Genomic DNA, 72089 nt, shown 5'->3' on the forward strand with positions numbered 1-72089 from the left:
CAATTCAATTCAATTTTATTTAAAGTGTCTTATCATAACAAAGTTATCTCAAGACACTATACAGTTGAAATAAGACTACAGTTGATTAAGGAAAAATAGATCCCAGCAATTCAACAAAGAGCAAGAAACAAAACACTGTACAGTGAGCAATGGCGAGGAAAAACTTCCTTTTAGAAGGCAGAAACCTCGAGCGGAACCCGACTCATTGTTGACGGCCTGCCGCTTTGACCGGCTGGGAGGAAGGATGGGGGGGTAGACAGATGGATAAGGAGAGGAGTGAGGGAGGATATAGTGAGAGAAAAGAGGAGAGTGTAGGAGGGTCCATGGGGGTGCTGGAGAGAACTCGGGATCTGATGACGTGGTGAAGATCCTGGATCAGCAGCAGCTCTGGAGGTGGATCCCTGGATCAGCAACAGCTCTGGAGGTGGATCCCTGGATCAGCAGCAGCTCTGGAGGTGGATCCCTGGGGCTCCGGGAGAGAAATAAAAAGGTGTGGGTTTGGGACTAATGTAGACAATACACAGGTATACAGACTCCGGTGACGGGTGAAGATATATAGAGGGGAGAGGGGGGCGGGGTTGAAATAGCCAGGCCAGAGGGCACATACCTAGCACAGCAGATCCAGACACAGGGGCCCAAGCCGCGGCAGGAACCCGCGGGAGACCAGGACCCGGAAGGCGAGATAACCACCAGAGCCGACCCCAAACACCAGCGAGAAGGCGGACCACCACCGGGGGCGCGAGAGGACGAGCACAGGCGAGGACAACCGAGGAAGCAGAGAGGGGGAGGCACCAGGCGCAGGCACCGAGGCAGAGGGGCAGCCAGAAGAACCAGTCAGGGGATAGGGCCCCGGGGCCAGGCCGGGCGACGGAGGACCCCCAGACCGTCAGGCCGCCAAGGACCCACCACAGCAGCGGCGGCGGAACCCCCCCCAATACCCTGCGGACACGGCCAGTAGCCGGGTTGAGTGCCACCGCATGAGCCCGGGGGAGCAATGGCCAGGCACGGTCCAGGTCCCCGGGTCACAGGGGGGGCCACGGTTGTGCGGGCAGGGCGGGGGCAATGGGGCCGCAGCCGTCCGGGAACGGCCCCCAGTCTTTGAACTGTAGACCGTCCCCAACAGCCGCAGCCCACCTCCCCATGAGGGAAGTTTTGGGGGCCAGCAGTATTCGATGGGCAGTCCACGGTCTCTAAGGTGCCGAGGCCCCGCCCATCACACGTACTGACCCCCAGCCACCGCCCCCACCCACCATGCATCACCCAGGGGGACAGCAGCACTTGCATGGGCGGAACATGGTCACTACGGTAACATGGGTCCACCCAATGCCTCCGCCGTCCCCCCAATGCGGCCCCCCCCCACCCGGGAAGCCCCCGAAAAGACCGACCAGCCCGGCCACGAACCCCCAGGACCAAGGGCGACAAACCCCCCGACCACGGCACATGCCACACAGGGCGGGTAGAGGACCACAGCCACCGCTGCAGCAGACACCCACCCCAAGACAGGCCCCCCACCACAGACCAGGCGAAGCCATCGGGGCCGGAAGGTCATCCAGAACACCCGGCCAGCCCCAGCCCCACCCCCGACGGGTCGGCGGGACCAGCAACCCCCCAGCCCCAGCACCGCCCCCAGCGCAACCCCCCATCCACCACCCCAGCCACCCCCGCCAGCACCCGCCCCCACGCACCATCAAAAAAACCCCAGGAGCGGGCCACCCCCCCGCCGGCGCACAGGGCCATCGCGGCACCAGCGGTGACCACCACCAGGCCCAAGGCACCCACAGGCCCCACCCGCCGGACCCCCACACCCGAACCGGCCAAGCCATTACGGCCCCGGCGAGAAAAGAAGGATATACAGAGCTCGGTGTCTAAAACTAAAACTAAAACTCCTCCAGCATTCTCAGCCTATAGCAGCTAAGATAAACAGTTTTGTTAGTTATGACAGCTAGAGATAAACAGTCAAGTTAATTATAGGCTTTATCGAAAAGTAAGGTTTTAAGATTATTTTTAAACATAGAGAGGGTGTCTGCCCTCCGGACAGAAGCCGGTAGTTTGTTCCACAGTAGAGGGGCTTGAAAACTAAAGGCCCTGGCTCCGAATCTACATTTAGAGATTTGTGGTATAACTAGTAGATCAGAGTTTAGGGATCGTAAGGTCCTTGAGGGTTTGTAAGTTTGGATTAAATCTTTAATGTATGTTGGTGCTAGACCATGTAAGGCTTTATAGGTTAGGAGAAGGATTTTAAATTGTATTCTGAATTCTACAGGAAGCCAATGTAGGGAAGACAGTACAGGGGAAATGTGTTCGTGCCTCTTAGTCTTAGTCAGGACACGAGCTGCAGAGTTCTGAATGAGCTGAAGAGTTCTGAGAGACTTTTTAGAACAGCCTGACAGAAGAAAGTTACAATAGTCCAGCCTGGAAGTAACAAAAGCATGGATGAGCTTCTCAGCAGCATCTAAAGGAAGGAAATGCCTAATTTTTGAAATGTTACGACGGTGGAAATAAGCAGTCCGTGAGATTTGTTTTATGTGTGAGTTAAATGATAAGTCCTCGTCAAAGCATACACCCAGATTCTTTACAGTGATGCTAGTAGCAGGAGCAAGTCCATTTTGTAAAGGTAGATCATTAGTTAATAATTGTCTGAGATGTTGCGGACCAACTAGTAAAACCTCAGTCTTTTCCGAGTTCAGTAGGAGGAAGTTTTTGGTCATCCATGACTTGATATCTGTGATACAGGACTGTAATTGTGTTAGCTGAATTCTTTCATCTGGCTTCATGGACAGGTAAAGTTGGGTGTCATCAGCATAACAGTGAAAATGTATAGAGTGTCTTCTAATCAAGTCCCCTAGTGGGAGCATATAGATTGTGAATAGTATTGGACCAAGAACAGAACCTTGTGGGACACCATAGCTGACCTTAGTGTGTGTCGATGAGAGGTGGTTGACATGTACATAGTGCGTTCTATCCGACAGGTAAGATTTAAACCAGTTAAGAGCAGTTCCACGAATGCCTAAATGGTTTTCTAGCCTCTGTAGAAGGATTTGGTGGTCGACAGTGTCAAATGCAGCACTGAGATCTAGAAGAACAAGAACTGAGAAGGCAGAAACCTCGAGCGGAACCAGACTCATTGTTGATGGCCTGCCGCTTTGACCGGCTGGGAGGAAGGATGGGGGGGTAGACAGATGGATAAGGAGAGGAGTGAGGGAGGATATAGTGAGAGAAAAGAGGAGAGTGTAGGAGAGTCCATGGGGGTGCTGGAGAGAACTCGGGATCTGATGACGTGGTGAAGATCCTGGATCAGCAGCAGCTCTGGAGGTGGATCCCTGGGGCTCCGGGAGAGAAATAAAAAGGTGTGGGTTTGGGACAAATGTATACAATACACAGGTATACAGACTCCGGTGACGGGTGAAGCTATATAGAGGGGAGGGGGGGGGGGGGGGGGGGTTGAAATAGCCAGGCCAGAGGGCACATACCTAGCACAGCAGGATCCAGACACGGGGGCCCAAGCCACGGCAGGAACCCGCGGGAGACCAGGACCCGGCAGGCGAGATAACCACCAGAGCCAAGCCCGACCCCAAACACCAGCGAGAAGGCGGACCGCCACCGGGGGCGCGAGAGGGCACGCACAGGCGAGGACGACCGAGGAAGCAAAGAGGGGGAGGCACCAGGCGCAGGCACGGAGGCAGAGGGACAGCCAGAAAAAACAGTCAGGGGATAGAGCCCCGGGGCCAGGCCGGGTCACGGAAGACCGTCAGGCCGCCACCAAGTCCATAGCAGGGGACCGAGCCAAGGAGATAGGGATCCACCACAGCAGTGGCAGCGGAGCCCCCCCCCCAATACCCTGCGGCCATTAGCCGGGTCGAGTGCCACCACATGAGCCCAGGGGAACAATGGCCAGGCACCGGCTCAGGTCCTCCGGTGAGAGTCCCCCGGGTCACAGGGGGGCCACGGTTGTGCGGGCAGGGCGGGGGTAATGGGGCTGCAGCCGTCCGGGAACGGCCCCCAATCTTCAAACTGTAGACAGTCCCCAACAGCCACAGCCCACCTCCCCCATGTCATGAGGGAAGTTTGGGGGGCCAGCAGTATTTCATGGGCGGGCCACGGTCTCTAAGGTGCAGAGGCCCCGCCCATCACACGTACTGACCCCCAAAAAGAGAAATTTAAATAAATAATATGGGGGGTAAAAAAGTCCAAAACAAATGAAAACATGAATTTAAACTAACAGTTTACATTTGCTAATTTTAAACATGTCTGACATGAGTCACACTTTTGTAAATGTGCTCCGGTGTAAATGTTTATATTTTACACACATGTTTATTAACAAGAATACTGAATTAACAGAGGCAACCAGTGGATTATTTAAATTTAAAAAAATCTTCAGATGAAGTTTTTAAAACATCTTTTATTGATTTTCAGATATTAAGCCATACACCTTGACACACACACGAAAAAAAAAAAAGAACGGTAGAACACAAAAACAAAGAAAGATCTAACCCTCCACACCTGTAGAAAACCTTCCGCGGTCTCGCAAATCCAGACCCTCACCTACCTCTTCACAACCAGGGCCTGACAATGACAGACAAACAAAACATACCTATACATATAAGGAATCAACACCAGACGTACAATGATGCATTGATACATTTTTAAACAAACAAACAAAAAAAAACAATACTCCATACATATGACAGATATGACAGCGAAAACAAAACCCAAACTGCCAATAATCTACGCAAGGTTCAGTTCTTTAACAGGTTGAATGTATGGTGACCAGGTTTCATCAAACTTCTCCAAACAACCAGACCTAATGCTTTTTCAGCATCAAGTGAGATAACGATTTCTGGAATTTCAGTGGAATGGTAATTATATAAAATATTAAGTAAACGTCGCATGTTAAAGAAAGATTGCCTACCTGGCACAAAACCAGTCTGGTCAGGGTGTATTATTTTGGTCATCACTGTTTCCAGACGACGAGACAGAACTTTAGTGAGAATTTTATAGTCACAGCAGAGAAGGCTTATGGGCCGGTACGAGCCACATATTCGCGGGTCTTTTCCTTTTTCAGGTATAACTGTAATAGTTGCCTGATTCAACAATGAATTGATTCATTGTCTGATTCACTCCTTTTCTAATAAGTATGGCAGCTCCTCTTGACCTATCCCCATAATTAGAGTGATAAATATTTTCTATCCATCCCCTCTTTAACTTTGAGTGTTCTTCTGGACGTAAGTGGGTCTCTTGTAAAAACATTATCTCTCTACCTAATGATTTCAGGTGTGTAAGAGCTTTGTTACGCTTAATAGGATGGTTAACTCCTTTTACGTTCCATCTTATAAAACGTGTTGAACCTAAAGACAATGGATTGTGACTACTCATATTTTAACATGGGTATAAATACACTTGTAACTGTATGGAGTAAACATAAACAAAACAAACAAAAACAACAACAACACATAATGCTCTTGAACAACAGAGAACAACCCCCCGAGAGATCGCACAACCTACCGTAAAAGGTATCTGCACTAACATTCTCAGGAAAGCTAAAGTTGGCCCCAACAGAACTTGACTTAATACAATTAAGGCACACTTCAATTATAGTATTATTCATCATAAACATCTAATGACAATAAGAAGGACTCACATGATTGGTATTTGAATAACCAGCATCAACAAGGATAAACGAGAACATCAAAATAACATTAACTTGTATTAAAAGTATAGAAAAAGTTGAATCAGTTGCTATAATGTTGTTAAATCACTGTCTCACCGGAATGTCTTCACACGTCACACGCGTCACTTGTCTCCACTGATGTTTTTGTTGACATCCTCGCGCGCCTCTGATTTCACAAGATGTTTCCTTATCTCATTATATAAGGTGTTTGTCTCTCAGTGTGTGTGTGTGTGTAGCTTCTGGAGAAACCTCTAAGATGATGTCAGTGATTTTGGACCAATAACCCATTACGCCACAACAGTACTGGTCATTTTCTGATGTTTCACTGTGACCCATAGTACTTTGATAGAAAATGTCATCTCCATAAAAGAAAAGTTATTCTAAAAAGTGTAATTAGATAGACATCATGTAGATTTTAATCTTAATCACTATCTATTAGTATTAAAATGCTCAAAATTGTGTGAAAAGTCACAGAGTTGAAGGAGTGTGTTAGTAGGGGAGGAACAGATCTCAGAGTCCAACCCCAAGTAGTGAACAATCCCACAGATAGAGCTCCTCCCTCTAGAGCAGGGGTCGGGAACCTATGGCTCGCTAGCCAGGTGTGGCTCTTTTGATGATTGCATCTGGCTCGCAGATTTCGGCTTTTCAGATAAAACATAAAATATTATCACTTGTTTCAGGGGTGGGCAATACGCCGACCAAGCTGTTGCGAGTAGATCGCGTGATTTAATAAAATATGATATAAGAAAATAGTAAAGAGAGCTCTGATTGGCTGCTGTGCATGTCAATCAAATGGTTATTGTGCCGATTGGTTGAAAATTTGATTGACATGCACAGCAGCCAATCAGAGCTCCTGCCTCTTCCACTGAATGCACGGAAAAGATCATATGAATCGAGAATAAAAAGAGCAAAACGTGCGACAGTCATTTTACGCAATTCAGAAAAACGATATAGAATTATAAGCTTGTTTTTTTAAATAATATATCGAACAAAATAATGCGCGTTTGATCGCTTCAGGTTCTTCTCTACGAGAGTCACAGAAACATGACGTCAGGTCCTTCAAAGTTAAGCTGCAGGTTTCAATGAAAGCGCAACAAATGCTGGTTTTCCTTTTGTGATCGCGGTCCTTAAAACACACTTGCATTAATACACCATCACATGATGACTATTTGTAAATTACCTTTATCTCACGAATGTAATAAGAATACGCAGAAACACAAACACGTTAAACAGGTGCAGGTGAGACACACATTCTAATGATGTCAGAGACGATCAGACAAAGCGATGATGATGTGAAGTTACTGATGAACAGTTTTATTCTCGTTAAACTTCATCTGGACTTTAATTAATCCACTTGTGTGATTCATATCAGACATGTTTAAAATTAACAAATATAAACTGTTAGTTTGAATTCATGTTTTCATTTGTTTTTGTTTTTTCATGATCACAGAAATGGAGAAATTTTAGTCTTGTGCTTCATTTAAATATGATGGACATATTGAAATGGAGGCATGGAAAGGGATGAACCCGTCTGAATTATTTGTTGATTTTGATGAACAAAGGAAAAGGGCTTGAATTCGTGTCAAGCACAGATTCTTAAATCTGAACATTATTTATATGGCTCTCACTGAAATAAATTTCCAAATATTTTGCTTTCAAGGCTCTCTGAGTCAAAAAGGTTCCCGACCCCTGCTCTAGAGGTTCAGTCTAATTTCATGTCATGGACAAGAAAACACACACCAGTGGAGCAGAACTTGCTTTGAACTATCAAAATGACCTTTAAAACCTAACAAATACTTAATTTTAACAATTTAGATGTTAAAACAGCTGACACAGTCACAGAGTTAACAAACAAGCCACAGAAAACAATCTCAGTCAGAGTTGAAACTTTACAACAAGGACTAACTTTAGCTCAAAATTGAAACAAGTAACAATTACTCTTATCAGCCAAGACAAATACTTCCATAGTCCAAAAATAAAGTCAAGCAACATAAATTCACAGAACAACTATAAAACCAACTAGATTTAAAAATTAGTAGTTAGAAATTCTTCGACCAATACAGTATCATTATTCCAACACAGAAAAATGAATTTAAATTTAAAACTCATCAACTCAAACAACTTCTTCTTTTACATTGAATTAACCTCAATGAAGTCTATCACACTTATTTAAAAATGAAAAATTGTTTTCCAATGATTTATACATGATACAATATGGTTCATATTTTTAAGCTTTTAAACTAAGATTTACTAAAGGTAAACATACACAATTCACAGTATAGAGGGAGGCCTGTTGCTGCACAGTGTCCTTTTGACCTTAACATCCCCCCTGTTAAGACATGTGTTATACCATGACAGAACTCTGTACAACAATGAGCCTGTTGAATAATGGAACTGGTTTTACTTTAATATGTTCAAATTCATTTTCATCTTTAACAGTTAGTTTAACCTTAGCTGCGTCATTATTACTTATCAGATGTGTAGTTATTGTAGCCTAAAACACTTTCCTGTATCAGTCACTTATGCTCAATTCATTCATGTCAGGTACTGACCACTGCAAAATTCTAAAAGCAACTATGTTCATGATGGTTTTGTTATTGAATCAGTAATTTCACTTTCAATCTTTTGGTCGCACCATTTACTGATACTAATTGACTGATACTGATACACACTTTCATTTGACTTTTTCTATTTTTAAGTTTGTTTCTTGTCTTGTCACTGATGTTGAGGAACAAAGGAAATCATAAGGATTTCCTTTTATATGTTTTATTATATCTGTTTTACAAGCTGAATCTTTTTATTCAGTGAAGTTTTATTTACAATATCTTGCCATGTGACCTGGTTTGTGGCAAATAAAACAGTTTCAACATGTATTGTTCTTCTCCTCTTATGGGTTCTTCCCTATTTGGGAATTTCTTACGCGAGGAGTTGTCCATAAATCCTAGACAGCCTCTACTTCAGCAGAAGACACATTGTTTTTTGTCTAATTCTCAGTAAATCTTTATTTTTTATTCCATTTTTCAACATTTAATTATTCGTGGTTTATGGAATTCCATAAATTCAACATTCTTCTCTAAATATGCACCATTGCTATTTTTTGATTCCCATTTTGGAGGTTACTTTAATTTATTTAAAAGCGTTTATCTTTTTACCTACTGTTACTTTTTATTGGTATAGGATTTTTCCAGCGCTATAATCTTATTCGGCGTAATTTTTTTTTTTAGAGTAATTTATTGTATTCAGATTGTATCAGTTTGGTCTTTTTAATAGGAATATTTATTTTCAATAACAATATTTTAAGATTAAGTTTTCCAAACCATTGAGTGAATTTTTGTCTTTATATTACCAAGTAAAAAGTCTCTTGGGTCGACATTAATTGGATGTCAAGTCACTGGCTTCTCAGAGGACTTTTTTTAAGTTTTCTCTTCCTCCTGTCGATCAGAGATGGGAAGAGTGACATGGAGGTTGGCCGTGGCCCTGCATGTGATTCCAGGTTTCTCCTCTGTGTTTCTGTATTGCGGGGGTTGCGAGGAATTTCCCCTCCTTTCTCCTTTCAGAGACACTGTCCTCTCACACAAACATTTTCGAGCGCAACCACATAGAGGTTAATAGAAGTGAGGATTCTTGGACAGAGTATCGAGCTCCAGCGCGGGCGGCGGGGAAAGAGCTTGGAACAAGGCCTCTCCAGCAAAACTCCTCCAGCATTCTCAGCCTATAGCAGCTAAGGTTAATTATAGGCTTTATCGAAAAGTAAGGTTTTAAGATTGTTTTTAATCATAGAGAAGGTGTCTGCCCTCCGGACTGAATCCGGTAGTTGGTTCCACAGCAAAGGGGCTTGAAAACTGAAGGCCCTGGCTCCAAATATACATTAAGAGATTTGTGGTATAACTAATAGTTCCGAGTTTAAAGATCGTAAGGTCCTAGAGGGTTGACAAGTTTGGATTAGTTCTTTAATGTATGTTGGTGCTAGACCATGTAAGGCTTTATAGGTTAAGAGAAGGATTTTAAATTGTATTCTAAATTCTACAGGAAGCCAATGTAAGGAAGACAGCACAGTGGAAATGTGTTCGCGCCTCTTAGTCTTAGTCAGGACACGAGCTGCAGAGTACTGAATGAGCTGAAGAGTTCTGCGAGACTTTTTAGAACATCCTGACAGAAGAGAGTTTCAGTAGTCCAGCCTGGAGGTATCAAACGCATGGAAGAGTTTCTCAGCAGTATCTAAAGGAAGAAGTGCCTGATTTTTTAAATGTTACGAAGGTGGAAGTAGGCAGTCCGTGAGATTTGTTTTATGTGTGAGTTAAATGATAAGTCCTCGTCAAAGCAGACACCCAGATTCTTTACAGTGGTGCTAGTAGCAGGAGAAAGTCCATTATGTAAAACTAGATCATTAGTTAATGATTGTCTGAGATGTTGCGGACCAACTAGTAAAACCTCAGTTTTTCTGAGTTCAGTAAGAGGACGTTTTTGGTCATCCAGGACTTGATATCTGTAATACAGGACTGTAGTTGTGTTAGCTGATTTCTTTCATCTGGCTTCCTTGAAGTAGAGTTGGGTGTCATCAGCATAACGGTGAAAGTTTATAAGGTGTCTTCTGATCAAGTCCCCTAGTGGGAGTATATAGATTGTGAATAGGATTGGACCAAGAACAGATCATTGTTCTCATCATTGGGACACCATAGCTGACCTTAGTGTGTGTCGATGAGAGGTGGTTGACATGTACATAGTGCGTTCTATCCGACAGGTAAGATTTAAACCAGTTTAGAGCAGTTCCACGTATGCCTATATGGTTTTCTAGCCTCTGTAGAAGGATTTGGTGGTCAACAGTGTCAAATGCAGCACTGAGATCTAGAAGAACAAGAACTGAAACATGGCCCTGATCAGAGGCCATCAGCAGGTCGTTACTAACTTTTACAAGGGCGGTCTCTGTCCTGTGGTGTTCCATAAACCAGACTGAATCAGCTCAAATTGATCATTGTCATGGAGATAATCACAGAGCTGACTTGTTACTACTTTCTCCAGAATTTTTTAAATGAAGACATGATTAGAGATAGGCCTGTAGTTAGTGAGAACCTCTGGATCAAGAGTGGGTTTTTTAAGCAGGGGTTTAATTACTGCAACTTTAAAAATCTGAGGCACATAGCCTGATTTCATTGACAAGTTAATAATGTCAAGTATGAAAGTGCTAAGTAAGGCAAACAGTTCTTTAAGTAGCCATGTAGGATCGATAAGACATGTTTTGGACTTAGACGAGGAAACAACCCGGGCCTGCTGTCGAGGACTCACTGGTAAAAAGGAGTCAAAATATAGATTCAAGATTCAAGATTCAAAGCGTTTATTGTCATATGTACTACGTACCATGAAATTCTTACTTTGTACCCCCAACAAAAGTACACCGTAAAAATAAACATATATATATCTATATATATACATACATATATAAATAACGATGCTACTAAGAGTACAAGTAGTGTAAATGGTGCATGAGGTAGATGTGGTTTTAGCTGTTGAGGAGTCTGATGGCGGTTGGAAAGAAAGAGCTTTTCAGTCTCGTTGTTCCGCACTTCACACTACTGTACCTGCGGCCTGAGGGCAGGAATGTGAACAGTCCCTGCTGGGGGTGCGTGGGATCTTTGAGGATGGAGGCAGCTCTACTGTGGACTGTGCGGTGGTATATGCTCTGCATGGAGGGCAGAGAAGTTCTGGTGATCCTCTCAGCTGTCTTCACCACTCTCTGCAGGCGTTTGCGGTCCGTCACAGTGCTGCTGAAAAGACATGTGCGCCTCCCGGGAATCAAACCCGGAGCGCAAGAATGGGAATCTTGCATTTTACCACTACACCAGCGGTGCTGGATCAGTTATAGTGTTTGTGTCCGGTGACCGGTTGTATTAGAAGAATCTAGCAGGTCTTGAATCTTTCCTCTAATAGTTAAAAAGTTCAGGAAGTCACTGCTACTGAGATGAGGAGGGATGGACTGCTCAATGGACTGATGGCTCGGTGTCAGCCTGGCTACAGTGCTGAATAAGACTTGGGGTTATTCTTATTTGCTTCTATAAGTGATGAGTAATAGCTAGCTATTGGCTTTCCGAAGAGATGCCTTGTATATTTTTAACTTATCCTGCCAGTCCTGGTAGAATTCATTATATTTTGATGATTTTTTCAGACTGAGAAAAAGACGTTCAAAAGTTATGTTTAAGTGAGATCTTCTCTAAAAGTGCTGTATTCAGACTGAGATTTATTTGAAGACCAAGCCCGCTACCTGGTGGGGGACCATGCCACCTAGCCTGGTTCTTTTTTTTTTTTTAATCAACATTTCTCATTTTTTTGCCACAATGCAAGCCAGTCAAGCCCCCTACCTGGTGTGCGAACCAAACAGCACCATGTCTTCTCCTTTGTATTTGATTGACAGGTTCACCAGAACTGTCTTGTAGATGCAGCAATGAGCGAAGCCCCTCTCCCACGACGACTTCCTGACTGTTCAAAAAAAGAGACATTTAAATAAATAAATAAATAATATGGGGAGTAAAAAAGTTTTGAATAAAACCAGCAGATGAACTTGGAAATACGACCCTGCATCAGGTTTTCTAAGACGTTGTTCTAACTCTGTTGTTGTTCAAACTTCAAATAAAGGGTTTATTTAGCTACAAACATCAATTACCACCTGTAATAAACATAAGAAACACTTATTTGAAGTTCTTTTCAAAAGTTATGTTTAAAGTGAAATGTTGTCTCAAACTGATTTTTTCAGACTGAGAGAAAGACGTTTTCTAAGATGCTGCTCGAGATCTAGAGCAGTGATTGCTGTATGGGTCCCTAACCCAGTCAAGGCCTTTTTTTGACGGCTAAATGGAAATAAAATGACAACTTCTCATCAAGAGTGTTCAAATGTGTGCCAATCACCTCGCACATTGCAGCAGTGTTGCCATCATGCAGCTTCACGCTGAGTGAGAACATCTCAAGGCGGCCACGCTGCACATGTTGTTGCCAGAGCTGCCACTTTCAAGAATCTTCAGATGAAGTTTTTAAAACATCTTTTATTGATTTTCAGATATTAAGACATACACCTTGACACAATCACGAAAAAAAAAAATGAAAGGTAGAATAAAAAAACAAAGAAAGATCCCACCCTCCACACCTGTAGAAAACCTCCCCGCGGTCTCGCAAATCCAGACCCTCACCTACCTCTTCACAACCATGGCCTGAAAATGACAAACAAACAAAACATTCCTATACATCTAACGAATCAACTACAGACGTACAATGATGCATTGATACATTTTTACAAACAGACAAAAAAAACAACAAAAAAACTAACTGCCAATAATCTACGCAAGGTTCAGTTCTTTAACACGTTGAATGTATGGTGACCAGGTTTCATCAAACTTCTCCAAACAACCAGACCGACCGTATCTCAACTTCTCCAAGTGAGGAAAAGGCAATTGCGTTTGCATGTGCCGTTGATACAGAGAGGTCAGGTGGAGGTACTCCAAATATACAGATGTGTGGAGAAGGCGTTATTACTTTTTTACACATGTAAGAAATACATTAAAATATTCTACGCCAGAAACTTTCAAGTGATGGACAATGCCAGAACATATGACCCTAAGTAGCAGGGCTGTGAGAGCAACTTAAACAATGTGGACTGATGTCCGGGTAGATTTTAGCAAGTCTCTCATTTGAATAGTGCAAACGATGTAACACTTTAAATTGTATGAGACGTTGCTTTATGCAGTAAGATGACGAATGGATACACTCTAAGCTACGCTGCCAGAAACTTGCAAATAATTTAATGTTTATATCTTGTTCCCAGGCTAGCTTAGTTTTATCCCATGACAGAGGTTTGACATTTTGCATTATCCTATATATTTTGGAAATATTACCTTTTATGTAGGGATTTAAGGAAAGAATCTCATTGCATGTGTTTTTGGATTGCACGTGGAAGTAGAGCAGCAAGTGGATATTTAAGATATTTATTGGCAAAACTCCTGACTTGGAGATATCTGAAGAAATTACTTTTATTAAGATTGTGCTTTTGTTGTAGATACTCAAATGTTAGAAAATGACTATTTTGAGTCTTATAAAAATACAAGTCCACTACTGTGCCAGACCTGGAAACCAGTGTCCATCTCGGATGGGGGGAAAAGATGATTATTCATTAAGGGAGAGAATGTACTTAGATCGTTTGAATTAAAATGTTTCCGAAATTGAATCCAAATCTTTAAATAATTTTTCACAACAGGGTTGGAGATCTGGTACTGGCCTATTGGTAGTGTAGCACTTAGCAGAGAAATGGAATTATTATTATTTATTTCCAAATTAGCCCAAAGTGGACCTGGAATGGGAATTATATAAAATATTAATTAAACGTCACATGTTTAAGAAAAATGTCCTACCTGGCACAAAACCAGTCTGGTCAGGGTGTATTATTTTGGTCATCACTGTTTCCAGACGACGAGACAGAACTTTAGTGAGAATTTTATAGTCACAGCAGAGAAGGCTTATGGGCCGGTACGAGCCACATTCTCGCGGATCTTTTCCTTTTTCAGGTATAACTTTAATAGTTGCCTGATTCATTGTTGGTGGTAGTTTTAAAGTTATAAGTGTTCCTTCGAATAATTTACTTAAAATAGGTGAAAGTTTATTTGAAAACATTTTATAAAATGATGTGGGGAATCCATCTGGACCAGGTTCTTTTCCGCTTTGCATTGAGTTTATAGCTAGAGTTATTGGTGTGAAGTATATTATTTTGATCCAAGATATAAAGTTTGAACAAAAACCAAATTTTCCCAACACTTTCAATAAATATTTCCACTCCACCCGACCAAATGCTTTTTCAGCATCAAGTGAGGTAACGACTTCTGGAATTTCAGTGGAATGGGAATTATATAAAATATTAATTAAACGTCACATGTTTAAGAAAGATTGCCTACCTGGCACAAAACCAGTCTGGTCAGGGTGTATTATTTTGGTCATCACTGTTTCCAGACGATGAGACAGAACTTTAGTGAGAATTTTATAGTCACAGCAGAGAAGGCTTATGGTCCGGTAAGAGCCACATTCTCGCGGATCTTTTCCTTTTTCAGGTATAACTTTAATAGTTGCCTGATTCATTGTTGGTGGTAGTTTTAAAGTTATAAGTGTTCCTTCAAATAATTTACTTAAAATAGGTCAAAGTTTATTTGAAAACATTTTATAAAATGATGTGGGGAATCCATCTGGACCAGGTGCTTTTCCGCTTTGCATTGAGTTTATAGCTAGAGTTATTTCCCCTGTTGTTATTCTGGAGTCTATAACAGATTGTTCCTGTTTATTAACTTGGGGAATTTGCATTTTTTCTAAAAGGTCCTCAATCTCCAATGATGTTGCAGAAGTCTCAAAGGTATAAAGGTTACTATAAAGTTTTCTGAACTGGTCATTAATAGTTTGTGGATGTACAGATGTCAAACCCTCAGCTGTATTAATTTCAGAAATGATACGATTTGCTGCCGATTGTTTGATTTGGTGTGATAGTAGTCGACCCACTTTATCACTGTGTTCATAGTAGGTTCGTTTTGTTTTCAGGAGGAGTCTCTCAATTTGGACAGTGGTTTAAATTATAAATTAAATTATTGTATTCGGTTTGTAATAATTGTCTTTCATTGAATAGGGATGGATAAGGCTGAGATGCACATTTTTATCTAATTGTTATAGTTTCTGTTGTATCTCATTGAGGCGTTTAGTTCTTTCTCTTCCGAGACAAAATTTTGAAAGTTTTTGCTTGATTATAAGAGCGGTCAAGACGCCATGTGCATTGAGCAGGAACCCTGTCTGGAAATGCTATGTCTAGTTGGACTGGTGCATGATTGGAAATCACAATACTGTGGTATTGATATTTTGTTTCACATGGCAAAATTCTGTTGTATATCAGAAAAAAAGTATATCCTTGAAAACGATTGTTGGACGGGTGAAAAAGAAGAAAATGTTTGGTAGTGGGGTTTAATTTCCTCCAGGGGTCAGTAAGTGCATAAGATTGTTTAATGAGATTTACTGTGTTTGCCGATTTTGATAAATTATTTTGAAGTTCAGTTGAGGATCTATCTAACGTTGGCTCAGGCACGAGATTAAAGTCAACTCCTAAAATTATGTGTATCTGTTAGGATCTGGAATAGTTGCCATTAGTCTAGAGAAGAACTGAGGATCGTCCCAGTTAGGGCCATAAACATTAACTAGTGCCACCTCAGTTCCAGACAATCTACACACTACTATGATATATCTTCCCTTGTTATCAGATATGAAATTGTTTAGTTGATAAGAGACTCCTTTTCTAGTGAGTATGGCAGCTCCTCTTGACCTATCCCCATAATTAGAGTGATAAATATTTTCTATCCATCCCCTCTTTAACTTTGAGTGTTCTTCTAGACGTAAGTGGGTCTCTTGTAAAAACATTATCTCTCTACCTAATGATTTCAGGTGTGTAAGAGCTTTGTTACGCTTAATAGGATGGTTAACTCCTTTTACGTTCCATCTTATAAAACGTGTTGAACCTAAAGACAATGGATTGTGACTACTCATATTTTAACATGGGTGTAAATACACTTGTAACTGTATGGAGTAAACATAAACAAAATAAACAAAAACAACAACAACACATAATGCCCTTGAACAACAGAGAACCCCCCTCACACACACGTGCCAATCTTCTCCCCCCCAAAAATGAGAGATCGCACAACCTACCGTAAAAGGTATCTGCACTAACCTGCTCAGGAAAGCTAAAGAACTTGACTTAATACAATTAAGGCACACTTCAATTATAGTATTATTTATCATAAACATCTAATGACAATAAGAACGACTCACATGATTGGTATTTAAATAACCAGCATCAACAAGGATAAACGAGACCATCAAAATAACATTAACTTAAACTTAAACGTGTAGAAAAAGTTGAATCAGTTGCTATCATGTTGTTAAATCACTGTCTCACCGGAATGTCTTCACACGTCACCCGCGTCACTTGTCTCCACTGATGTTTTTGTTGACATAATCGCGCGCCTCTGCAGCGGAGTAGAAGGATTTCTCCACATTCTTGTACGTGATTCTGAAGCGGGCAGGATAAGCAAATCCGAACCGAACCCCGTCCACTCCACGAAACCGACTCTTGACGTTATTGAACGCTGCGCGTGCTTTGGCAACACTTGTTGGGTAGTCAGGAAACCATGAGATGCTGACTCCGTCCACACTGATGCGTTGTCTAGTTCGAGCGAGTCTCAGAATGTTTTCACAGTCTTGGAAGTAGTGAACTCGGGCTATGATCGTGTTTGACCGGCGTCCCTCTGTAGATCCAGGCGGGGAGAGACGGTGAGCTCTGTCCAGGAGCGGCGCGTCTTTCAGATCAAAGGCCCGCTGCAGAAGCGCGGACACAGACTCGGTGTTGAATTCACGGGTCTCCGGTATTCCGACATAAGGATCTTATGTTGTTTGTCCGACCTCGCCTCCAAGTCCTCGCATTTATTCTGAAGTTGGTCCATGACCCCCGTGAGCCGCTTCACCTCCTTCTTGTGTGAAACAACATCATCTGTGCACGTTGACAAACTTTCTTCCACATCCTTCACGGTAGCTTTCATGGCGGAGAGTTCAGAGGCGATCGTCAACCTGTATTCTTTGAGCTCCGCTCTAGCTGCAACAATATCCGCTCGAATCACCGCCATCTCACGTTCCAACATTGCGCAAACTTCTGTTTGAAGAATTTCAGCTAAATCCTTGCGCACCGAAGATAGTAGTTCCATCTTTAGCGATTCGGTGACCGATGAGTCGGGGTTCGAGACACTCCCTTTCAGGAAAGCAACTTCAATCGAGCTCGAAGGCCTCGTGGCTTTAGTCGTTGTTTGCCTAACTTTGCTTGATTTACCAGCCATTTCCGAGTTTCCATTTTTAGGTATATGACTTAGCAAAGGTAAAATTCAAACATTTTCCAAAAAGTGTGCTCAAAAAAATTACTTTTATATATTCGTTCTGTGGAGTTCCAAAAAACACGTCTAGTCCATGCTATGCTCAGCATCGCCCCCTATTTTTTAATTCTTATTTAAAAAAAAAACCTTAATAGTTGACAAAGATTTGACATTCGTTTCATGTTCAGCAGGTTTTGAAGTATTAATAAACAAAGTTTCATGTATTTTTACTGTAGAAATATAAATTTATTATAGGGTGGCGCGAACGAGAAATGCACACTTAGGGAAGAGCTCTTCCACACACGTCGATATAACTATCTCCTAACTCTATAAAACTCGACCAAATTACTACGACACGAATATGAGAGGAGGTAAAACGTCAAGAAGTCAAAAGACTGACAAGGATTTGTCGGGAAACCCAGCTAAAGACCCTGTGCCAGACGACGCCGCTGGAGAAGCTAACGCCGGAGAGGATGCTAACGAGGGGCCCCTGCTGGACCTACTCAAAACCGAGCTGAGAGGGTTTAAAGCGGACTTGAGCCGTGAGCTCCGTGAGTTCAGACAAACTATGAAGGATGACTTCAACAAGTTCAAGGAAGATGTAATGAATGAGCTACAAACACAAAGGGCGAGCATAACGGAGGCGGAACCGCGGATAACTGATCTGGAGTCAGATCTCTGCGACATGAAAGAGACGCTCCTGATGGTGGTGAAGGACAATGTGAAGATGCAGGAGAAAGTGGCTGATCTGGAGAGCCGCTCGCCAAGAAATAACCTTCGTATTTACGGAGTACCAGAGGGCACAGAAGGAAAGACAGTGATAGAGTTTGTCCAAGATTTATTCAAAAATAATCTCGATCTTCCTGACGGAGTGATTCTTCAGATCCAGCGGGCTCATAGAGTGCTCACCCCTAAACCTGCTGCGGACGTACCGCCCAGATCGATTATTGTAAACTTCCTCCAGTTCCAAGTGAAATAGTTGATCCTGAAGAAAGCCTGGCAGAAGAAAATAATCGAGCTGGCTGGCAAGAGACTTTTCGATCACGACTATGCAGGCCATATAGTTGAGAAACGGAAAGCATACGGAGCGACTAAAGTGGCGCTGCGCGAGAGGGGGATCAGGTATCAGACGCCCTTCACCAAAATCAAGATCTTCTGGGACTCGGGACTACACATCTACGACAGCGCGGAGGAGGCGGCCGAGGCTTTGAACGGACGCGGGATCCAGGTGAAGGTGACGAAGACCCCACGCCCCCTGATCACAGCGGAGCAGCGATTGACAGCCCCATCACCATGGAAACCAGTCGACGCCAGAGAAACAACGCGCCGCGCACAATAGAGGCTGAGCGAGTTCAGACACGCATCTCAGCCATAAATCCGCCACAGTTTAAGAGATAAGTGAAACTCGTGTAAATCATAGTTCTTGTTAAAAATATTATTCCTTAAGTTCATGTTCGGCACATTCTAATAATATCGTTTGAAACACTTCACTGGGTTATTGACGATCAAATGTTAAATAAGACTTCACCAAATGTAGATCAATGTTTACAAAAGTAGACGGGGAAGGAGCTCGACTAAACACCTAATGTTGGACAATTCTAGTATAGGAATAGCACTTATTCTGTCTTTTTCTTTTACTAGGGAGGGCCCCCACACTTCTGGGGCTCACTTTCCTCCTCCCTCCAAAAGGGAACTCAAGGAATGGGCTTTTACACCCCATCCTTTTGAAGTCAGTGTGTTATATGTTTGTTTAAGGTTTTTTTTCATTGTTCTGTGTGTTTTTATACTTTTTGGGGCGATTACATATAAGGTTATTGTATACACATGACAGAATCCATAAAAATAATGTCGTTGAATGTAAATGGTTTAAACAACCCTATAAAAAGACAAAGGGTAATGACAAAATTGAAAAAAGAAAAAACTCATCTCATTTTCCTACAAGAAACTCATCTGTCAAAAACCGAACACGACAAGTTAAAAAAGTTCGGATATCAGAATGTTTACCATTTAAACATGGATGTAGAAGAGGAGTGGCAATACTAATTCATAAATCTGTGAAGTTTGACTTGATCAAAGAAAAGAGCGATAAAGTGGGAAGATATGTCATTGTAAAAGGAAAACTTCAGAATGAAAATGTAACTTTGGCTTGTGTTTATGCACCTCCAAACAGTGAAAAGGTTTTTTTTAAGGAGCTATTTGACAATATTGTAACAGAAATGAATGGGACACTTATTTGTGGAGGAGACTTCAATGTGGTATTAAACAGTACATTAGATACATCCAACAATAGAAGAAATATGAACCATGTTACAAAAACAATCAAAAACATGTTAAGAGACTAAGGTATGATCGATATATGGAGAAGGTTACATCCAAAAAACAGGGATTACACACACTACTCTGCACCTAACGGAAGCTATGCAAGGATCGACTATTTCTTTCTAAATCAAGAAGATTTTTACAAAGTAGAACAGTGTGTAATAGGAGAAGCGGATATATCTGACCACAGCCCAGTAATATTAAAAATTAAACTAAAATCACGAGTTAAAAAAACAATGTGGAGGTTGAATATTGGTATTCTGAACAACAAAAAAATAGTTGAAGAAATCAAAAATGATATTTTCACATATCAAAAAGAAAACGAAAATGGTGAGGTTAACCCTGCAATAGTGTGGGATGCTCTTAAAGCAGTTATGCGGGGAAATATTATAGCAAAGTGCTCTCTACTGAAAAAAACAAGAGAAGCAGCATATAAGGACGAGAAAGAAAAACTACTAAGGTTAGAACAACAACACAAAAACAGCCAGGACCCCACTCTACTTCCAAAGATACAAGAAACCAGGGATTACATAAAAAGACAATTCAATTCAGAAGTAGAAAAAAGAACTAGGTATTTAAAACAGTCATATTACGAGATGGGGCCAAGAGGAACGAGACTTTTGGCAAGAAGACTTAAAAAACATCAGATCGACCGCTCCGTTCATAAAATTAGAGATGCTTTAACAAATGAAGCCAGTTTTGATCCAGAGGAAATAGAAACTAAATTTAGAAATTATTATGAGAATTTGTATAAACAACCACCTTCTGCCGACATAAGTCAAATCAAAACTTTTCTTAACTCACTAGATCTACCATGCATCGGCACAAAGCAAAATGACCTCCTAACAACACCGATAACAAAAGTGGAAATAGAGCAAGCAATTGGAAGGTTAAAATCAAATCAATCACCAGGTAGTGACTGTTTACCGTCTGAATGGTATAAAACATTCAATGAACAGCTGACCCCGATGCTAAACACATCATTTAACTACACTCTTGAACATGGTGTGATTCCTCCGTCTTGGAGCGAAGCTATCATCTCAGTTATCCCAAAAAAGAAAACCAGTGAGAAGTGTGAAGACTACAGGCCGATCTCATTATTAAACATAGATTATAAACTTTACACTTCCATCATAGCAAAAAGATACAGCACATTCATGACAGAGATAATTGATGAGGATCAGACCGGATTTATCAAGGGCCGTCAAACACATGACAATATTAGGAGGACTATGCATGTAATAGATCATGTGGAACGTAATAACATCTCAGCTGTCCTCATAAGCTTTGATGCAGAAAAAGCGTTTGATTGCGTTAATTGGTCATTCCTGTATCTTGTACTAGAGAAATTTGGACTAAATAGTAAAGCAATACGATGCATCAAAAGCCGACCGCAAGAATAATGGTAGTCTATCAGACCCCATTACCTTAGAAAGATCTACAAGACAAGGTTGTTGCCTCTCACCAACTCTTTTTGCTATTTGTATTGAACCATTGGCCCAAGCAATCCGACAAAACAAGGAACTTAAAGGTATAGAAATTAATCACGAAAAACAAATTATTGGACTTTTTGCAGATGACATAATATGTTATTTACAAGAACCAGAAACTAGTATTCCAAAAGTAATACAACACATGGAAGCATTTGGCTCCTGTTCTGGCTACAAATTAAATTTAGCAAAAACGCAAATTATGGCAATGAATTTTACTCCATCTGAGAATCTCAAAATAATATTAAACACAAATTGGTTTGCCAAAACAATAACATACCTAGGGGTCACCTTGACCAAGGAATACAAGAAACTGTCTGAAGAAAATTATAACAAACTACATAAAGACATTAAAACTGACCTAGAAAAGTGGGGTCCCCATACACTGGATTTGAGTTCAAGAAAAGATACAATCAAGATGAACATCCTACCTAGATTACTTTACCTGTTTCAAGCATTACCAGTTGAGGTACCAGAGATTCTATTCAGAGAGTGGGACAAATTGTTCTCTAGATTTATATGGAATGGACAAAACCCGAGAGTAAAATTTGAAACCTTACAGATTAGTAAAGAGGGAGGTGGGATGGCTTTACCAAACATGAGAGGATACTATCTTGCAGCCCAGATAGGACCAATTATAAGTTGGTGTGACCAACACTTTGAGGCAAAATGGAAAAATCTAGAAGAAAAATGTAGAGATCGGGAAATTCAAGTCTCATTGGAGACAGAAAAACCATGAAGGAATATAGTAACCAATTAGATACAATAAGTAAATTCACACTTGAAATGTGGTTCAAGGTGGTCAGAAAACACAAATTGGAAAATGAAATTAAAATATTCAGTTGGAAAGCATACAATAAAAATTTCACTCCAAATAATCTGGATTTGCAGTTCAGGCAGTGGATCCAGACCGGTTTAACTGCAATATGCACAGCCACAAAACATGGCAAAATGATGAGCTTCCAAGAACTGAAACAAATATACTCTCTAACTAACAGAGACCACTTTAGATTCTTACAATTACGGGACTTCTATGACAAACAAATTAAACCAAACATGAATGAAAACAGAAATGGTATAATCCAAACTTTGATTGGAACCTATAACGGCAAGAAGTGTAAAATTGTCTCAACATTATACAAAAAATTGATGGAAACTAAGGTAAAGACAACAAATTATGTAAAGGAAAAGTGGGAAAAAGAGTTCCATATCAGTATAAGTCAAGAAGAATGGTCACATATTTGGCAGACGCAGCATTCTACGACATCTTCTCGTATCTGGAGGGAACACTGCTGGAAAAATGTAATAAGATATTTCATTACACCAAAAATTAAAAGCAGACAACTGTCATCGGACCAGTCGTGTTGGAGAGATTGTAACAAAGTCAATGTCGACCATGCTCATGTTTTCTGGTATTGCTCTAAAATCACGAAATATTGGAATGAAGCAGTTGAAAACATCTTGGGCTATAATATTCCACCTGCATGTTCAATTTTGTACTTGGGCTTAAATTCAAACATTGAAAACGAGGAAGACAAATATTTATTTAAAATACTAGTGGCAGCCGCTAAAAAGGCCATTACCAAAAAATGGCACAATACGAAACCACCAACAGTGGAAGAATGGACTCACATTGTCAAAGGAGTTTTTGAAATGGAACTTTTAACCCACAGGATAACGACACAAGAAGACAAATTTATAGAAAAATGGAAAAAGTGGACTCTGTTTACACAACAACGACACCTGTGAAATACTTGGACTGTATCAGTGTGTGCTTTATATATTGAAAGATGCATGTAAGAAACATGAACAACCCCCATTTTTATTTTTTTATTTTTTTTACTTTTGTTTCGTGTTTTTGCGTTGTTGGTTTTTTATTTTCTGTGATGTATGTGTGTTTGCCTTAATGTGGAAAATTCTAATAAAACTTAAGTTTGAAAAAAAGAAATATTAATTTATTGTCAACTTAGTACAGTATGTTATTGTCACTGTTATCCAAGCACAATATATTTTAATTCTTATAAGAAAAACCTTAATCATTGACATATTGACCCACGTACTTAGGTCAGATAACTTTGTCAACTATTACGTTTTTTTTTAATAAGAATTAAAATATATTATGCTTGATTAACAGTGACATCAATACACTGTACTAAATTGACAATAAATCAATATTTCTACAGTAAAAATAAATGAAACTTTGTTCACTTATACTTCAAAACCTGCTGAGCATGAAAGTAAAGTCAGATCTTTCTCAACTATTGAGTTTTTTTTTTTTAATCAATTACAATATATCGTGCTTGAATAACATTGACATCAATACACTGTACTAAATTGCCAATAAATCAAATTTTCTATAGTAAAAATACATGAAACTTTGTTCACGTATACTTCAAACTCTGCTGAATATGAAAGTAAAGTCAGATCCTTGTCAACTATTTAGGTTTTTTTTGATAAGGATTAAAATATATAGTGCTTGAATAACAGTGACATCAATACACTGTACTAAATTGACAATAAATCAATATTTCTACAGTAAAAATACATGAAACTTTGTTCACTTATACTTCAAAACCTGCTGAACATGAAAATAAAGTCAGATCTTTGTCAACTATTAAGGTTTATTTTTTATAATAAAATACATTGTGCACAAACAGCTTTCTAAGCAAAAATAACATCATAAGTCAGTAATTAAATTATTTAAACAACCGTAATTGAATTATTTTGCAAGAAAACAAAAAAATAAACAGGAAATTATAACAGATTAGCAGAAAAATAAATATTTCCTATTTCGGCTGCTTTTCTTCCAACAGTCTCACACATGTTTGGAGACTCTGGTCTCATCACGCAAATGTCTCTTAAAACTTACTTTAATGTCACCATATCAAAGTATTTTTGAGAATATATCAGTAATAGTGTCGTAGATCCTTCCGCGTATGACTTCTCTCCCACTACCGTAACACCTTCACAAAAACGCAAGTGTTTTAAGGTTGCGGCTAGATCGCGGCTCACTTGACCGCAGTGTGGGGTACCATGCCGCGTAGCCTGTTTTTTTTTTTTTTAATCACAATTTTTTAGCCACAATAAAAGCCCCTCAAGCCCCCTACCTTGTGCAGGAACCAAACACCACCATGTCTTCTCCTTTGAATTTGACTGACAGGTCCACCAGCACGGTTGTGTAGATGCAGCCATGAGCGAAACCCCTCTCCCACGACGACTTCCTGACTATCTGTTCAAAAAAAGGGAAATTTAAATAAATAAATAAATAATGTGGGGAGTAAAAAAGTTTTGAATAAAACCAGAGGATGAACTGAATCAGGTTTTCTAACATGATAAACCTGCAGAACAGTTTCCAAACTTCAAATAAAGGGTTTATTTAGCTATAAACATCAATAATAATTTATAATAAAAAACATAAGAAAACACTTATTTGAAGTTGTTTTAAAAAGTTAGGTTTAAAGTGAAAGTTTGTCTGAAAATGATGTTCTCTTTACAATATTATTTTCAGTGAACTGTCCTTGAGTAGCCATAGATGTTTTAGCTCCCTGTGATTGGTGGAGATGTCCAGCCAAGCAGCAGGTCTCTGAATGGCTACCCTCGTGGGCAGGGTGTGCGAGGAGTTGTGAGCAAGCTTCTATAGGGCAATGAATGTAAAATTAATTACGTGTTTATTCGCTGATTTAGCAGCATTATTTTGCTATGTTTTCCGACATTTAGCCAATATTTCTTACATTTATGAAATATAAAATCTAAATGTCAAATTTAAATCTAAATGTTAAATACATATCTAAATGTTAAATCTAAATCTAAATGTAAATCTTAAATCTTAAATCTATATCTAAATCTTAAATCTAAATCTTAAATCTATATCTAAATCTTAAATCTATTTTTAAATGTTAAATCTAAATGTTAAAATCTAAATCTATAAACAAAAGTAAAAGTTTTTACTTAAACAAGGCCTTTTTAATTTATTGTTGATTGCATTTAAGTTTATGTTACATTTTAGTATTATTATTATTTTTGTTTTATTTAATTTTTATTTTAGTGCAAAAAAACATTTAACAACCAAGCATTTAGTCACACTTTATTTGTTTATTGGACAGGCTGGAAACGCACACACAGTGTTTTTAAAAGTAACAGAATCTCTACTACATTTGCAATGTTTGTTTGTAAACGTATATATACAAGGAGAGTTTGTCACATTAAGCTGCTACCGAGACACAGATTCGTTCAGTGAACGAGGATTCACATCCGGTAATTTTGCGAGACACAGATTCGTTCAGTGAAGAGGATTCTCATCCGGGATTCGCGAGAGACAGATTTGTTCAGTGAAGAGGATTCTCATCCGGGGATTAGCGAGACACAGATTCGTTCAGTGAAGGAGGATTCACATCCGGGGATTCGCAAGACACGGATTCGTTCAGTGAACGAGGATTCATGTTCGGCTGTTAACACACCTCAAGATCTTCTCTATTTTCTAAATTTCTCACGAATGTCTGTGTACTGGTCCTTGTCCCTGAACGCACCGGGCGTCCTTTTTTTTTTTTTTGCATTGTCCCTGAAGTGCAGTGAATGTTAACCTCGGGTCTGAATACTTTAAGTTAGTAACGGATTGTTTGGCTGCGTTCAGGAAGTAGATGAAATTGCAGTCAGGGCTCCATAAGCACTGAGTTAGTGATTTGGTAAACAAACTAACTGAAAGAATATTTTGAACGAATCCTTTTAATGAACTGATTCTAGTTATTCAGTACAGTCAAAAGAACTGCCGATCCCATCACTAATACAAACTGCATCACCCCAGGTAAGTCATATTTGTGTTTTCTTTGGTACTTTTTACTAACTGTACATCACTAGCTTGCGTAAGCTAGCGCTAGCCACCATAGCGCATATTAAATTAAAATTGGCATTGCTTGCTAAATATAAGTTATTTAAAGCCATTTATTAAGTTGTTTGCAGTTATGTTTATGTCATGCTTTTTCATTGATTTTACCAGAACTGTAATAACTTTTAGTAAAGTGTAGTTTATGTTGATGAAATAGGAAATGTTTTCATAACTGTGAATTATTTTGAATCCATCTTCATTCTGATGGAATAAGCACAACCTCTTGTTTTAATTGATATGTATATTTTGTCAAAGGGTATGCCAACACAAGTGGTGCCCCATCTTGCCCATTCTGTGCCATCACAACGTCCACAACTACCATCGGTAAGTTGTTAGACATAATTTAGGACTGCAGTTCCACCTCTTTCCATTTTGTGAGTGACGTTGAAGATAAATATGCTCTACCTGATTAAGACAAATATTGTCCAAATTGTTATCAATTAATTGTTTTTTTGTTATTTTGTTATTTGTTTATTTGACAATAAAAGAACTTGACTTGATAGTGAAATGTCTGATGACAGTGACTGAAAGTTCAGTGAGACAACGGAGAAGAGGTGAGTAAAGTTTAATATATGTAACATTAATGTCATAATGCTTTTAGGATGTGACTAGATGTTGAGGATAATTCAACCATATGAAGACTATCAAGGCAAATGTGAAGCCACTATTTATAATAATATTAATTTAGGCCATATTGTGATAAGGTCATTCTACTAAAAACACCCACATAAGGGCCAATAGGGGGTAAACAAAAGGTTTTTTGTAACCTTTATTCTGTATAAAAATATGCTTTATTCTGTATATTTAATTAATTATTTAATTCCAGCATAAAGAGGAAAACAAGATAGGAAACACTAAAAAACAGTGGATGAAGGAAACATGGAGAGCTTATCTCTGAATGCATGATCAGTGCATTTATTTATGCATTTGTATTGTATTACATTTCTCCGATCCTTAAAACTCTTTACTGGCTTCCAGTTTCTTTCAGGATCAACTTTAAAATTCTGGTTCTTATGTTATTCTAGTCAGGCTCTGACTGATCACTGACTTCCATCAGTGATCTGATCCAGCCTAACACCCCAGCTCGGGGTCTGAGGTCTGTGGATCAGAATCTACTTATGGTTCCTCGCACACGGTTCAGGACCAGAGAAGAGAAACCCTTCCAGGCAGTTGCTCCTAAGCTTTGGAACGATCTAAAACATTTTAATTTGTGCAGGCTTTTCCTTGATTTTCTGTAACTCCTGTGTTATCTTGATCTTTTATATATTTTATTGAGTTTTGTTTTTGATTGTTTAAGCGCTTTGTGACCCTGGTCTGGAAAAGCGCTCTATAAATATAAATTACTACTTACTTACTTGTGTAGTCAGTTATTACTGCTGAAATCAATTCATAACTTTCATTTTTTTCTATCACAGTCTATTACAGTTCTTCTACACCAGGCCTGGCCAACCCGAGGCTCCCGAGCCGCATGCGGCTCTTTGCCTGGTTTCATGCGGCTCTAACGTTCTAGTTTTGTGTCGTTCTCGAACGATTTGTTGGAACGAACGATATTTTGAGTGAACGTACTGAACTTCATTCCTTTCTCAGTTCAGTTGAACTCAGCTGCGACCGTGCCGGTGGGAGGGATTCTATGATAGACTTTGCTACAGAACATTTAGTTTTTATGTTGGCACAAAGTGCCAAAGTACAGTCAAAAGAACTGTCGATCCCATCACTCTAACGTTCATATCGAAGTTTGGGTTTGTGTTTTCTAAATGTGTGTGTTCGCTTCGCTTGAGTTCAATACATGCACGTTGGATGAAAATACCGCAAAGTTTCCCAGTAGGGACAAGATCTTTTGAGTAAACAATTTGTGTCAAGTTCGCTTTCAAAATGGCAGGGAAAATATGTACAGCCAAACGAAAAAAGGAATATGAACACAAGACGTTTTTAACAGAATGGAAAAGTTTATATTTTTTATGGAAAAGTACCCCAATGTCCAACGGGCTGCGCTTAAGATACTGTCAATATTTGGGTCAACATACGTCTGCGAGTCTGTGTTTTCTTCCTGAAACACGTGAAATAAAAGCATCGATCTGTTCTAGCTGACACCCATGTGAAAGAATTGCTTTGAGTGGCAACAACTGAATACAAGCCAGATCTGATGAGGTTTGTTCAAAGTAAGGAATGCCAGAAGTCCCACTAAGCAACATGCATAGTAAGAGAAAAAATACATTTTAATTATTTTATTTTAGTTTGTGGACTTGGTTAAACTGAGAGTTTGTGTGTGTATCATGTTGTTGTGTGACATTTACAATAAATCTGGCTAAGCAGAGGTCTGTGTGTATGTGAGGAAGGGATGAGGCGATGTTCATGTGTGCCCATGTGTATGACGTGGCTCTTTGCGGTAACACAGTAAAAAAAATGTGGCTCTTAGGCTCTGACTGGTTGGCCACCCCTGTTCTACACGAATCCACCTGTTGCAGAACATGACCAGACAGAGGTAGTCTTTGCTCTTGAGGCTGTTGTACTTACTTGTATACTTTGTGTGAATCTGCAAGATCTAGCACTTTGACTACTTATAATGACACTGGTCCATTTCTATTTTAGGTAACTTTAGGTAACCTTTCTCACTTTTCTACTCACAAATAAAGCCCCCCAAGCCCGCCGCCTGGTGGGGGAACATGCCGCCTGCCCTGGTTCTATTTTAGGGCACTTTGTTGACTTTCTTACCCACAAACCAAGCCCCCCCAAGCCCGCCGCCTGGTGGCGGCACATGCCGCCTGGCCCGGTTTTATTTAAGGGCACTTTGACCTTTTTACCCACAAACCAAGCCCCCTAAGCCCGCCGCCTGGTGGGGAAACATGCCGCCTGGCCCGTTTCTATTTAAGGTCACTTTTCTCACTTTTCATTTGAAGCGAACTCAATTCTCTTTCCTGTCTAATGAGTTCTGCGCATTCGTTTGATCCAAGGAAGAGAATTAAAACATTTAATTTATTAATAGCAAAGAATGCTTTACAAGACCTTAAATACAAAATCTGACTCATTCATGAACAAGAAACATGTTGTTTGACCTGAACACTGACCTAAACAAAGAATCTTCAGTCTTCCTTCAAACTTCTTATCTCAAACCAGGTCCGTAGACCATAAATTCTGTGTCCTGACATCTTTAGAATCGTATACGTTTCTTATCTCAACAAGGAGAGCATGTTCACATGGCTACAACATTATTTTACCAACACATATGTCTTTCACAGTCAGAACCACCGACAAAGTGGCGTCAAGGTCCATACAAGGTTCAGGCACAGATGACGAAAGTCGAAAGACAAAATACAAGAAATGGTTGAACTCTGAACAAAAGATAACATTATCAATGTTAACAATTGAGTACACAAAACGAGGACATATATTCAACCCATCAATGAATACACATATGTGGATGTATTTAAGGATATATCTTCAATCCCTTCTTTGACCTCTGAAACCAGAGGTCAACCTTAATATTTGAAGTTTAAAACAAACCTATTATCACAAAATCTGGTAAGGTAAATAATCAAATAAAATATGAGATTAATAATTCTATCAGAACTCTTCATGATCTGTTAACAACGCCATCTGATAAGGGGGAGGCGCAGTCTTCTCTCAATTGCAGATATGATAATATGGTTACATAATGAGCGGATACAAGGAATACAACAGCACCCGCAGATCACAAGTGCTGAAAATACAGCGACAGACATTAAATGAGATATTATTATTGACTTCCATTTACCAAACCACCTATCCATCATATCACTCAACCAATTGCCTGAGTCTTCTTTGAGTTCATTTGAGAGTGCTTTAAGACCATCAATGGCTTTGGTCAAGCTACCATCCGGGGTGGTTTTATTCAGAATGAACGTACAACATAGATCACCAAACATTGCGCACACCTCATCTCTGCAAGTATCATGTCTATAAAAATACGATTTTGAAACGTCATAAGTGAAGTGACAGATAGTTGTTCATGCACTACGATAACCAGGTCTCTAGTGTAATTTACACTATACAGAGCTATACAGGTGTAATTTATTGTCAAAGTGGAGTGGCATTTTGGGCCGTAACAGAATAAATCTGATTAAGCATTTCACAGTGGAAACTGGCGGTGATTCTGAATGAATAGTTTTCTTTCGGTTACAATATAAAATAATTCATCTATGTTCAATCAGTTTGCCTTTATTACCATAACTTCTACACAACATTTTCTCACCACAAACCTTTAAAATGTAATCCATGAAATAACCCAAAATATCAATTATACAGAGCAGAAAAACAAAATCATATCACATTTCAGTCATTTTACCCTGTAATCCTTAGGTATTTTACATTTCAATGTTTTTGCCCTTTCATTTTTATTTTTTAAATGTATTTTATTTTTAAACTGACCAATGTTCTACAAAACTTTGTCACACAGCCTCTTTCATTATTTTACTTACAGAAATGAAACCAACTATATTTAACATTAGTTCTCAATTCTTAACTCAAAATAATGCTTCTAATATTTTTATATGTAAAATTTCAACTCATTTTTAAAATGCCAGACTTTATTTAGAACCAGAAGTTATTAATTAGTAGTTTGGCTAATGGGAAGCTTTGTTAATTATTCTAATAACTCTTTTCTGGAGTTTAATTATAGGGTCTATGTATGTCCTGCATGTACAACAAGAAACCTCAATAGTGAATTCCCAAGTGTGTCAGAAAGGCAACATTACAAGTGATATAATTGAAAGAGTACTCAAGCGAGTTACCAATGTCGTTTGTGGGCTCCCAAACTTTGTTAGTTCATCAAGTGAATTGAGCGGATTTAATGAGATAACCAAACTCTCAATGAGGGACAGGGTCGCTTGGCTGAGGCGCAGGATTCCATGCAGCACCTCTTTGATCGAAAGAAATGGAAACTTCCCTGAGCGCCCCAGTTCATGTGGGCTCAAGACTCAGGACAAGTGAAAAAACTGCTCATGTAGGCAGTGTAGGGTGTGTTTCCGCTGGTTGTTGTGGACAACCATATTTTAAAATGGTTTAAGGAAAAAGGCAAAAGCAGGAAAATTGCCACCAAGTGGGAGTGATGTGGTGGAAAAGGTCACCGCTGGCAGCGAGACTTCACCAGGTGCAGGGGTGGATCACTGCTGGCAGTGAAAGCAGTGATACTTCAGGGAGTGAGGATGCAGGGACCACAGGATGTAGGTGGCCAGTTGGTGGTAATGTTCTACCACTTGTTGGGGACAGAACGCATCTTCTCTTCTGTCCACCTGGAACTCCAGTCCGGTCCGGACTTGGATGTAGCAAGCCTCCCGTGTAGAACCCTCACGTGTCTGGTCTGGTCTCACGTTACACCCTCGCTCGGCTGGTCTAGTCTCTCACGTGGCACCTTCAATCTCTCCTCTAGACTCGCCTTTCGTGTCGACTAGGTCTCCTTTCTCAGACCCTCAAAGCCATGTCGGTGGTGAGCTTTGCAGTCATGGTCCCACCCAGCACAGTCTCCAGGCATCGTCTCGCGACAGGGCAGCTATCATGTTCTTCCTAAATTTGGAAAAATATTTTCTCGTTATGAATTTCTGATCTTACCTTAGTCCTGGAGGTCCCACACTTGAATCTAACAAATAATTTCTTTATAAGATTGAAGGTTATTTCGCAAGCGCACAATGTTCATCACAAAGGAAAAGACAGTTACACATTATCACAATATCATGAGACACAACACACTCAACAAGGTTCTGGTGTCTCTAGACCAGCAAACAACTGACAGATGTGTTGCTTCTGTTCCTGGAGAATTCAAGTCATCATTGGAAACTAACACTGTTATTAAAACACATTTTATCATTGATATGTGAAATGGAGCCTGCAAAGAAAACGTTTGGGGGTGAAGGGTCTCCTTCACTCTAACACACACAGGATTAGGGAAGGAAGAGATTTACGAGGGCTTTTCTTCACCTCACTTGAGGTGCAGCATTCCTCGAACCTTTTAGAATAAATCTTAACCGTTCACTTCATTAGTCAAAATATCAAAACAATGATCAATTGAATCATGCACATACATGTATCACATGCCGGTATGTATTAGTGTAAATTGCTTCTTTCTCTCAGTGCACACACACACATGCTCTCATGTTCTTGCATTTGATTCATCCTGGCACTCACATAGACACACAGACACACAGACACAAAGTCTGATCCACTGCAGCTGCAGTGTTTTGTCTACGTCATGTAATGTTTGTAAGTCAGTCAAATGCAGTTATCATCTGACCAAACTGAGGATTCAAATATGAAGCGGTTGTTTCTTTCAAATGTTCTTTCTTCAATTAATTTATCCACTGATCGAATCATAAAGGTTTATTTTATTTTTTATTGATTAAACTTTACTCAAATCAAATTTATAATCAGTTATTTCCAGTTTAAGTTTAGAAATGGACTATTTTAAAGCAATCATCAAATCAACAATCATCAAAAGTTTCCAAAAATATTCTAACCTCTTATAGTTCTTTCAAAAATATTTTTGGTCCATAAATGACACACATACTTAAACTATAGGTTTGAATCATACTAACAAATGAACTCTAGAGTCCTCAAAGGAACCAAACCGTTCCCTAAAAGGATCTTAAAATCAATCATTTTAATTTTATTATCAATTATCACTACTGTATAATCCTTCATAGATCATGATCTCACTGCCATCAGCGCTAATGAAAATGTATCAAGCCTCATTGCTTTTCAAATCCAAGTTAGAAAATAATTTTTATTTACAGACCTCAACAGACTGAAATAGGAGTCAACTTCTTAATTTACTTCTTTACCACTTCGATTATTCATTCACTTCTGGTTTTCAAAAGTAGCAGATAAAAGGATAGTTTACTTCCAGTTTTTTTTACTATTCCATTTCACTTAAACTTCCTAACTTCCTACATTACACCTTCTCACAGTTATGAATGTTCAGAAATCTCTTCTACCAGAGAATTATATTCCCCAATCAACTAAAACATCTCAAAATCTCAGGTCTACAGAGAATTATTATCCTTTTTTTTTTTCAATAACGGACAAGAAAATGACAAGAAAACAATATCATGCAAGGAAAGGAGGATTTTCTTCAGTTTGCAAACATCCTCATGGGATCAGTCAATGTATTGGATTTGACAAACTTTCTCTTCCACCTCGGCCCACCAGCATCACCTGCATGGTCCCATCCAAGCTTCAATGAGCTTGTTCAGTGAGAAATCTTCTCACGGGACTTAGGTCAAGTAATCTTGCTATTTTTGTAAATATGTGTAAATAATATAGTGCAGATTTATTTTCTATTCTATTTAGATTCTTTCTTTTCTTTTTAATATTTTATTTCTGGGTGTTTTTATTTTTCTTCTGGTATATTGCTCTTGCTGTTTGTTAAAAAGAATTTCCCCTCGCGGGATAATAAAGGGATTCTGATTCTGATTCTGTGCCTGTCTTAGGTTGTCCCAGGGTTTGAATCAGGATCTTACCTGTCATCAGCGATCCAGCCATCCATACTCTTCTGAATCAGGCTGCTCAGAGGGCGAGAGTGATAACAGTAGAGGGGAGAGAAGTGACTCTGCCTTTTTCTTAAACCAAACATTTGTTGTGATGACTCTTGTAACCCAGAAAATTGTTTGTCAAAGTACTATTGAAGAAGGTTGTCGACTGGAAATTAGTGAACCCAGACCAGTTCAACGGGTTGATGGATTTTATTAACTGTGGGTCGAAGCCCAGCAGGTAATTCACAAAGCAATCCTTCCGATGTCACAGCATCAGCATCATCAAAGTCTTACAGAATTCACATTGACTTTATACAGTGGGGTCCGCCCTCCAGACCTCCTTGTTATGACTAGTGTCTGGACCCTCGGCCAAGACGATTTCACAAGATGTTTCCCAATCTCATTATATAAGATGTTTGTCTCTCAGAGTGTGTGTGTGTGTGTGTGTAGCTTCTGGAGAAACCTCTAAGATGATGTCAGTGATTTTGGACCAATAACCCTTTACGCCACAACAGTACTGGTCATTTTGTGATGTTTCACTGTGACCCATAGTACTTTGATAGAAAATGTAATCTCCATAAAAGAAAAGTTATTCTAAAAAGTGTAATTAGATAGACATTATGTAGATCTTAATCTTAATCCCTATCTATTAGTATCCAAATGCTCAAAATTGTGTGAAAAGCCACAGAGTGGAAGGAGTGTGTTAGTAGGGCAGTAACAGATCTCAGAGTCCAACCCCAAGTAGTGAACAATCCCACAGATAGAGCTCCTCCCCATAGAGGTTCAGTCTAATTTCATGTCATGGACAAGAAAACACACACCAGTGGAGCAGAACTTGCTATGAACTATCAAAATGACCTTTAAAACCTAACAAATACTTAATTTTAACAATTTAGATGTTAAAACAGCTGACACAGTGCCAGGGTTAACAAACAAGCCACAGAAAACAATCTCAGTCAGAGTTGAAACTTTACAAAAAGGACTAACTTTAGCTCATAATTGAAACAAGTAACAATTACTCTCATCAGCCAAGACAAATACTTCCATAGTCCAAAAATAAAGTCAAGCAACATAAATTCACAGAACAACTATAAAACCAACTAGATTTAAAAATTAGTAGTTGGAAATTCTTCGACCAATAGAGTATCATTATTCCAACACAGAAAAATTAATTTCAATTTAAAACTCATCAATTCAAACAACAACTTCTTCTTTTATATGGAATTACCCTCAATGAAGTCTAACACACTTATTTAAAAATGAAAAATTGGTTTCCTATGATTTTACCTCATGATACAATATGGGTCGTATTTTTAAGCTTTTAAACTAAGATTTCAAAAAGTAAACATAAAAAATTCACAGTATAGAGGGATGCCTGTTACTGCACAGTGTCCTTTTGACCTTAACATTCCCCCTGTTAAGATATGTGTTATGCCATGACAGAACTCTGTACAACAATGAGCCTGTTCAATAATGGAACTGGTTTTACTTTAATATGTTCAAATTCATTTTCATCTTTAACAGTAATTTTAACCTTAGCTGTGTCATTATTACTTATCAGATGTGTAGTTATTGTAGCCTAAAATACTTTCCTGTATCAGTCAATTATGCTCAATTCATTCATGTCAGGTACTGACCACTGCAAAATTCTAAAAGCAACTATGTTAATGATGGTTTTGTTATTGAATCAGTAATTTCACTTTCAATCTTTTGGTAGCACCATTTACTGATACTAAACACACTTTCATTTGACTTTTTCTATTTTTAAGTTTGTTTCTTGTCTTGTCACTGATGTTGAGGAACAAAGGAAATCATAAGCATTTCCTTTTATATGTTTTATTATATCTGTTTTACAAGCTGAATCTCTTTATTCAGTGAAGTTTTATTTATAATATCTTGCCATGTGACCTGGTTTGTGGCAAATAAAACAGTTTCAATATGTATTGTGCTTCTCCTCTTATGGGTTCTTCCCTATTTGGGAATTTCTTACGCGAGGAGTTGTCCGTAAATCCTAGACAGCCTCTACTTCAATTAGACAAAAAACAATGTGAGTCTAATTCTCAGCAAATCTTTATTTTTTATTCCATTTTTCAACATTTAATTATTCCTGGTTTATGGAATTCCATCAATTCAACATTCTTCTCTAAATATGCACCATTGCTATTTTTTGATTCCCATTTTGGAGGTTACTTTAATTTATTTATAAGCTTTTATCTATTTACCTACTGTTACTTTTTATTGGTATAGGTTTTTTCCAGCGCTATAATCTTATTCGGCGTAATGTTTTTCTTTAGAGTAATTTATTGTATTCAGTTTTTATCAGTTTGGTCTTTTTAATAGGAATATTTATTTTCAATAATAATATTTTAAGATTAAGTTTTCCAAACCATTGAGTGTATTTTTGTGTTTATATTACCAAGTCAGAAGTCTCTTGGGTCGACATTAATTCGATGTCAAGTCACTGGCTTCTCAGAGGACTTTTATTAAGTTTTCCTCCTGTCGATCAGAGATGGGAAGAGTGACGTGGAGGTTGGCCGTGGCCCTGCATGTGGTTCCAGGTTTCTCCTCTGTGTTTCTGTATTGCGGGGGTTGCGAGGAATTTCCCCTCCTTTCTCCTCTCAGAGACACTCTCCTCACACACAAACATTTTCGAGCGCAAACCACATAGAGGTTAACAGGAGTGAGGATTCTTGAACAGAGTATCGAGCTCCAGCACAGGCGGCGGGGAAAGAGCTGGGAACAAGGACTCTCCAGCAAAACTCCTCCAGCATTCTCAGCCTATAGCAGCTAAGGTTAATTATAGACTTTATCGTAAAAGTTGATAAGTTTGGATTAGTTCTTTAATGTATGTTGGTGCTAGACCAAGGGTGCTTTATAGGTTAAGAGAAGGATTTTAAATTGTATTCTAAATTCTACAGGAAGCCAATGTAAGGAAGACAGCACAGTGGAAATGTGTTCGCGCCTCTTAGTCTTAGTCTGGAGCATGGATGAGTTTCTCAGCAGCATCTAAAGGAAGAAGTGCCTGATTTTTGAAATGTTACGAAGGTGGAAGTAGGCAGTCCGTGAGATTTGTTTTATGTGTGAGTTAAATGATAAGTCCTCGTCAAAGCAGACACCCAGATTCTTTACAGTGGTGCTTGTAGCAGGAGAAAGTCCATTATGTAAAACTAGATCATTAGTTAATGATTGTCTTGAGAGGACTTGATATCTGTAATACAGGACTGTATTTGTGTTAGCTGATTTCTTTCATCTGGCTTCCTTGAAGTAGAGTTGGGTGTCATCAGCATAACAGTGAAAGTAATGAGTAAAATACATGTGCGGGTCTTAATCATTAAAGGGGATATTCTTTTAATTTATTCATACAAATGTGTTATACGTGCTATGCTTATATAACTGCAATACTATGCAACATTATGTTTTCTGGAAAACTACTGAGGTGAACAAACACACGAACATTGCCACTCAGCCCCGACACTGCACCGAAGGATCCGAGGTCAGCGAGAGGAACCTCCCTGTTTCATAACCATCGGCATGTCAGTTGATAACGGTACCCTGGTAACCGTCAGAACAGGAACATAACAATTAGACTTGGGGCTTGACACCGAGAGACACCGATGGACCCACCCGTAAGGGGGAGCAACGGCGAAGGAAGGATCCAAGTGCTCCAACCAGGCCGCGTATCGCTAAACAACGCCCGCCTGCATCTTTGATTTTGACCAATGTTAATCTCAAGATTCTCGTACACACGAGTCTGCGCACTCTTCTTAGGTATCCTTTTCTGAACATCAGCTCACCTGAGAGGTTGTTCCGCTTAGGTCCGTGCACGTTGGACTGCCGGCATATATCTGCTCTTAAACCTGAAATAAAGCATTTTGTTTTAAAAAATTTTAAATTCTCCGACTGCCTAATTTCCAAATTCACAACAAAAGTTTATAAGGTGTCTTCTGATCAAGTTCCCTAGTGGGAGCATATAGATTGTGAATAGGATTGGACCAAGAACAGAACCTTGTGGGACACCATAGCAGACCTTAGTGTGTGTCGATGAGAGGTGGTTGACATGTACATAGTGCGTTCTATCCGACAGGTAATATTTAAACCAGTTTAGAGCAGTTCCACGTATGCCAGGTTTTCTAGCCTCTGTAGAAGGATTTGGTGGTCAACAGTGTCAAATGCAGCACTGAGATCTAGAAGAACAAGAAGTGAAACATGGCCCTGATCAGAGTCCATCAGCAGGTTGTTACTAACTTTTACAAGGGCAGTCTCTGTGCTGTGGTGTTCCATAAACCAGACTGAATCAGCTCAAATTGATCATTGTCATTGAGATAATCACACAGCTGACTTTGTTACCACTTTCTCTAAATGATTAGATATAGGCCTATAGTAAGTGAGAACCTCTGGATCAAGAGTGGGTTTTTAGCAGAGGTTTAATTACTGCAACTTTAAAAATCTGAGGCACATAGCCTGATTTCATTGACAAGTTAATAATGTCAAGTATGAAAGTGCTAAGTAAGTAAGTAAGTAAGTAATATTTATTTATATAGCGCTTTTCGAGACCAGGGTCACAAAGCGCTTAAACAATCAAAACAATACTCAAAAAAGTACATACTTTAAAGATCAAGATAATACTGAGAACAACACAGGAGTACGAGAAATTCAAGGAAAAGCCTGAACAAATAGAAACGTCTTAAGATGTTTCTTAAAGGAGTCAGTAGACTCCATCAAGCGCAAAGAGAGAGGAAGATCGTTCCAAAGCTTAGGAGCAACAGCCTGAAAAGATTTCTCTCCTCTGGTCCTGAGCCGTTTGCGAGGAACCATAAGTAGATTTTGATCCACAGACCTCAGAGCCCGAGCTGGGGTGTAAGGCTGGATCAGATCAGTGATGTAAGGAGGAGCCTGACCATGAATAGATCTGAAAGTAAGAACCAGAATTTTAAAGTTGATCCTGAAAGAAACTGGAAGCCAGTGAAGAGTTTTAAGGACCGGAGAGATGTGAGTTCTTCTACTTGAGCAGGTCAGAATTCTCGCTGCAGAGTTCTGAATCAACTGCAGACGAGACAGCTCCTTCTTGTTAAGACATGAAAACAAACTGTTGCAATAGTCCAGACGAGAAGAAACAAACGCATGGATTACAAGCTCCAGATCATGTTCCGACAACATTTTCCTAAGTTTAGAAATTTTTCTCAGTTGAAGGAAACAGTTTCTGGTCAGTTTTCTGCAATGTCGAACAAGAGACATGTCTTTATCAAATACAACACCCAGGTTTCTCAGGCTCAGTTTGACAGACTGACCTAAGTCACCCAAGTACTGACTCAACCCTGGAATCTTATCATCAGGAGCAATCACCAGTGTTTCAGTTTTGTCCACATTTAGCTGTAGAGTGTTTTCACTCAGCCATTGTTTGATTTCTAGCAAACAATTGACTAAGCTGTTCAGCCTCTGGGGCTCAGTTGGATCAAAAGAGCAGTAGAGCTGGATGTCATCAGCAAAAATGTGATAAGAAACATCTGGAAATCTCTGAATGATTTTACCGAGGGGAATCAAGTACAGCAAAAACAATAAAGGACCCAGAACAGAACCTTGAGGGACTCCACACAACAGATCTGCCGATTCAGACCTCATTTGATTGGCAGATACACTAAAACTGCGCCCAGAAAGGTAAGATGAGAACCATTCTAACACAGACCCAGACAGTCCCACTTCATCCCTCAGTCTTCTCAGCAGGATCTGGTGATCAACTGTGTCAAAGGCTGAGGACAGATCCAAGAGAACCAGAACAGTGAATTTACCAGAGTCAGCCGACATCATGATGTCACTGGACACTTTCAATAAAGCTGTCTCCGTAGAGTGATGTTTACGGAAGCCAGACTGAAACTTCTCATGGATGTCGCTCTGATCCAGGAACAAAGACAGCTGCTCAGACACCACCTTCTCCAAGATCTTGGACAAGAAAGGGAGCTTAGAAATAGGCCTGAAATTACTGAGGTCAGTTGGGTCTAAGCCTGGTTTTTTGAGCAGAGGCTCCAGAATGGCATGTTTAAATGCATTGGGAAAAACCCCTGTGGAAAGGGAGAGGTTCACCATATTGGTAACCCAGGGGCCAATTACATCAAATACTTTGATAAAAAGCCTACACGGAAGGACGTCATCTGAGCAAGAGGAGGGTTTCATCTTGTTCACTGGTGCCGAAATATCACCCAAAGATACAGCAGTGAAGGAGGACCAAGAGGAGGAGAGGGGCTCAGAGACAGTATGGGTTCCAAACAAAGGGGGAGAGATTTTCTCTTTGATCAATTTAATTTTGTCAATGAAAAATCTCAACAATGCATTGCTGTCAGCTTCACAGAAGACAGGCGTGATTTGAGGAGCAGGAGACACGAGAGAATTAATCGTGTCAAACAAAACTTTGGGGTTTTTCCTATTTGCTGCTACCAGTTTTCTGATGTAATCAGATCTAGCAGTTTCTACCATCTCATTGTAAGAAGTCATCAGATCCCTGAGGTGAGTCTATGCAACTGAAGTTTAGTGGACTTCCAGAGACGCTCAGTCTTTCGACAAAGTCTCTTCAGACTCAGGAGATCTTCATTTGTCCAAGGGCACAGTTTTTTCTGAATTTTCAAGTTCGATTTAACAGGTGCCACTTGATCCAGTATTTCAACACAATGCTCAGTGAAACAGTGAATCAAACTGTGCACGTCTGGGCAGTCATCAAAGGAAAGACGGTCAAACATAGCAGAAAAACTGTCTGCAGTATCGGCTGAGATGACACGCCTCTGAGACCTAACTTTCAAAGGCTTAGGTTCAGGGATGAAGTCCAGGTTAAACAATACAAGAGAATGATCACTCAGATGGACATCATGTACAGACACATTAGAAATGTCCAGGCCAAGAGTAAAAACTAAGTCTAAAATGTGGCCTTTTTGATGAGTGGGTTCAGAAACATGTTGCTCAAAATTAAAGGCTTCTGTTAAAGTTAAAAGTTCTTTAGCAGAACAAGATGTGACGTCATCAACATGAAGATCAAAGTCTCCAAGAATAAGGACAGATTCCATTTGAATAATGGAAGATAAGAAGTCACTAAAGTCTTTCAAGAACATCGCCGCAGGACCAGGCGGACGGTAGATTGACACACAATAGAAAGGTCTTGTAGAACCAACCAAGATCATCTGAGACTCAAAAGAAGTGAATTCCTGTGTCTGAATCACTTTGCAAGAACAACTCTCCCTAAAAACAGTAGCAAGACCTCCTCCACGACCAGAGAGGCGAGGCTTCCCCAGGACAGCGCTCCCTACTGGACAGAGTTCGTTCAGATGAATAAACTCTTCCTCTCTCTGCCAGGTGTCAGAAAGACATAATAAATCCAAATTAACTCTTGTGAAAAGATCATTAAGAATAAAGGATTTATTAGTAATGGAGCGAACATTAAGAAGTCCCACATGCAGCACCGATGACGTCACTGACGACGTCGCGTCACTGACAGGAGCGCAGAGCGGGATCTTTTGAAGCGAACAGCGGTCACGTGGGTACCAGCTGTCACTGAAGTTCAACTCGGTAGTAAAAGCCGAATCAAAGAGAGGAAATGAAAAAATCTTACCACCTTTGGTTGAGGTCTGGACAGACGGCAGCGCTGATGTGTCGTCATACTCTGCCGCGAGAGGAATGTCGATCAAACATCGATGACGTCCGATGACGTCAGAGTTGTTCCGAGCGATCGCGACTGCGCGTCTCATCCTGACCTGAACTCCAGACCGACTCGATCGCTTGTGGAAATCGCCCGGTACCCGAGAGATCAAACGATATTCCACAGAGTCCGAGTCGATGAGAAGTGGAGCCGGAAACATATTCACCGGACTTTGGTAACGGTCGCGGTTATAATCTTCCATCGACTCTCTGATGTTGAAAAGAGCATCACGATCATAGATCCGAGATGCTTGAGACATATCTTCAGTGATATGAGCATAATATCCGGACAAATAGTCGTTAAAACGACTGTTTTTGGCAATTATTGCAGGAGCTTACGTTCAAGTAGCCGATCAAAGGCTCACCGGAAGCGGAAGTGAGTAAGTAAGTAAGGCAAACAGTTCTTTAAGTAGCCATGTAGGATCGATGACATGTTTTGGACTTTGAGGAGGAAACAACCCGGGACAGCTTTCGAGGACTCACTGGTAAAAAGGAGTCAAAATATAGATTCAAGATTCACGATTCAAAGCGTTTATTGTCATAGTACTACTTACCATGAAATTCTTACTTTGTACCCCCAACAAAAGTGCACCGTAAAAATAAACATATATATATATATATATATATATATATATATATACATACATATAACCATATATACATTTGAAAGAATAAAAATATTTAAAAAAAACAGAGCAACCAAAAGTACAAGTAGTGTAAATAGTGCATGAGGTAGATGTGGTTTTAGCTGTTGAGGAGACTGATGGCGGTTGGAAAGAAAGAGCTTTTTAGTCTCTTTGTTCTGCACTTCACACTCCTGTACCTGCGGCCTGAGGGTGCATGGGATCTTTGAGGATGGAGGCAGCTCTACTGTGGACCCTGCGGTGGTATATGCTCTGCAGGGAGGGCAGGGAAGTTCTGGTGATCCTCTCAGCTGTCTTCACCACTCTCTGAAGGCGTTTGCGGTCCGTCAGTGTGCTGCTGAAAAGACATGTGCGCCACCCGGGAATCAAACCAGGAGCGCAAGAATGGGAATCTTGCATGTTGCTTCTATAAGTGATGAGTAATAGCTAGCTATTGGCCTTCCGAAGAGATGGCTTGTATATTTTTAACTTATCCTGCCAGTCCTGGTAGAATTCATTATGTTTTGATGATGTTTTCAGACTGAGAGAAAGACGTTCAAAAGTTATATTTAAGCGAGATCTTCTCTAAAAGTGATGTATTCAGACTGAGATTTATTTGAAGTCCAAGCCCGCCACCTGGTGGGGGACCATGCCACCTAGCCTGGTTCTTTTTTTTTTTAATCAACATTTCTCTTTTTTTTTTGCCACAATGCAGGCCAGTCAAGCCCCCTACCTGGTGCGCGAACCAAACAGCAGCATGTCTTCTCCTTTGTATTTGATTGACAGGTCCACCAGAACTGTCTTGTAGATGCAGCAATGAGCGAAGCCCCTCTCCCACGACGACTTCCTGACTGTTCAAAAAAAGAGACACTTAAATAAATAAATAAATAATATGGGGAGTAAAAAAGTAGCAGATGAACTTGGAATACGACCCTGAATCAGGTTTTCTAAGATGTTGCTCTGTTGTTGTTCAAACTTCAAATAAGGGTTTATTTAGCTACAAACATTAATAACCAGCTATAATAAACATGAGAAACACTTATTTGAAGTTGTTTTCAAAAGTTATGTTTAAAGTTGTCTCAAACTGATGTTTTCAGACTAAGAGAAAGGCGTTTTCTAAGATGCTGCTCAAACTCTAAATAACAGCGTTCAAACTTCAAATAAAGGGTTTATATAGCTACATACATCAATTAATACCTGTAATAAACATAAGAAACACTTATTCAAAGCTGTTTTCAAAAGTTATGTTTAACATGAAATGTTGTGTCAAACTGATGTTTTCAGACTGAGAGAATGACGTTTTCTAAGATGCTGCTGGAGCTCTGAATAACAGTGTTCAAACTTCAAATAAAGGGTTTATATAGCTACATATATCAATTATTACCTGTAATAAACATAAGAAACACTTATTCAAAGCTGTTTTCAAAAGTTATGTTTAACATGAAATATTGTCTCAAACTGATGTTTTCAGACTGAGAGAATGACGTTTTCTAAGATGCTGCTCGAGCTCTGAATAACCAACACGTCCTCACACCCAAGGCGTCATACCGTCCTACGCCGTGCAATGTCCCCCTGGCGTCACTAAGGTAACGTTACAGGGGGGACAAAAACGTCGGTATTCGCCTACCCGGGTCACCCAGTAATATACAGAGCACCCCCCTGACGTCAGATTCAAACGACCCGGGTTACATTTGACGCGTCGCCCACCTCTTCGTTGCCATGGTAACGTGACGTGACGTGCCGCTGTTGTCCTTTGGCTACTGTAATTCTACAACTATGAAGCGCACTTGAAATGTTTAATGTCAACAGTGCGATTCTAACCCCAATTGTGCTTAACGACCTCAAACCACTTTAAGGAGGTACAGAGTGAATATAAATCGGTAAAAATGCTTAATTATAATTTTTTGGAGCTTGGATTGTTCACACATCGCGGAAGTCAAGAGGCTCTCGCCGATTAATACATGCTTAAAAGGTCCTGTGAAAGTGACTATATTGTATATTTGTAGGTGTTTCAACTCCATAATGTTGACATTGTTTTATGAATGAATAAAATAAAGTCTGTGCTATTTCGCTTGATCCTCTTTATAATCCGGTGCGCTTTTCTATGAAAATAGAAGCTTTCATTGAGATTGCGTTTATGGACATATGTTTTCTTTTTATTTAGCTTTAGTTTATTGAGCGTCTACGTGACGTTTGTCAACAGTAATCGCGATCCTGCAGAGGTGATGTCACACATGCTAATAAACGCCCCTTCCTCCAAACCCCCGGATGATGACGTCACACTTGTTGACAAAGATCGATAGCATTTTGTGCTCACGTTTGTGCAGTAACTTGACGGAACCAGGTGCGCGTCACTCGTCTATTGAGGTAAGATATCATTATTGCTTTAAGACTCAGAAATAATGTTTCATTGCGTGTAATGTAACTTTCTGTGGTGCGTTAACACGAGAGCTAGTTCCCTAAAACTTCGCTTTTTAAATTATAATGCAACTCACGCACGTATTTTGTTTGTTATTTTGAAAGGACGAAAATATATTCAATATTCCAATAAAAATTTGCTATATTGGCAGGTCATGGTAGGCGATTTATTTTATTAATGTTCAAGATATTGATTTCATTTATCACTTCCGCATATTAATACAGATAACATATTTATCGTATTTAAGGTAAGGTAAAACTTTATTGAGCACATTTAAGTATATAAGTATACGTTTATTTGAACCCTTTTGTATGAGGGATTTGATCTGTTGTTGTTTTGTTTAAATAAAAGAATATATATAAAATAATAATGAAAAGTATTTTAAATTCCAGCATAAAGAGTTAAACCAGATGGAAACACAATCAAACAATGGATGAAGGAAACATGGAGGGCTTATCTCTGAATGATCAAGTATACTTGCTTGTATTTATTGATTTATTATATTTATAAAGGGAGCACTAGTATGTTTTTGTTTTGTTATTGCATGGAAGTGACCTGCAAGAACTGCCCAGAACTCCAGACCTGCTTGACATTAAACCTTTCTCTCTGTGGTTCCTGACAAATGATTTCAAATGTGAAGTAAGTGAGTAATATTTGTAACATTGTGAACACAAACTTGTAAACCTACAGCACATCCCATCATGGAAATAATCTAAAATGCAATTCTATGTTCTTTTCTAGGTGAGATGGAGTGCTGCATATCAGGTGCTGGACTAACCATCGGAGGTGGAAGTGGTCAACATGTCAAAAGCAGGTGAGATGGTTACATCATACACACTTTGGTCATTAAAATAGTCATGTTTGGTAATAAGGATGAATACATTTCTGTGGCAGGACGCACTGACATGCTGACGCTTATGGTCAAGGTTTTCTGGCTTCTGTTGTTGGAAACACTTGGTCATGCCCGTCAAGGTGGAAGGTACCAACTGAAGAGTCTTATAAACATAAGAAACACTTATTCGAAGCTGTTTTCAAAAGTTATGTTTAACATGAAATGTTGTGTCAAACTGATGTTTTCAGACTGAGAGAATGACGTTTTCTAAGATGCTGCTGGAGCTCTGAATAACAATGTTCAAACTTCAAATAAAGGGTTTATATAGCTACATATATCAATTATTACCTGTAATAAACATAAGAAACACTTATTCAAAGCTGTTTTCAAAAGTTATGTTTAACATGAAATATTGTCTCAAACTGATGTTTTCAGACTGAGAGAATGACGTTTTCTAAGATGCTGCTCGAGCTCTGAATAACCAACACGTCCTCACACCCAAGGCGTCATACCGTCCTACGCCGTGCAATGTCCCCCTGGCGTCACTAAGGTAACGTTACAGGGGGGACAAAAACGTCGGTATTCGCCTACCCGGGTCACCCAGTAATATACAGAGCACCCCCCTGACGTCAGATTCAAACGACCCGGGTTACATTTGACGCGTCGCCCACCTCTTCGTTGCCATGGTAACGTGACGTGACGTGACGTGCCGCTGTTGTCCTTTGGCTAGTGTAATTCTACAACTATGAAGCGCACTTGAAATGTTTAATGTCAACAGTGCGATTCTAACCCCAATTGTGCTTAACGACCTCAAACCACTTTAAGGAGGTACAGAGTGAATATAAATCGGTAAAAATGCTTAATTATAAGCAGGTGAGATGGTTACATCATACACACTTTGGTCATTAAAATAGTCATGTTTGGTAATAAGGATGAATACATTTCTGTGGCAGGACGCACTGACATGCTGACGACTGAAGAGTCTTTTTCAATAGATTTTACACTTCAAATGATCAGAATCATACGACTTCATTAATACAATGTTTTCCAGGTTCTGTTGACTTTCGGACAAAGAGGTTTCGACGTTGTTATGGCAGTAAGGAGACGGCAGGAAGTGAAAGATTGTTGAGAAAGAGATGAACCACTTCTGGTCTCTGTCAAGTCATTGTGATTCCCTGAAAGAGTTGCCTCGCATGGCAGCGTCACAGCAAGGTAAGAGTTTATTTAGCAAGTGAAGAACAGAAGTACAGCTGTTCATTCTTATTGTCTTATTCATTTAAGATGCACCATGGGCTTGACTGGTGAGGCTTTGAAGGATCTTCAGAGCCTTTGAGGAGCAGCAGCAAGTCAGCATGACGTCACTCGAACCATGACTCGGACCAGAAACTACTATACACAAGTCTACGCTGAGGACGAGACCATCAACGTCGTGCAGATTGACTCTGATGGTTACTCGTGACATTTGTGACGATCTGTGAACATTTGTTTGATATGAAACCTGTAATAAAGCACAATTTGATATAATTTTGAATAATGCTCCCATAGTATTCATCCCAACATGATCAATGCAGTTGTAACTTCAGAGATACCTATAATTGATACCAATGAATCCTTAAAAAATTAAAATAAAGTTTTTATGATAACAGTTCATATCTTTTATTATGACAGGTTGATAAAAACTAGCTCATGTACAATATTCATATTGGAGTTAATAGCTTATCCAGTGTCAAAAGTTAAAAGTTTACTACTATTGGAATAATTACATCTATAATCACATGTAATCAATAATATGTATTGCATAAGTACAAACATAATCATACATTAGTAATCAATAACATGTACATTAATTAACAGAGGCTTGATATTGAGGCTAGTGTGAACTATCATGCTCATTTTCAGACCCCCAGGGGCCGCTGGGAATGAACCGGGGCCAAAAACGTGTTTTTCATGACTGTTGCTCTTATGTGACCTCTGTGACCCTCAGACATATGAAACTTGGTCTGCGTGACCTCTGACACCTCTTAAATCATATGCTCGTGGAACCATAATGATAACTCCTCCCAAACCGGAAGTAGCTTCAGGAAGCACCTAGAAAAACGCCCTTGAAAATATATGTGTACAAATGGAACATGAAGAACTACTAAAAGTGTCAGATCATTTGAATTAACAATGGTCGATTTATAGAGCTTCAAAGTCCAGATTTCTCCAAGTTTCCCATGATACCATGGGGCACAGGAAGTTCATAGCAACATCAAACCACCACAGTTCAATTCAGAATGGAGTCTAAAATAACATATCCAAATATCAGCTCTGAGGTCTGAGTAGAAAAAAAGTTCCCAAATCCATTCCTGGAAAATCAGGTCTCGTCATTCTGTTACACTCAGAGACCGTCTTGACAGAAGAATGACAACCTCTCCCTCATTTTTGGACTCATTGAACCACACTTCTCACAGGATAGTAGGAGACCATCTGAATGTGTCATATAAATATCAGCTTTACAAGGGCCTTCATGCCTCTTGAAGTTAGAGATTTAACCCTTTGATGTAGCACAGGCCACTACAAACAAATGAATCATGTTGGTGTGTGTAGTTTTCTGATAGTATAACAGCAGTCCTGAGTCACCTATCAATAACATAAATATGTATATTTTAAAGTTCAAACATGTACTGTGGGTCTCACAAAGCTTTTAGACGTGCTGTCTTCTATTTCATAGTTTGAGTGTAATTTACAAATAGCTCTTCAGTTACTATTTTAAACGATGATGATTACTGATGATTTAAATTAATTTTTACTGTTACCCATATCACATGGAATGACACAATTATGAAAGTTATTGCAAGTGTGGTGATTTCAAGAAAGCAGTGGTTTATCTCTATTTATATCTTAAATATCTCCACTGTGTTTTGCTGCATGTTTGTTTCTTTATGTTTGTATTTTGTTTAATACTTTGGGTGTTGATGGTTAATAATTGAGTAGTGAAGGGTTAGGTATAGACGAGCTTATGCTTCATCCTTCTTACTTTTTCGACATGTTGGGTAAATATTATTGTTTTGACTATAATTATTGTTTGACTAATGTCATTGGTTTTGTTTGTTTTTAAGTTTACTTTCTTATGTAACATGTTTGAAATAAAGCATTAATTAATTCATGATTCATTAACATATGATGTCTGCTTTGCCTGAATATTGTTCATGTTGAACTCTATGTCGATCTCAAACTGGGGTAAACAGAGACTTTGTTACAACTTCTAAATCACCAATAGTCATTTTCACAACACATTACCTGCACTGATGATGAATACTATGGGATGTTATTCAAAATGATATCAAATTGTGCTTTATTACAGGTTTCATATCAAACAAATGTTCACAGATCGTCACAAATGTCACGAGTAACCATCAGAGTCAATCTGAACAACGTTGATGGTCTCGTCCTCAGCGAAGACTTGTGTGTAGTAGTTTCTGGTCCGAGTCATGGTTCGAGTGACGTCATGCTGACTTGCTGCTGCTCCTCAAATGCTCTGAAGATCCTTCAAAGCCTCACCAGTCAAGCCCATGGTGCATCTTAAAAGAATAAGACAATAAGAATGAACAGCTGTACTTCTGTTCTTCACTTGCTAAATAAACTCTTACCTTGCTGTGACGCTGCCATGCGAGACAACTCTTTCAGGGAATCACAACGACTTGACCAGAGACCGGAGGTGGTTAATCTCTTTCTCAAGAATCTTTCACTTCCTGCCGTCTCCTTACTGCCATAATAACGTCGAATCCTCTTTGTCTGAAAGTCAACTGAACCTGGAAAACATTGTATTAATGAAGTCGTATGATTCTGATCATTTGAAGTGTAAAATATATTGAAAAAGACTCTTCAGTCTGGTACCTTCCACCTTGACAGGCACGACCAAGTGTTTCCAACAACAGAAGCCAGAAAACCTTGACCATAAGCGATAGCATGTCAGTGCGTCCTGCCACAGAAATCTATTGATCATTATTACCAAACACGACTATTTTAATGACCAACGTGTGTATGATGTAACCATCTCACCTGCTTTTGACATGTTGACCCCTTCCACCTCCGATGGTTAGTCCAGCACCTGATATGCAGCACTCCATCTCACCTAGAAAAGAACATAGAATTGCATTTTAGATTATTTCCATGATGGGATGTGCTGTAGGTTTACAAGTTTGTGTTCACAATGTTACAAATATTACTCACTTACTTCACATTTGAAATGAAATTTACTAGTGCTCCCTTTTAAATATAATAAATCAATAAATACAAGCAAGTATACTTGATCATTCAGAGATAAGCTCTCCATGTTTCCTTCATCCATTGTTTGATTGTGTTTCCATCTGGCTTACCTCTTTATGCTGGAATTTAAATTACTTTTCATTATTATTTTATATATATTCTTTTATTTAAAGAAAACAAGAACAGATCTAATCCCTCATCCAAAAGGGTTCAAATAAACGTATACTTATATACATAAATACAATAAATATGTTATCTGTATTAATATGCGGAAGTGATAAATGAAATCAATATCTTGAATATTAATAAAATAAAATCGCCTACCATGACCTGCCAATATAGCAAACTTTTTATTGGAATATTGAATATATTTTCGTCCTTTCAAAATAACAAACAAAATACGTGTGTGAGTTGCATTATAATTTAAAAAGCGAAGTTTTAGCGAACTAGCTCTCGTGTTAACGCACCACAGAAAGTTACATTACACGCAATGAAACATTATTTCTGAGTCTTAAAGCAATAATGATATCTTACCTCAATAGACGAGTGACGCGCACTTGGTTCCGTCAAGTTACTACACAAACGTGAGCACAAAATGCTATCGATCTTTGTCAACAAGTGTGACGTCATCATCCGGGGGTTTGGAATAAGGGGCGTTTATTAGCGTTTGTGACGTCACCTTTGCAGGATCGCGATAAATGTTGACAAACGTCACGTAGACGCTCAATAAACTAAAGCTAAATAAAAAGAAAACATATGTCCATAAACGCAATCTCAATGAAAGCTTCTATTTTCATAGAAAAGCGCACCGGATTATAAAGAGGATCAAGCGAAATAGCACAGACTTTATTTTACTCATTCATAAAACAATGTCAACATTATGGAGTTGAAACACCTACAAATATACAATATAGTCACTTTCACAGGACCTTTTAAGCATGTATTAATCGGCGAGAGCCTCTTGACTTCCGCGATGCGTGAACAATCCAAGCTTCAAAAAATTAAAATTAAGCATTTTTACCGATTTATATTCACTCTGTACCTCCTTAAAGTGGTTTGAGGTCGTTAAGCACAATTGGGGTTAGAATCGCACTGTTGACATTAAACATTTCAAGTGCGCTTCATAGTTGTAGAATAACGGTAGCCAAAGGACAACAGCGGCACGTCACGTTACCATGGCAACGAAGAGGTGGGCGACGCGTCAAATGTAACCCGGGTCGTTTGAATCCGACGTCGGGGGGTGCTCTGTATATTACTGGGTGACCCGGGTAGGCGAATACCGACGTTTTTGTCCCCCCTGTAACGCTACCTTAGTGACGCCAGGGGGACATTGTACGGCATAGGACGGTATGACGCCTTGGGTGTGAGGACGTGTTGGAATAACAGTGTTCAAACATCAAATACATGGTTTATATAGCTACAAACCCTTTATTTCAAGTTTGAACACTGTTATTAAGAGCTCCAGCAGCATCTTAGAAAATGTCATTCTCTCAGTCTGAAAACATCAGTTTGACACAACATTTCATGTTAAACATAACTTTTGAAAACAGCTTCGAATAAGTGTTTCTTATCTTTATTACAGCTATTAATTGATGTATGTAGCTATATAAACCCTTTATTTGAAGTCTGTCTGACGCTGTTATTTAGACTTTGAGCAGCATCTTAGAAAACGCCTTTCTCTTAGTCTGAAAACATCAGTTTGAGACAACTTTAAACATAACTTTTGAAAAGAACTTCAAATAAGTGTTTCTCATGTTTATAATAGCTGGTTATTAATGTTTGTAGCTAAATAAACCATTGTTTGAAGTTTGAACAACAACAGAGCAACATCTTAGAAAACCTGATTCAGGGTTGTATTCCAAGTTCATCAGCTACTTTTTTACTCCCTATATTATTTATTTATTTATTTAAGTGTCTCTTTTTTTGAACAGTCAGGAAGTCGTCGTGGGAGAGGGGCTTCGCTCATTGCTGCATCTACAAGACAGCTCTGGTGGACCTGAATCAAATACAAAGGAGAAGACATGCTGCTGTTTGCTTCGCGCACCAGGTAGGGGGCTTGACTGGCTTGCATTGTGGCAAAAAAAAAAGAGAAATGTTGATTAAAAAAAAAAAAGAACCAGGCTAGGTGGCATGGTCCCCCACCAGGTGGCGGGCTTGGACTTCAAATAAATCTCAGTAGGAATACATCACTTTTAGAGAAGATCTCGCTTAAATATAACTTTTGAACGTCTTTCTCTCAGTCTGAAAACATCATCAAAACATAATGAATTCTACCAGGACTGGCAGGATAAGTTAAAAATATACAAGCCATCTCTTCGGAAGGCCAATAGCTAGCTATTACTCATCACTTATAGAAGCAACATGCAAGATTCCCATTCTTGCGCTCCTGGTTTGATTCCCGGGTGGCGCACATGTCTTTTCAGCAGCACACTGACGGACCGCAAACGCCTTCAGAGAGTGGTGAAGACAGCTGAGAGGATCACCAGAACTTCCCTGCCCTCCCTGCAGAGCATATACCACCGCAGGGTCCACAGTAGAGCTGCCTCCATCCTCAAAGATCCCATGCACCCTCAGGCCGCAGGTAAAGGAGTGTGAAGTGCAGAACAAAGAGACTAAAAAGCTCTTTCTTTCCAACCGCCATCAGTCTCCTCAACAGCTAAAACCACATCTACCTCATGCACTATTTACACTACTTGTACTTTTGGTTGCTCTGTTTTTTTTATATTTTTATTCTTTCAAATGTATATATGGTTATATGTATGTATATATATATATATATATATATATATATATATATATATATATATGTTTATTTTTACGGTGCACTTTTGTTGGGGGTACAAAGTAAGAATTTCATGGTAAGTAGTACCATTGACAATAAACGCTTTGAATCTTTAATCTATATTTTGACTCCTTTTTACCAGTGAGTCCTCGAAAGCTGTCCCGGGTTTTTCCTCCTCAAAGTCCAAAACATGTCATCGATCCTACATGGCTACTTAAAGAACTGTTCGCCTTACTTAGCACTTTCATATTTGACATTATTAACTTGTCAATGAAATCAGGCTATGTGCCTCAGATTTTTAAAGTTGCAGTAATTAAACCTCTGCTAAAAACCCACTCTTGATCCAGAGGTTCTCACTTACTATAGGCCTATATCTAATCATGTCTTCATTTAAAAAATTCTGGAGAAAGTGGTAACAAAGTCAGCTGTGTGATTATCTCCATGACAATGATCAATTTGAGCTGATTCAGTCTGGTTTATGGAACACCACAGCACAGAGACTGCCCTTGAAAAAGTTAGTAACAACCTGCTGATGGACTCTGATCAGGGCCATGTTTCAGTTCTTGTTCTTCTAGATCTCAGTGCTGCATTTGACACTGTTGACCACCAAATCCTTCTACAGAGGCTAGAAAACCATAAAGGCATACGTGGAACTGCTCTAAACTGGTTTAAATCTTACCTGTCGGATAGAACGAACTATGTACATGTCAACCACATCTCATCGACACACACTAAGGTCAGCTATGGTGTCCCACAAGGTTCTGTTCTTGGTCCAATCCTATTCACAATCTATATGCTCCCACTAGGGGACTTGATCAGAAGACACCTTATAAACTTTCACTGTTATGCTGATGACACCCAACTCTACTTCAAGGAAGCCAGATGAAAGAAATCAGCTAACACAAATACAGTCCTGTATTACAGATATCAAGTCATGGATGACCAAAAACATCCTCTTACTGAACTCGGAAAAACTGAGGTTTTACTAGTTGGTCCGCAACATCTTAAGACAATCATTAACTAATGATCTAGTTTTACATAATGGACTTGCTCCTGCTACTAGCACCACTGTAAAGAATCTGGGTGTCTGCTTTGACGAGGACTTATCATTTAACTCACACATAAAACAAATCTCACGGACTGCCTACTTCCATCTTCATAACATTTCAAAAATCAGGCACTTCTTCCTTTAGATGCTGCTGAGAAACTCCATGCTTTTGTTACCTCCAGGCTGGACTACTGAAACTTTCCTCTGTCAGGATGTTCTAAAAAGTCTCTCAGCTCATTCAGTACTCTGCAGCTTGTGTCCTGACTAAGACTAAGAGGCGCAAACACATTTCCACTGTGCTGTCTTCCTTACATTGGCTTCCTGTAGAATTTAGAATACAATTTAAAATCCTTCTCTTAACCTATAAAGCCTTACATGGTCTAGCACCAACATACATTAAAGATCTAATCCAAACTTATCAACCCTCTAGGACCTTACGATCTTTAAACTCGGAACTATTAGTTATACCACAAATCTCTTAATGTATATTTGGAGCCAGGGCCTTCAGTTTTCAAGCCTCTTTGCTGTGGAACCAACTACCGGATTCAGTCCGGAGATCAGACACCTTCTCTATGATTAAAAACAATCTTAAAACCTTACTTTTCGATAAAGCCTATAATTAATCTTAGCTGCTATAGGCTGAGAATGCTGGAGGAGTTTTGCTGGAGAGGCCTTGTTCCCAGCTCTTTCCCCGCTGCCCGCGCTTGAGCTCGATACTCTGTCCAAGAATCCTCACTCCTATTAACCTCTATGTGGTTGCGCTCGAAAATGTTTGTGTGAGAGGACAGTGTCTCTGAAAGGAGAAAGGAGGGGAAATTCCTCGCAACCCCCGCAATACAGATACAGAGGAGAAACATGGAACCACATGCAGGGCCACGGCCAACCTCCATGTCACTCTTCCCATCTCTGATCGACAGGAGGAACAGAAAACTTAATAAAAGTCCATATCCACCATATCGTAAAAGGTAACTCGCTTGTTGGCTTTTCTGAGCTTGTTGATAAATTTAATATGACAAATTCACATTTCTTGGAATATATGCAATTGCATTCTATTATTTTACCAATAGTCAGACAAAATATGGCGACTAAAGACTCTTAGTGAATAAAATACTAAACATCCCTAATACAAAGAAAATAATATCCAGAATATATTCAGTACTGAACCAGGCAGACACCTCCATATGCATACCAACCTCAAAATGGGAAGAAGACCTGGCTATGAGCACAAACCCTGATTTTTGGAGTCAAATATGCAACAATATTTTCTTTAAGAATGTAAACAAACATTTACAGCTTATCCAGTATAAAGTTATTCATAGAAGTCACTATACTGCTTCGAGACTACACAGGATGGGCTTCACTGAATCAGACAGATGCACCAGCTGCTCCCTTGACACAAAAGACTCCTACTTCCACTCATTGTGGACTTGCACACCGGTCGAATCATTTTGGCTTAATGTTACAAGTAATATATAAACATTTCTGAACTTAACCATTCCATACTGTCCAAGGATTTGTATATTGGGAGACACTTTTCGGCTCCCCATGCAGAGAAGAACAGAGGCCATATTGTTAATTTGTCTTAACATAGCCAAGAAAACCATCCTTCTGAACTGGAAGAATAAGGAAAAGGTCAACATCCACATTTGGAAAGGCCTCTTACTTGATTATATATCAAATGAAAAACTTCTGGCGTCTCTAAATGATGAATTACCGAATTTCAATCAAACCTGGGACCATATTATCTCCCTCTTAACCACAACTGCCTGACTTCCAAATTATACAAACAAATTATGCGTCACGTGTACATCAATGGCTTCCCTCTGTCCTTAATGTTTATTTTCTTTGATGTATCTTCCCATACACACCCATACTATTATGCACACGCAACCACATACAAACAACCACATACACACACATTTATACATAACATAAACACATACATAAACTATAATAAATTACAATACTACATTACTGATTCACCCGGGAGTGCGACGGGACTTGGAGATTGCCGCTCCCGTCTCTGTGTGGGGGGCATGTTGGAGGCAGTTGTCTCCTCTTAGGACCGTCGGTGGCGCTGGGGGTCATACTTGCCTCTGGCCTCGCCAGGGCCGTTCTGGCTTGGCCGATTCGGGTGTGAGGGGCCCGGCGGGTGCGGCCTGTGGGACCGATGGCCCTGTGTGCCAGCGTGGGGGTGCTGGTCCGGCTGACGGGGTTGGCGGGTGAACCGTTAGGGGTGGGACTGGGGCTGGCCGGGTGTTCAGGATGGCCCTCCGGCCCCGATGGCTTCACCTGGTCTGTGGTGGGGGGCTGTGGGGCCTGTCTTGGGGTGGGTGTCTGCTGCAGCGGTGGCTGTGGACTTCTACTTGCCCTGTGTGGCATGTGCTGTGGTGGGGGAGTCTGTCGCCCTTGGTCCTGGGGGTGCGTGGCCGGGTTCGTCGGTCTTTCGGGGGCTTCCCGGGTGGTGGGGCCGCACACTGGGCAGGGACATGGTAGGGGGACCCATGTTACCGTAGAGACCATGTACCGCCCATGCAAGTGCTGCTGTCCCCCTAGGTGCTGCATGGTGGGTGGGGGCGGGGGCTTGGGGTCAGTACGTATGATGGGCGGGGCCTTGGCACCGTAGAGACCGTTGACTGCCCATGTAATACTGCTGGCCCCCCAACTTCCCTCATGACATGGAGGAGGTTGGCTGTGGCTGTTGGGGACGGTCTACAGTTTGAAGATTGGGGGCTGTTCCTGGACGGCTGCAGCCCCATTACCCCCGCCCTGCCAACAAAAAAAAAAAAAAAACATTTTTAATGGCATTTTCCCTGCCCACACAACCGTGGCCCCCCTGTGACCCGGGGGACTCTCACCGGAAGACCTGAGCCGGTACTTGGCCATTGTTCCCCTGGGCTCATGCGGTGGCGCTCGACCCGTGTTCACAGGGTATTGGGGGGGGCTCCGCTGCCGCTGCTGTAGTGGATCCCTATCTCCTTGGCTTGTCTTCTCGCGGTCTCCTGCTATGGACTTGGTGGCGGCCTGACGATCTGGGGGTCTTCCGTGGCCCGGCCTGGCCCCGGAGCTCTATTCCCTGACTGGTTTTCTGGCTGTCCCTTGGAGGGCGGGCCCTTGGCCCCTCTGCCTCCGTGCCTGCGCCTGGTGCCTCCCCCTCTTTGCTTCCTCGGTCGTCCTCGCTGGTGCTTGCCCTTGCGCGCCGCCGGGGCCCCCCGGTGGTGGTCCGCTTTCTCGCTGGTGTTTGGGGTCAGGCTCGGCTCTGGTGGTTATCTCGCCTGCCTGGTCCTGGTCTCCCGCGGGTACCTGCCGCGGCTTGGGCCCCCATGTCTGGATCCTGCTGTGCTAGGTATGTGCCCTCTGGCCTGGATGGGGGTGTGGTGGCTTCTTGGTGTCACTGGGTTCTGCCTGCCCACCATGCAGGGTTGGGTGGTTGGTGCCTCTGGGTCTCTACTTGCACTCTCTTCACACACACAACCACACACACCCACACAACCACACACACACACACACACACACACACACACAACCACACACACACACACACACACACAACCACACACACACACACACAACCACACACACACTAACACACACACACATACACACACACACACACACACACACCTCTAACATTTCAACCTCCCCCTCTCCCCTCTATATCTTCACCCGTCACCGGAGTCTGTATACCTGTGTATTGTATACATTTGACATGGGCCTGAAGGAGACTGCCTGCCTCGAGTCCGGTCCTTCCAAGGTTTCTGCCTCTTACAGGAAGTTTTTCCTTGCCACTGTGAGTTATCATGAGCTCTTGGCAGGGAACCAGACTGGTTTTATTGGGTCCAACATTTATCCAACAACTAAGTTGTTTATGAAAAACTGTTGATGGACAATGGATGCCCCACCACAGAATGGACAATACAATTGTATTCTGTGACTGTTACAGTTTACATGTACTGCATTGTAACCGGTGAAGGTATGTAAAAAAAAAGAAATAAAGAAAACTTAATAAAAGTCCTCTGAGAAGCCAGTGACTTGACATCGAATTAATGTCAACCCAAGAGACTTCTGACTTGGTAATATAAACACAAAATTACACTCAATGGTTTGGAAAACTAAGTCTTAAAATATTGTTATTGAAAATAAATATTCATATTAAAAAGACCAAACTGATACAAACTGAATAAATAATAAACATAAATTACTCTAAAGAAAAACATTACGCCGAATAAGATAATAGCGCTGGAAAAATCCTATACAAATAAAAAGTAACAGTAGGTAAAAAGATAAAAGCTTTTAATTAAATTAAAGTAACCTCCAAAATGGGAATCAAAAAATAGCAATGGTGCATATTTAGAGAAGAATGTTGAATTGATGTAATTCCATAAACCAGGAATAACTAAATGTTGAAAAATGGAATAAAAAATAAAGATTTACTGAGAATTAGACAAATAACAATGTGTCTTCTGCTGAAGTAGAGGCTGTCTAGGATTTATGGACAACTCCTCGCGTAAGAAATTCCCAAATAGGGAAGAACCCATAAGAGGAGAAGAACAATACATATTGAAACTGTTTTATTTGCCACAAACCAGGTCACATGGCAAGATATTGTAAATAAAACTTCACTGAATAAAAAGATTCAGCTTGTAAAACAGATATAATAAAACATATTAGAGGAAATCCTTATGATTTCCTTTGTTCCTCAACATCATTGACAAGACAAGAAACAAACTTAAAAATAGAAAAAGGCAAATGAAAGTGTGTTTAGTATCAGTAAATGGTGCTACCAAAATATTGAGTGTGAAGAAGTGAAATTACTGATTCAATAACAAAACCATCATGAACATAGTTGCTTTTAGAATTTTGCAGTGGTCAGTACCTGACATGAATGAATTGAGCATAAGTGACTGATACAGGAAAGTGTTTTAGGCTACAATAACTACACATCTGATAAGTAATAATGACGCAGCTAAGGTTAAACTAACTGTTAAAGATGAAAATGAATTTGAACATATTAAAGTAAAACCAGTTCCATCATTGAACAGGCTCATTGTTGTACAGAGTTCTGTCATGGTATAACACATGTCTTAACAGGGGGGATGTTAATGTCAAAAGGACACTGTGCAGCAACAGGCATCCCTCTATACTGTGAATTTTTTATTTTTACTTTTTGTAATTCTTAGTTTAAAAGCTTAAAAATACGACCCATATTGTATCATGAGGTAAAATCATAGGAAACCAATTTTTCATTTTTAAATAAGTGTGTTAGACTTCATTGAGGTTAATTCCATATAAAAGAAGAAGTTGTTGTTTGAGTTAATGAGTTTTAAATTGAAATTAATTTTTCTGTGTTGGAATAATGATACTGTATTGGTCGAAGAATTTCCAACTACTAATTTTTAAATCTAGTTGGTTTTATAGTTGTTCTGTGAATTTATGTTGCTTGACTTTATTTTGGACTATGGAAGTATTTGTCTTGGCTGATAAGAGTAATTGTTACTTGTTTCAATTTTGAGCTAAAGTTAGTCCTTGTTGTAAAGTTTCAACTCTGACTGAGATTGTTTTCTGTGGCTTGTTTGTTAACTCTGGGACTGTGTCAGCTGTTTTAACATCTAAATTGTTAAAATTAAGTATTTGTTAGGTTTTAAAGGTCATTTTGATAGTTCATAGCAAGTTCTGCTCCACTCGTTTGTGTTTTCTTGTCCATGACATGAAATTAGACTAAACATCTAGGGGGAGGAGCTCTATCTGTGGGATTGTTCACTACTTGGGGTTGGACTCTGAGATCTGTTCCTGCCCTACTAACACACTCCTTCCACTCAGTGACTTTTCACACAATTTTGAGCATTTGGATACTAATAGATAGGGATTAAGATTAAAATCTACATAATGTTTATCTAATTACACTTTTTAGAATAACTTTTCTTTTATGGAGATGAAATTTTCTATCAAAGTACTATGGGTCACAGTGAAACATCAGAAAATGACCAGTACTGTTGTGGCGTAAAGGGTTATTGGTCCAAAATCACTGACATCATCTTAGAGGTTTCTCCAGAAGCTACACACACACACACACTGAGAGACAAACATCTTATATAATGAGATTGGTAAACATATTGTGAAATCGTCTTGGCCGAGGGTCCAGACACTAGTCATAACAAGGAGGTCCGGAGGGCGGACCCCACTGTGTCCGGTATAAAGTCAATGTGAATTCTGTAAGACTTTGATGATGCTGATGCTGTGACATCGGTAGGATTGCTTTGTGAATTACCTGCTGGGCTTCGACCCACAGTTAATAAAATCCATCAACCCGTTGAACTGGTCTGGGTTCACTAATTTCCAGTCGACAACATTCTTCAATAGTACTTTGACAAACAATTTTCTGGGTTACAACAGTCATCACAACAAATGTTTGGTTTAAGAAAAAGGCAGAGTCGCTTCTCTCCCCTCTACTGTTATCACTCTCGCCCTATGAGCAGCCTGATTCAGGAGAGTATGGAAGGCTGGATCGCTGATGACAGGTAAGATCCTGACTCAAACCCTGGGACAACCTAAGACAGGCACAGTCACGATTACTTGACCTAAGTCCCGTGAAAAGATTTTTTTGTTGTTTTCTTGTCATTTTCTTGTCCGTTATTGAATATATATATAATATAATTTTCTAACTTTGATTTGAAAAGCAATGACGAGGCTTGATACATTTTCATTAGCGCTGATGGCAGTGAGATCATGATCTATGAAGGATTATACAGTAGTGATAATTGATAATAAAATTAAAATGATTGATTTTAAGAGTCCGACTCTAGAGTTCATTTGTTAGTACGATTCAAACCTATAGTTTAAGCATGTGTGTCATTTATGGACAAAAAATATTTTGAAAGAACTATAAGAGCTTAGAATATTTTTTGGAAACTTTTGATGATTGTTGATTTGATGATTGCTTTAAAATAGTTCATTTCTAAACTTAAACTGGAAATAACTGATTATAAATTTGATTTGAGTAAAGTTTAAGAAATAAAAAAATAAAAAAAAACTTTCTGAGTCGATCAGTGGATAAATTAATTGAAGAAAGAACATTTGAAAGAAACAACCGCTTCATATTTGAATCCTCAGTTTGGTCAGATGATACCTGCATTTGACTGACTTACAAACATGACATGATGTAGACAAAACACTTTGCAGCTGCAGTGGATCAGACTTTGTGTCTATGTGTCTGTGTGTCTATGTGAGTGCCAGGATGAATCAAGTGCAAGAACATGAGAGCATGTGTGTGTGTGCACTGAGAGAAAGAAGCAATTTACACTAATACATACCGGCATGTGATACGTGCATGTGCATGATTCATTTGATCAATGTTTTGATATTTTGACTAATGAAGTGAACAGTTAAGATTTATTCTTAAAGGTTCGAGGAATGCTGCACTTCAAGTGAGGTGAAGAAAAGCCCTCGTAAATCTCTTCCTTCCCTAAGGACGCAGGAGTTGGGACACAGCTGGCAGCATGGACGATGGACTACCTCACCAACAGGCCGCAGTATGTGAGGCTGCAGGACTGCAGGTCTGAGGTGACCATCTGCAGCACCGGGGTGCCTCAAGGGACAGTGCTGTCACCTTTCCTTTTTTCCCTCTACACGGCGGACTTTACCTATGACTCCAGCAGCTGTCACCTCCAGAAGTTTTCCGACGACTCGGCCATCGTGGGCTGCGTGTCTGGGGGGGGCGAGCTGGAGTACAGGTCAGTCATCAAGGACTTTGTTGACTGGTGTGAGAGCAACTACCTTTGCTTAAACACCGGTAAGACAAGGGAGATGGTGATTGACTTCAGGAAAAAGTCCCCACCACATCAACCGGTGAGCATCCAGGGCTCGGACATTGAGCTGGTGGACAGCTTCAAATACCTGGGTGTTCACCTCAACAATAAACTGAACTGGTCCACACACATCAACGCCGTGTATAAGAAGGGCCGAAGTCGCCTCCACCTCCTGGGGAGACTGAGGTCCTTCGGAGTGTGCAGACCACTTTTAAGGAACTTTTATGACTCCGTGGTAGCCTCTGCTATCCACTACGCTGTGGTCTGCTGGGGAGCAGGCAGCACGGACCGGGACAGGAAGAGACTGAACAGGCTGGTCACGAGGGCCGGCTCTGTCCTGGGCCGCTCGCTGGACTCGGTGGAGGAGGTGGGAGAGAGGAGGACACTCTCCAGACTCTCCTCCATCAGGGACAACGCTCTCCACCCACTGCACCTGACCGTGGAGGAGCTGGCCAGCTCCTTCAGTGGCAGGCTCAGGCACCCCCAGTGTAGGACGGAGCGTTATAGAAGGTCCTTCATCCCAACTGGTGTCAGGATATTTAACTCTCTACTTTAAATATCCTGATGCTAATCCGTAGCGTGTTTTTCTTCTTGTGTGCTTTTTATTTTATTTTTTTTCCGTTTTTTATTTCTATTTTATTTTATTTTTATTCTATTTTATTTTGTTAATAGTGTCAATTTCTAATTTTGTAAATAATTTGTATATTTTTAAGATCGTTTTTATTTTATTTTGTATTATCTCTTGTACTATTTCTTTCTCCTTGCACTTTATTTTCTTCCAACTGCGCTGTTGTGAAAGTGTGTTTCCCCTCTGGGGATGAATAAAGCCTTTCTATTCTATTTCTATTCTATTCTAATCCTGTGTGTGTTAGAGTGAAGGAGACCGTTCACCCCCAAACGTTTTCTTTGCAGGCTCCATTTCACATATCAATGATAAAATGTGTTTTAATAACAGTGTTAGTTTCCAATGATGACTTGAGTTCTCCAGGAACAGAAGCAAGAATACATCTGTCAGTTGTTTGCTGGTCTAGAGACCTTGTTGAGTGTGTTGTGTCTCATGATATTGTGATAATGTGTAACTGTCTTTTCCTTTGTGATGAACATTGTGCGCTTGCGAAATAACCTTCAATCTTATAAAGAAATGATTTGCAGCACTGTTAGGTTCAAGTGTGGGACCTCCAGGACTAAGGTAAGATCAGAAATTCATAACGAGAAAATATTTTTGCCTACATGAGCAGTTTTTTCGCTTGTCCTGAGTCTTGAGCCCACATGAACTGGGGCGCTCAGGGAAGTTTCCATTTCTTCCGATCAAAGAGGTGCTGCATGGAATCCTGCGCCTCAACCAAGCGATCCTGTCCCTCATTGAGAGTTTGGTTATCTCATTAAATCAGCTCAATTCACTTGATGAACTAACAAAGCTTGGGAGCCCACAAACGACATTGGTAGCTCGCTTGAGTACTCTTTCAATGACTCAATTTCAATGAAGACAATTCACTTGTAATGCTGCCTTTCTGACACACTTGGTAATTCACTATTGAGGTTTCTTGTTGTACATGCAGGACATACATAGACCCTATAATTATAATCACCTGTCGTATCGTAGTGCAGCACCGTGCAGCGTCTCTCTCGCTCCAAGCAGAACAATCTTTTTTTCTTTTTGTTCGCCTTATTTCTGGAGCATCCGTGAACATCTACATTTATTTTTGGACCAACATCCTTCGAAGTCGAATCGGGCCGAGGACAAGTCTGGAAAACTTCCCGGTGAGCGTATTCGTCAAACTTTCCCCTCACTATGTCTTATTCTGAATTTTTGTCTGAGTTCCCTGAGTTCTTGACCAGCCTGGTGCTTAAATCAGTTAAAGTGATTATTGTTGGTGACTTTAACATCCATGTTGATATGGTCCATGATAGCTTAGCTAACAGGTTTAACTCTATCCTGGAGTCATTTGGTTTCTCTCAGTATGTACATGAACCAACTCACTGCTTTAAGCACACATTAGACTTTGTCCTAGCATACGGACTTGAAATTAAAAATGTTATTGTCTCTCCTCAAAATTCAGTTCTTTCCGACCATCAATTAATAACCTTTGACTTCATTTTAAATGAGCCAAGTCTACAGAACAGGAGCACTCTCAAAAGATGTCTGTCTGAAAGTGTCGTTACTAAGTTTATGGAAATAATTCCCTCTGTGCTCAGTAAAACGCCTAGCCTCAGTGTGTCAAGAAACTCTACCCATAGTCACCCAGACATTGATAACTTTGTGGGCAGTTTTACAGACTCGTTGCACAATACGCTTGACTTAATCGCACCACTAACAAAAAAGGCTGTTAACAGAAGTAGTCTTGCTCCCTGGTATACTCAGGAAACACGTAAATTAAAACAGGTTTGTAGACGACTAGAGAAGAAATGGCGTTCATCAAAACATAACGAATTCTACCAGGACTGGCAGGATAAGTTAAAAATATATAAGGCATCTCTTCGGAAAGCCAGAGCCAGCTACTACTCATCACTTATAGAAGCAAATAAGAATAACCCCAAGTTCTTATTCAGTACTGTAGCCAGGCTGACACGGAGCCATCAGTCCATTGAGTAGTCCATCCCTCCTCATCTCAGTAGCAATGACTTTATGAACTTTTTTAATGAAAAAATTGTAACTATTAGAGGAAAGATTCAAGACCTCCTAGATTCGTCTAATTCAACCAGTGCAGCCTCACCGGTCACATACTTTGACTCCTTTCTACCAGTGAGTCCTCGACAGCTGTCCCAGGTTGTTTCCTCCTCAAAGTCCACAACATGTCTTCTCGATCCTATTCCCACATGGCTACTTAAAGAACTGTTCCCCTTACTTAGCACTTTCATACTTGACATTATTAACCTGTCAATAACATCCGGCTATGTGCCTCAGATCTTTAAAGTTGCAGTAATTAAACCTCTGCTTAAAAAACCCACTCTCGATCCAGAGGTCCTCACTAACTACAGGCCTATCTCTAATCTAGTATTCATTTCAAAACTTCTGGAGAAAGTGGTAACGAGTCAGCTCTGTGATTATCTCCAGGACAATGATCAATTTGAGGTGTTTCAGTCTGGTTTTAGGGAACACCACAGCACAGAGACCGCCCTGGTAAAAGTAAGTAACGACCTACTGATGGCCTCTGATCAGGGCCATGTCTCAGTTCTTGTTCTTTTAGATCTCAGTGCTGCATTTGACACTGTCGACCACCAAATCCTTCTACAGAGGCTAGAAAACCATTTAGGCATTCGTGGAACTGCTCTTAACTGGTTTAAATCTTACCTGTCGGATAGAACGCACTATGTACATGTCAACCACCTCTCATCGACACACACTAAGGTCAGCTATGGTGTCCCACAAGGTTCTGTTCTTGGTCCAATACTATTCACAATCTATATGCTCCCACTAGGGGACTTGATTAGAAGACACTCTATACATTTTCACTGTTATGCTGATGACACCCAACTTTACCTGTCCATGAAGCCAGATGAAAGAATTCAGCTAACACAATTACAGTCCTGTATCACAGATATCAAGTCATGGATGACCAAAAACTTCCTCCTACTGAACTCGGAAAAGACTGAGGTTTTACTAGTTGGTCCGCAACATCTCAGACAATTATTAACTAATGATCTAGCTTTACAAAATGGACTTGCTCCTGCTACTAGCACCACTGTAAGGAATCTGGGTGTATGCTTTGACGAGGACTTATCATTTAACTCACACATAAAACAAATCTCACGGACTGCTTATTTCCACCTTCGTAACATTTCAAAATTAGGCATTTCCTTCCTTTAGATGCTGCTGAGAAGCTCATCCATGCTTTTGTTACCTCCAGGCTGGACTATTGTAACTCTCTTCTGTCAGGCTGTTCTAAAAAGTCTCTCAGAACTCTTCAGCTCATTCAGAACTCTGCAGCTCGTGTCCTGACTAAGACTAAGAGGCGCGAACACATTTCCCCTGTACTGTCTTCCCTACATTGGCTTCCTGTAGAATTTAGAATACAATTTAAAATCCTTCTCCTAACCTATAAAGCCTTACATGGTCTAGCACCAACATACATTAAAGATTTAATCCAAACTTACCAACCCTCAAGGACCTTACGATCCCTAAACTCTGATCTACTAGTTATACCACAAATCTCTAAATGTAGATTCGGAGCCAGGGCCTTTAGTTTTCAAGCCCCTCTACTGTGGAACAAACTACCGGCTTCAGTCCGGAGGGCAGACACCCTCTCTATGTTTAAAAATAATCTTAAAACCTTACTTTTCGATAAAGCCTATAATTAACTTGACTGTTTATCTCTAGCTGTCATAACTAACAAAACTGTTTATCTTAGCTGCTATAGGCTGAGAATGCTGGAGGAGTTTTAGTTTTAGTCTTAGACACCGAGCTCTGTATATCCTTCTTTTCTCGCCGGGGCCGTTCTGGCTTGGCCGGTTCGGGTGTGGGGGTCCGGCGGGTGGGGCCTGTGGGTGCCTTGGGCCTGGTGGTGGTCCTCGGTCGTCCTCGCCTGTGCTCGCCCTCTCGCGCCCCCGGTGGTGGTCCGCCTTCTCGCTGGTGTTTGGGGTCGGCTCTGGTGGTTATCTCGCCTGCCGGGTCCTGGTCTCCCGCAGGTTCCTGCCGCGGCTTGGGCCCCTGTGTCTGGATCTGCTGTGCTAGGTATGTGCCCTCTGGCCTGGCTATTTCATCCAGGGATCCACCTCCAGAGCTGTTGCTGATCCAGGGATCCACCTCCAGAGCTGCCGCTGATCCAGGATCTTCACCACGTCATCAGATCCCGAGTTTTCTCCAGCACCCCCATGGACCCTCCTACACTCTCCTCTTTTCTCTCACTATATCCTCCCTCACTCCTCTCCTTATCCATCTGTCTACCCCCCCATCCTTCCTCCCAGCCGGTCAAAGCGGCAGGCCGTCAACAATGAGTCGGGTTCCGCTCGAGGTTTTTCCTCGCCATTGCTCACTGTACAGCTCACTGTACAGTGTTTTGTTTCTTGCTCTTTGTTGAATTGCTGGGATCTATTTTTCCTTAATCAACTGTAGTCTTATTTCAACTGTATAGTGTCTTGAGATAACTTTGTTATGATAAGACACTTTAAATAAAATTGAATTGAATTGAATTGAATTGAATTATAATTAAACTCCAGAAAATAGTTATTAGAATAATTAACAAAGCTTCCCATTAGCCAAACTACTAATTAATAACTTCTGGTTCTAAATAAAGTCTGACATGAACTGGGGCGCTCAGGGAAGTTTCCATTTCTTTCGATCAAAGAGGTGCTGCATGGAATCCTGCGCCTCAACCAAGCGATCCTGTCCCTCATTGAGAGTTTGGTTATCTCATTAAATCAGCTCAATTCACTTGATGAACTAACAAAGCTTGGGAGCCCACAAACGACATTGGTAGCTCGCTTGAGTACTCTTTCAATGACTCAATTTCAATGAAGACAATTCACTTGTAATGCTGCCTTTCTGACACACTTGGTAATTCACTATTGAGGTTTCTTGTTGTACATGCAGGACATACATAGACCCTATAATTATAATCACCTGTCGTATCGTAGTGCAGCACCGTGCAGCGTCTCTCTCGCTCCAAGCAGAACAATCTTTTTTTCTTTTTGTTCGCCTTATTTCTGGAGCATCCGTGAACATCTACATTTATTTTTGGACCAACATCCTTCGAAGTCGAATCGGGCCGAGGACAAGTCTGGAAAACTTCCCGGTGAGCGTATTCGTCAAACTTTCCCCTCACTATGTCTTATTCTGAATTTTTGTCTGAGTTCCCTGAGTTCTTGACCAGCCTGGTGCTTAAATCAGTTAAAGTGATTATTGTTGGTGACTTTAACATCCATGTTGATATGGTCCATGATAGCTTAGCTAACAGGTTTAACTCTATCCTGGAGTCATTTGGTTTCTCTCAGTATGTACATGAACCAACTCACTGCTTTAAGCACACATTAGACTTTGTCCTAGCATACGGACTTGAAATTAAAAATGTTATTGTCTCTCCTCAAAATTCAGTTCTTTCCGACCATCAATTAATAACCTTTGACTTCATTTTAAATGAGCCAAGTCTACAGAACAGGAGCACTCTCAAAAGATGTCTGTCTGAAAGTGTCGTTACTAAGTTTATGGAAATAATTCCCTCTGTGCTCAGTAAAACGCCTAGCCTCAGTGTGTCAAGAAACTCTACCCATAGTCACCCAGACATTGATAACTTTGTGGGCAGTTTTACAGACTCGTTGCACAATACGCTTGACTTAATCGCACCACTAACAAAAAAGGCTGTTAACAGAAGTAGGCTGAGAATGCTGGAGGAGTTTTAGTTTTAGTCTTAGACACCGAGCTCTGTATATCCTTCTTTTCTCGCCGGGCCCGTTCTGGCTTGGCCGGTTCGGGTGTGGGGGTCCGGCGGGTGGGGCCTGTGGGTGCCTTGGGCCTGATGGTGGTCCTCGGTCGTCCTCGCCTGTGCTCGCCCTCTCGCGCCCCCGGTGGTGGTCCGCCTTCTCGCTGGTGTTTGGGGTCGGCTCTGGTGGTTATCTCGCCTGCCGGGTCCTGGTCTCCCGCGGGTTCCTGCCGCGGCTTGGGCCCCTGTGTCTGGATCTGCTGTGCTAGGTATGTGCCCTCTGGCCTGGCTATTTCAACCCCCCCCCCCCCTCTCCCCTCTATATATCTTCACCCGTCACCGGAGTCTGTATACCTGTGTATTGTCTACATTTGTCCCAAACCCACACCTTTTTATTTCTCTCCCGGAGCCCCAGGGATCCACCTCCAGAGCTGCTGCTGATCCAGGGATCCACCTCCAGAGCTGTTGCTGATCCAGGGATCCACCTCCAGAGCTGCCGCTGATCCAGGATCTTCACCACGTCATCAGATCCCGAGTTTTCTCCAGCACCCCCATGGACCCTCCTACACTCTCCTCTTTTCTCTCACTATATCCTCCCTCACTCCTCTCCTTATCCATCTGTCTACCCCCCCATCCTTCCTCCCAGCCGGTCAAAGCGGCAGGCCGTCAACAATGAGTCGGGTTCCGCTCGAGGTTTTTCCTCGCCATTGCTCACTGTACAGCTCACTGTACAGTGTTTTGTTTCTTGCTCTTTGTTGAATTGCTGGGATCTATTTTTCCTTAATCAACTGTAGTCTTATTTCAACTGTATAGTGTCTTGAGATAACTTTGTTATGATAAGACACTTTAAATAAAATTGAATTGAATTGAATTGAATTGAATTATAATTAAACTCCAGAAAATAGTTATTAGAATAATTAACAAAGCTTCCCATTAGCCAAACTACTAATTAATAACTTCTGGTTCTAAATAAAGTCTGGCATTTTAAAAATGAGTTGACATTTTACATATAAAAACATTAGAAGCATTATTTTGAGTTAAGAATTGAGAACTAATGTTAAATATAGTTGGTTTCATTTCTGTAAGTAAAATAATGAAAGAGGCTGTGTGAAAAAGTTTTGTAGAACATTGGTCAGTTTAAAAATAAAATACATTTAAAAAATAAAAATGAAAGGGTAAAAACATTGAAATGTAAAATACCTAAGGATTACAAGGTAAAATGACTGAAATGTGATTTGTGAATTGTTTTTTGTTTTTCTGCTCTGTATAATTGATATTTGGGGTTATTTCATGCATTACATAGGATTGGAAAATAAGCCTTGGCTTCAGCCTGTTACTTTTTCGATTAAAGAGTTTGTTTAAAGGTATGTGGTGAGAAAATGTTGTTATTATTTTATAATGTAACTGAAAGAAAACTATTCATTCAGAATCACCGCCAGTTTCCACTGTGAAATGCTTAATCAGATTTATTCTGTTACGGCCCAAAATGCCACTCCACCTCTGTTTAATCCTACTTTGACAATAAATTACACCTGTATAGCTCTGTATAGTGTAAATTACACTAGAGACCTGGTTATCGTAGTGCATGAACAACTATATGTCACTTCACTTATGACGTTTCAAAATCGTATTTTTATAGACATGACACTTGCAGAGAAAGGAGGGGTGTGCGCAATGTTTGGTGATCTATGTTGTACGTTCATTCTGAATAAAACCGCCCAGGATGATAGCTTGACCAAAGCCATTGATGGTCTTAAAGCACTCTCAAATGAACTCAAAGAAGACTCTTGGTTGAGTGATATGATGGATAGGTGGTTAGGTAAATGGAAGTCAATAATAATATCTCATTTAATGTCTGTCGCTGTATTTTCAGCACTTGTGATCTGCCGGTGCTGTTGTATTCCTTGTATCAGCTCATTATGTAACCATATTATCATATCTGCAATTGAAGAGAAGACTGCGCCTCCCCCTTATCAGATGGCGTTGTTGACAGATCATGAAGAGTTCTGATAGAATTATTAATCTCATATTTTATTTGATTATTTACCATATACCAGATTTTGTGATAATAGATTTGTTTTAAACTTCAAATATTAAGGTTGACCTCTGGTTTCAGAGGTCAAAGAAGGGATTGAAGATATATCCTTAAATACATCCACATATGTGTATTCATTGATGGGTTGAATATATGTCCTCGTTTTGTGTACTCAATTGTTAACATTGATAATGTTATCTTTTGTTCAGAGTTCAAACATTTCTTGTATTTTGTCTTTCGACTTTCGTCATCTGTGCCTGAACTTTGTATGGACCTTGACGCCACTTTTTCCGTGGTTCTGACTGTGAAAGACATATGTGTTGGTAAAATAATGTTGTAGCCATGTGAACATGCTCTCCTTGTTGAGATAAGAAACGTATACGATTCTAAAGATGTCAAGACACAGAATTTATGGTCTACAGACCTGGTTTGAGATAAGAAGTTTGAAGGAAGACTGAATATTCTTTGTTTAGGTCAGTGTTCAGGTCAAACAACATGTTTCTTGTTCATGAATGAGTCAGATTTTGTATTTAAGGTCTTGTAAGGCCTAACTTTGAAATCATTCTTTGCTATTAATAAATTGAATGATTTAATTCTAAAATGTTACTCTTCCTTGGATCAAATGAATGCGCAGAACTCATTAGGCAGGAAAGAGAATTGAGTCCGCTTCAAATGAAAAGTGAGAAAAGTGACCTAAAATAGAAATGGGCCAGGCGGCATGTTTCTCCACCAGGCGGCGGGCTTGGGGGGGCTTGGTTTGTGGGTAAGAAAGTCAACAAAGTGCCTTAAAATAGAACCAGGGCAGGCGGCATGTTCCCCCACCAGGCGGCGGGCTTGGGGGGCTTGATTTGTGGGTAGAAAAGTGAGAAAGGTTACCTAAAGTTACCTAAAATAGAAATGGGCCAGTGTCATTATAAGTAGTCAAAATGCTAGATCTTGCAGATTCAGACAAAGTATACAAGTAAGTACAACAGCCTCAAGAGCAAAGACTACCTCTGTCTGGTCATGTTCTGCAACAGGTGGATTCGTGTAGAACAGGGGTGGTCTTGTAAGGCCTAACTTTGAAATCATTCTTTGCTATTAATAAATTGAATGATTTAATTCTAAAATGTTACTCTTCCTTGGATCAAATGAATGCGCAGAACTCATTAGGCAGGAAAGAGAATTGAGTTCGCTTCAAATGAAAAGTGAGAAAAGTGACCTAAAATAGAAATGGGCCAGGCGGCATGTTTCTCCACCAGGCGGCGGGCTTGGGGGGGCTTGGTTTGTGGGTAAGAAAGTCAACAAAGTGCCTTAAAATAGAACCAGGGCAGGCGGCATGTTCCCCCACCAGGCGGCGGGCTTGGGGGGCTTGATTTGTGGGTAGAAAAGTGAGAAAGGTTACCTAAAGTTACCTAAAATAGAAATGGGCCAGTGTCATTATAAGTAGTCAAAATGCTAGATCTTGCAGATTCAGACAAAGTATACAAGTAAGTACAACAGCCTCAAGAGCAAAGACTACCTCTGTCTGGTCATGTTCTGCAACAGGTGGATTCGTGTAGAACAGGGGTGGTCTTGTAAGGCCTAACTTTGAAATCATTCTTTGCTATTAATAAATTGAATGATTTAATTCTAAAATGTTACTCTTCCTTGGATCAAATGAATGCGCAGAACTCATTAGGCAGGAAAGAGAATTGAGTTCGCTTCAAATGAAAAGTGAGAAAAGTGACCTAAAATAGAAATGGGCCAGGCGGCATGTTTCTCCACCAGGCGGCGGGCTTGGGGGGGCTTGGTTTGTGGGTAAGAAAGTCAACAAAGTGCCTTAAAATAGAACCAGGGCAGGCGGCATGTTCCCCCACCAGGCGGCGGGCTTGGGGGGCTTGATTTGTGGGTAGAAAAGTGAGAAAGGTTACCTAAAGTTACCTAAAATAGAAATGGGCCAGTGTCATTATAAGTAGTCAAAATGCTAGATCTTGCAGATTCAGACAAAGTATACAAGTAAGTACAACAGCCTCAAGAGCAAAGACTACCTCTGTCTGGTCATGTTCTGCAACAGGTGGATTCGTGTAGAACAGGGGTGGTCTTGTAAGGCCTAACTTTGAAATCATTCTTTGCTATTAATAAATTGAATGATTTAATTCTAAAATGTTACTCTTCCTTGGATCAAATGAATGCGCAGAACTCATTAGGCAGGAAAGAGAATTGAGTTGGCTTCAAATGAAAAGTGAGAAAAGTGACCTAAAATAGAAATGGGCCAGGCGGCATGTTTCTCCACCAGGCGGCGGGCTTGGGGGGGCTTGGTTTGTGGGTAAGAAAGTCAACAAAGTGCCTTAAAATAGAACCAGGGCAGGCGGCATGTTCCCCCACCAGGCGGCGGGCTTGGGGGGCTTGATTTGTGGGTAGAAAAGTGAGAAAGGTTACCTAAAGTTACCTAAAATAGAAATGGGCCAGTGTCATTATAAGTAGTCAAAATGCTAGATCTTGCAGATTCAGACAAAGT

Source organism: Callionymus lyra, chromosome 1, assembly GCF_982586985.1.
Source record: "Callionymus lyra chromosome 1, fCalLyr1.hap1.1, whole genome shotgun sequence".
Lineage (NCBI taxonomy): Eukaryota > Metazoa > Chordata > Actinopteri > Syngnathiformes > Callionymidae > Callionymus > Callionymus lyra.